This window comes from Mya arenaria, chromosome 3, assembly GCF_026914265.1.
Source record: "Mya arenaria isolate MELC-2E11 chromosome 3, ASM2691426v1".
Lineage (NCBI taxonomy): Eukaryota > Metazoa > Mollusca > Bivalvia > Myida > Myidae > Mya > Mya arenaria.
The window spans coordinates 57,730,731-57,793,834 of NC_069124.1; the positions used below are offsets into that span (position 1 = coordinate 57,730,731).

At 35.0% G+C, this 63,104-nt stretch overlaps 2 protein-coding genes across 5 annotated transcripts; one reads left to right on the top strand and one right to left on the bottom strand.

The window, feature by feature from the left end:
* Positions 1-4,012: 4,012 nt before the first annotated feature.
* On the top strand, positions 4,013-21,066 carry LOC128228640 (histidine--tRNA ligase-like). 3 transcript variants are annotated; one of them, XM_052940060.1, is made up of 15 exons: positions 4,013-4,355; positions 6,746-6,919; positions 10,528-10,614; positions 11,147-11,266; positions 11,611-11,706; positions 12,314-12,439; positions 12,749-12,856; positions 15,223-15,321; positions 15,924-16,017; positions 16,739-16,866; positions 17,416-17,488; positions 17,750-17,934; positions 18,205-18,321; positions 18,782-18,928; positions 20,778-21,066. In XM_052940060.1, the coding sequence occupies exons 2-15, from the start codon at positions 6,803-6,805 to the stop codon at positions 20,841-20,843; spliced, it is 1,563 nt and encodes a 520-aa protein (XP_052796020.1). In that variant the 5' UTR covers positions 4,013-4,355; positions 6,746-6,802; the 3' UTR covers positions 20,844-21,066. The 3 variants fall into 3 exon arrangements, with proteins under 3 accessions (XP_052796020.1, XP_052796022.1, XP_052796021.1); XM_052940062.1 differs by lacking the exon at positions 6,746-6,919; XM_052940061.1 differs by lacking the exons at positions 4,013-4,355; positions 6,746-6,919 and adding an exon at positions 7,855-8,095.
* Positions 21,067-34,338: 13,272 nt separating this feature from the next.
* LOC128229123 (uncharacterized) lies at positions 34,339-36,784 on the bottom strand. Of its 2 annotated transcripts, none has more exons than XM_052940813.1 (2): positions 36,768-36,784; positions 34,339-35,892 (listed from the first exon to the last, which is right to left on the bottom strand). In XM_052940813.1, exon 2 carries the CDS (start codon positions 35,859-35,861, stop codon positions 34,593-34,595), a length of 1,269 nt encoding a protein of 422 aa, XP_052796773.1. In that variant the 5' UTR covers positions 35,862-35,892; positions 36,768-36,784; the 3' UTR covers positions 34,339-34,592. The 2 variants fall into 2 exon arrangements, with proteins under 2 accessions (XP_052796773.1, XP_052796772.1); XM_052940812.1 differs by lacking the exon at positions 36,768-36,784 and adding an exon at positions 36,164-36,272.
* Positions 36,785-63,104: the final 26,320 nt, after the last annotated feature.

Here is a 63,104-nt window from a genome sequence, read left to right on the forward strand (position 1 = left end):
AAAACCGACTTTAAACTCAATGTCACAGCGACCTTGACCTTGGACATTCTCACCTCAAAATCGATAGGAACTATTTACTGGTCATGACCAACATGTCTACCAAGTTTGATGTACCTTTGCCCATGAATCCTTTTATTTAATTGGTCGGAAACCGTGTTTTAACTCAACGTCAAGGGTTATCTGTTGAGCATGCTCAACTTGCTTACCAAGTTCATAGGCCTCTTGGGGATGTACTAAAATACTTAAACATATGTGTTTTCTTTGAAGTCGATTTTTTAGTGTAGTACGTAATACGCAGGGTATTTTAAGCCAGTAATTCTGCTACAAAAATAGATTTTTTTTATTCAAAATAACATAATACACATGTATGTATTCTTTTTCCCTTAAACACAGGCATGAAAAGTCACATGCGGCATGAAGTTGGCGGCCTGAGGGCATGGCGGCCTGGAGGCATGGCGGCCTAGCGGAATATTATTGTTTCTTTATAAAAGCATTTTGATGCGTTTTCTTGGAAATCCATAGTTATTTAAACGTTTTTATTCACAAATTTTCATCCTGTAGCGAATATCAACAATCTTCTAAAAACCATCGATCTAGCAGCCTTAAATTGATTTCTATTTCAGAGCATTTCTATGCGTTTTCTTCAAAAACAATAATTAACATCCTGAAGCTATTTTCAGCACTTTCGATTCAGCAGCCCGGCGTGTAATGTAGAATTGGTATTTCCGTCGTACAAAATTATTTCATTAAAAAAACATATTTATAGTAATCAAAATGTTTGCCGTTACATCAATACATGCGCTTTATTGTTTTGCTGATGTTATCGCTTCTTTTGTTTGTATTCGCTTTAAAAAGGCGTGGAACAAAAACTTAAAAAAACGTGTTTCCTTCACATTTCGATTTAAAGATGAAGTGTTTTGCGAGAAATATTACAAATCATGTCTCTCGTTTGAAGACTTAAAAGGTCTCGCTCATGTTTTGTAAAATGCAATTATCTTTATGACTAAAGTGTGGCGTTAAAACTGAGGTAGTGTCGGCTGAAATTCGTCAACAAATGTTCATAATTTATATGCTCAACTATTGTCTTTGAAGCCACGATTTTGAAATGCGTTTTAAAAGGCTTGACGGTTAAATTATCCCTCAGTTTACGTATCATGGATTCCTTTTGGGCGAGCGGTTTAGGTGTCAGTTTTCTGCTTTTTCTTAGTACTCGTTTTCTAGATAAAGAGTGAATAACACGCTTGGTTGTTGACAATGTGGCGGGTGTGGAAAAAAGAAATAAAATCAAAAATTAATTGTGTGAAATTTCGGGGATGTTTGTACTACAATGTAATTCAATTTGTTTTTAAGAGATAGATGATATCGAATTTATGTTTGAGCAGTTGTTTTCGTCTGTAATTTATTTTGTAAGAAAGCAAGTGTTCGAACATTTAGCTTCAAGTTCAAGAAAACGCTTGAAAAACAGGATTACTATTTATTTCATAAACGGTAAGTTGGGTTAAAATATCTGTATACATGTACACGCAACCTTGTTTTATATCAAATTAATATTTTGGGCAACACTGACTTTAATATTCAACAGTCCTGAATTTAGTTTGGGTCAAGGGGAAGTAACTATCCTTGATTTTGAAAGTAACTCTTTAAGTTGATAATTTCACTCCTTAGTTTGCAGTGAAAACACATAACGTTGTGGTTTTTTTTTAGATAAAACCGGTAATCTTATCCATTATTATATGATAATATACCGGCAAATCTATAAGAAAAAAACTTTTTTGTCGGAGGAACAATAATTATAATTACACTAAATCTATTAGAATTATGGGGTCAAAAGGTTGAACACTAATATGAAATATTTATGCATATTATTCATTTGTAAGTAATTTAAAAATTAGTATGCTGTTTGAAGTGTTGTGTTTTGGTAACATATACTTAATATAATGAGCACACGTTTACTAAGAACAGTGTTTACGTCTTACAATGGGTGTTTTATAGTAAAAAAAACCTTAACAGCATTGTTAAAAATGATTTTTTAACATTTGAATAGATACAGTTTTAGGTCTATACTATAATATGAATCCTCAAGCATAATAAGAATGGTCATTTTCTCATACGTATCCAGTTTATTACTGACGATGTAAGGCATGTTTATTAACTATTTGACATTGACACATACTGTATTCGATTTAATAAATGTTTCTAATTATCAATATTATTTTCATTTGAAATTGTTTTGCAAGCAACAAGTGTGCTATAGTAATAAAACCAGTAAACGCATGGAATTCAACGATATCAATGAAAAAAAGAGATTATATTTTACAAATAAGATGTTCACACATACATGTAGGGGGATATATTCAAATAAGATGTAGCATGTTTATAATTTTAAGACTGCATGACAAAAACATCATTAAGTGCTTGACTTACAGCATGAGTGGATCAGTGTTTTTTTACAAACGCAGACGCATGACAGAGAAATCATTTGTCGGTTTGTCATTGAAATATCATTAAGTGCCTTAACACAAAATTTATGATACCAAATTGAGCATTTGTCGCATAGAACCTAGTCGTCATAACAGGATGACATACTGCAATTACAGTGAGTGTCTATGACTTCCGTTTAACTGTTTTGAGTTAAATGTTTCCCCGTCGTCGGAAATTCTGTCGTTTTTGAAATTGTTAAAGCACGGCATCAAATGTGATCTTAATTTTGTTATATAAAAACATATATTACAAACTGTGTTATTTAAACAGTAAAAGCTAACAAAAGCATATACATGTACATTACAATCAATATTGTTTTATCGTTTTGGACACTTTCATTTAAAATGTTTTCGAGTTTAAGGTTTTTACCTTTAATTTGAGACGATTAAATTTTTAAACAACCTGGAATGATTCTTTTAATGTCTGTGCCAAGACGTACAGTTTTATCTCTCTGAAAAAAACACACACCCAATGATCCTTATGAGTGTGGTGAATTTGGCACGCTGATGAGGATGTCACTTCCATTTCAAGGTGATACTGCCATCTCTCTTACGGATACACCCTTAGCCAGTTGCAGGCAGGCCTAGTCTAAAATATTCGACGTGTTATACGGGATTCTTCCAATCCCTTTGCCATATCAAAAATCTAAAAAAAAATCCGTCAACGTACAATTATTTGGACTACAGGCAGGCCTAGTATGATTTGCATATCCTACTTGTTTTCTTAATAGTGTATTCACAGCCTTCGTGTGTAACGAAGTTTTTCACTGTGCAAAATGTCATGTAGGCCGTTGGTACTTACAATCAGACCTGATATCCTTACACTATTATCATCTGTTTCTACATTTAGTTCATTTACCCCTCGACTCATTTTTTAATTCTACAAGACTGTCGCATTAGCATTATCGAAAGGTTCAATTTTAAGAAATTTGGTGATTAAATTGTCTACAAATTGTACTTTTTTTCTGTTGCGATTTTGACATTGCTTATTCCTTGTGTATATATTGTATTGTTGATGTCAAACTTAAAAAGAAAGTTATTGCGTTTCCAGACTATACCCTGATTACATTGTCTATTTTGTCTTAAGATTTTAGCGTTACACGAGCTATTGATATGTCAATGTGTGTTTTTTATTCTGCATCAGGGGCATCGCTAAAAATTAAAATATGTCGTTATCTCCGTTTTGTTTTTTTTGTGTGTGTCTTAGTGGCGTTAACTCGAATGTTCGTTGTTCATCCCGATGCCAATGCTTATTATGGCAACATATATAATAAGTATGAAAACATTAGACAGCTTCACCTCTCCTGAGGAAAAATGGAAATACATTTTTCTTGTCTGAACGCGTCATAAAAGCACACAATTGTGAAACAAATACTGTTCTAATTTACTGGAGCGTTCTACGAGAGCGTATTGGCTTCTTGCTGGCTCTATTTGTATTTCTGTTAGTTGCAGGCTTTTATTAGTGTTTAATAACCTAGCCGAGGTCGTCACATAAATTCGAGAAAATTAACATAATATAAGGGAGGCTACTCTCATGTCTTTTCATGACGAAACCGAGCTGTCATACATATTTCTCTGATATTGACTTGATATTCTAGATTTTCAGATTTCCCAGCAGTTACAGTACTTCTCATTTTACATGTTTTGTTTAATTATCCATGTTTTTCAGTGTTGAACCGAGGGTATTTTGATTTATTATAAATAAAATCGCAATAATAGTTCTCTAAGGAGGTCGCCATATTGAATTTCGACTTTACCGGTTCATTTTTTATGTGATAAAATATGGAAGAAACGCGAGCTGTGATTAAAGATCAAATAACACAACAGGGGGAAGTTGTACGGAAGTTGAAAGCAGAAAAAGCTGACAAAGATCGTGTAAGTTCTGCATCGTAAAACTAAGTTAAAAACTTATCGTTACAAAATGTATAAAAATTCAAATTAAAAAATATTATTTATTTCAGAATAAGACATGGCAAACTTTCTGTTTTATGTTTTCTTTCGGTCGGTATGTTTTGATGTAGTTAAGACAAAATGTGATACTGAAGAACAAATTAATTTTGCTCATGCAAGTAATGCACCAGTCAATTGTAACCACAGCCCCCCCTGGTCCGGGGGGATAGCCGGGGTAATGGGCTGTTTTTACCTTTCAGGTGGCCCCTCAGTGCTGGGTGAATGCGGTGGTTTTGTCTTCGCTTTAAATATACATGTAGCGGCGAACGGGCCTTACCTAGGGTCCCTGGGGTGTGGGGGCATTTGGACAAAAAGTCAAAGTCCCCGCTATTCCCCGGACCTGAGAGGGCTGTGGTTACAATTCACTGGTGCATAACACATCGGAGCTCAACTTATCACACAACACTTTTTAATTTGTCCAACACATCATTTTACTTGATACAAGAGGTGAGTGCTGAGAAATCAAAATGACCGATGTAAAACCAAACCAAAACGGGATTGTGACATTCGCTAATTTTATAAGTAAATTTCATTTATATTCAACATATATAGTGGTTGGAGTTCAAACTCATGTTTCTTCATTGAACTGGATATTTATTGCATACAATATGATTTATTTAAAACTAATTTTGGAATTTTGGAAATGTGTGTCCGAATGCAGATATATATATATATATATAACAGGGCTTCTAAAACTTTGGAACCTCAATCGGTCCGGACCCGGGACCCCCCCCCCCCTCAAAAAAGGAAAGACCTGTTCAATAGTCCGATTTTATAGAAATGTCATACATTTTCACGACATCTTTTCTGTCATTATTTTTTGCTCTGTGGCAATTCGTAAGAGGGCTATAGAGCCAGCATAGCCGATTCAGATAGTCATTGATACAAGTTTAATTCAAATGAGATTCTCATCGAGTTCTGCGGCATTTCTAGCAAGACTGCAATCGTAATTAACTGTGGTTGTCGGGAGGCAGTTAGACGACAAAAAGTGAAACAATATTATGATTTATTTGCTTAATGCTTCTTTAGTGGGTCAACATTCAACTGATAATCTTTAGTAATAATATATATCTAGATTTATAATCGGGGCAACCAACTTAAAGTGTGATATCAACAACAATTTTTTTCATTTCTGCGAATAAATATGACGTAAGCGGCAGACTCAGCTGTCAGAATATGTAGTTAATCAAGTGTTTGGTTGTTGATATCCTATATATTATTAGGTTAATTAATACAGTATTTTAATGCTTTCGCGGATTAACAATGACATACATTTATCTTTAACTCTGTTTTTAACCAGCAATGGTTCTTTATAATCAACAAACGGATATCATGTTATGATCGACGACAACATATTGCCATGTGAAAATATGGACCGATTTTAACACTTAATGAGGATAGCTGCAAGCACATAGTTAACACATAGTTTGTTTAATTGTGTCTTCTGCCAATTCCAAAACACGTGATTGGACCGATTGCAAGCGGCTGCTAATTAACAGATAGGCTATGGTCGCATCGGTCTCATGGTAACCAAGACACTTTTATGACCTATTGGAGGTAGTTTTGAATGTCTGAATGACCCATGAATGTCTGTGTATTACGATTTCTACAACTTTTACTAACTAAGTCGTATTGAACCGAAATTACAAAAAAAATTAGAAAATTTCGGACCGATTTTTTTACACTTTTTGAAACTGAAATCGGTCTGGCTTGGTCAAAATCGGTCCAGACCGGCAAATTGCCAGTTTTTAGAAGCCCTGATATATAATGTTCATTCATTACTGTGGTGATTTCAGTCATGCAAAAGTCTTATATAAAACATCTTTATTTATTTTTTAAAAAGAGTGACTATATAATATTAGTCGCTCTTTTTTAAAAAAAGAAATAAATATGTTTGAACTCCTTTACCTTTTTGATTACATTCTTTTTATAATTAGACAAATTGTGTTCTTCCACTCGTCTATAAATTATATATAGGGCTGTTGTTATTTTGAGAGAAACCCCTGTGACCTAGCACAGTAGCAGTATTTAGTTTGGCCTGAATTTAATGATATGAATCCGTAAATATACATACACTTCTACATTTGCATGGTTTACTAATTTGGATTTTAAGTGAATTGTATATTTTGGTGTCCTGAGATTTTAGACTATACTGGAAATGTTGACTCGCCACAAATAAAGGATGTTCTTTTTTAATACGATTAACCCTTAAGATTAAAACATGAGCAAAAAGGAACACTTTTAATGAATATTCTCTGTTATCAAATGGCTGTCAATTTTTGACAGCTTCTCTATGATTTCTATTGTTTTACCAGATTTGCTGATTGGATTTTCTCTTCATTTCCATATCAACTGCTGTACCTTCACCTTTGATGCTATTTCTTTCGTTTGACAAAATGATGTTCCCTTTGTGCCAATTCCATCGACGCCTCCTTACCTCACATTGTCTGAAACTGTTGCCATGGGTACGCTGCTCATCTGATTCACAGGTTTGTCCCATTGTTTATCTCATTATTATTTTTTTCCTTGCATTACAGTGCAATTATGAATTAAAAGTTGCCAGGTGTCAATCAAACTTTAAACATAAACTTACTAACAATGATATAATATTTAGTTCATAACTAAAAGCACATTAATCCATAGTGCAATGAAGATACAGTATGTCCAGTAATTAAGAACAAGTCTAGCAGATGTCTGTAACTAATATTTCAAAGATTATGAATTACTACTAGACCATAACAATATATATAGTAATTAGTAACTATGATTTCCACATGTGGTCTTGCAGTACCAAAAAATAAACTTTTCAGCCTTAAAAATTTGTTTGGCCGCCTAGCGACTTGTTAATTATCCTGCTTCTAACTTATTCCCTCCCATTACAAGTGGGTCGACCTTCATCGTTTAAGAGCTCTTTCTAATTGACCTACTTGTTTGTAGACTTTGATATGAGATTTTTCTTCTTTGCTGTAAAACTTACTTTAGTTTTATTCAGTTTTTAGACAGTTTTACTAAAATGCTTTAATTATAAATCATTACATGCTGCTCATACTTTGCTCATAATTAAATTAGTTATTGTTTATAATTTATCTTTTAATTTATACTTTAAAGACTTGTTTGTATATGACTAAGTCACCTTTATCTACAGTCATGTACATGGTGATTTTTGACTTTAATCATGAAATTCAAAGTTAAGTTGTTGTCAAATTCAAAATAAATTTTAAAACTAAACCAAAGTAGTAAATAACTTTCAATGTAACTTGCTTTTACTACAACTAGACCATGATACCATATTTTTTGTCATGAAAGTTTAACCATATACCATAAGTGTTGCAATTATTGTGATAAAATCCAAGTCTGTGGGCCACATGGCAGGTTCCCACCACTGGAAGTACCATCTACACTAACACTTCACTCACTTGACTTTCATCTAGAGCGTTGACTTGTGCTGACTTTGGAGACTTTTGGAAGCTATAATTGAGTTTTTGACAAAAGTTGCTATGTGTGATTTGAGTTAAATTAATAGTTAAATTTGGAATTTATTAGCTGTTACCATGGATACATCGTGTGTTGATAAAGCAGCCATCTCCCAAATGGAAGGGAGTGGTGATATACATCATACGATATGTATAGATCATGAAAAGTCACCTCTTGTTAAAAAGGCCTCTGTGAGTTCATTCAGTGATTTTTATGTAAAATCAGTTAATTTGTATGTTCTGCTAGGAACTCCATTGTACTAAGCCTTAAGGTTTATAACGATTCTTAAAAAGTACTGTACATGTATCTTTGAATTTGTTCAACTGAATGTTATATTGGATTTAGTAGTATGACAAGCACAAAATAATATTATGTTTATTGCTATTCATTATCAAATATGGAATTTGTTGTTTGTTAACTCAGATACAGCATGTATACACAAAGCAGTTATTTCCCAAAGTATGGAAGGGAGTGATGATAATATAACTCCATATGTATAGATACTTAATAGTCACCTCATTTTAAAAGTGTTGTAAAGAAGAAAAAGTTATTGTCACATTATGGTCTTCATGTGGTCATTGTTGTCGTAGTGCGGAACCTTGGCCATAACTCAAAAAAAATATTAAGATATCCAAATGAAACTTGGTACACATGTTGCTAAAGACTCATGCAAAGCAAGGCCTTTAATTCTGAAATTGAGGAGTTTAGCCCCTTTTTGTCTGAAATGTAACAGAAGAATTTGACAGATGCTCCATCGCTCCCTTGTTATTTCTAATAGTTTTCATGTAAACAAGTTTTATACTTGGGCTATGTTTATAACTATATATATTATACCTTACATAAATGTGTCCCTTATATGTTTTATGACGTCAGCTGACCTCCGAACCTTGCGAAAAATAATATGGACTGCTGACGTCATAAAAATTGTGTGTACAACTTGGGATTTTCACAACGGCGAACAATTGTCGCAAGTAAACATGAATTGCTTTGTTTGATAAAACAGATCAAAAGCGCTTTCAAAATATCAAATGGTAATATAAAATGTTTGGTTTAATATAAGGAATATAAAACACGACTTCGGCCCATATGGCATTATAAGGACCGGCCAGTCAGCCCCCGAAAGTGAATGGACCTCGGCTCGCGCCTTGGTCCATATACACCTTCCTTGGCTGACTGGCCTGTCCTTATAATGTCATATGGCCCTCAGTGGTGTGTTATATTTCTTAATTAGAAGTCAACCTATGTTTCCAGCCAATGAAATTTCAGATAGGCAATCATTAATTACTAGGCTTAATCAAAAAAAAAATCAACCATAAAAGTCTACCTTACTGCCTCTCATCTGATTCATGCGCCCTGTGTCAGATTTTGCATGATAAGAAAAAGTGATTAAAATTTTGGACTTTTAATGCATTTAATTTAAAGGCAACATTGATGTGTTATCTTTAGACCTGTACAGTTAAATATAGATCTCTATAATTTTGGTTCTTTGAGTTCATTCCTAGAGCCAATGTATGATGCAACATTTCATGATCAAAGAAATGCAGGTAAATGAATAGAAACTGTAAATGTAGATGCTAAGAGATGAGTGTATCGATTATAGTTGTCAAAGTAAGTTTGCTATAATAAAATTATTAAAACATAATTAAAAAATTAATACAAATAATCATTTTAAGTACTTGTATAAACAGTATCATGTCTTTATGCATGAGAATCACCATGCAAAAAATCAATAAGAGAATCACCATGCAAATGTTGAATATGAGAATCACCATGCAAATATTCAATATGTGAATCACCATGCAAATGTTAAATATGTGAATCACCATGCAAATGTTAAATATGAGAATCACCATGCAAATATTCAATATGTGAATCACCATGCAAATGTTAAATACGAGAATCACCATGCAAATATTCAATACGAGAATCACCATGCAAATATTCAATACGAGAATCACCATGCAAATATTCAATACGAGAATCACCATGCAAATATTCAATACGAGAATCACCATGCACATGGTCAATATGAGAATCACTATGCAAATATTCAATATGAGAATCACCATGCACATGGTCAAATATACAGTTTTTGAAGTAATTAGGTGTGGCACATTTATCTTAATCATAAATGATGCTTTCTGGTGGTTCATTGAAATATAACGGTGGATTATACATATATCTCAATAAACTCACCTTTTTTCTCATACTTGACCCGTTTCATTGTAAAATTGGTAACATAAACACAAACAATGTCTGGATGAAAATGCAATGACGTTATTTAATTTTGTTTGTGGCATGTCAACATTTGTTTGAAATTTTATGCTGTTTGCTATTAAAAATATCAATTAAATTTTGTTTTTGTAAAATTATAAGCATTAAATAAACAGCAAATTGTTTATTTCAGTGTAAGATTGCAACACATATCACCTCATGAACCCCAAAACTTGAAAAGTAAATACATCACATGTGGCAATATTACTTTTGGTGCTCACTCACTTAAATATATTGCATATATTCTAAACTGAGACAAACATTTATAATCCTCTATATACATGCCTTTTTGTACTGTCTCCCTGTTATAAACATGTGTATACCGGTAACTTGACGCCAACCATTTCAGATCTCAGAGGAGGTTGCCAAGCTTCTTGAGTTGAAGGCAAAGCTCGGAGATGAAGCACCAAAGAAGTTTGTCCTCAAATGCCCTAAGGTATGTCACTTTTCTATAAATTGATTGTGGATTGATGAATTGTGTGAAGTTGAGTGTGGTTGGTGGTCACAAAGCTTGCCTCTCCTCCAGAACTTTGGTCACACCCACGCTACAAAAACAATGGTCTCACATAACATGATTCCAACAAGTGTGATTACAATTTTGTTGTAATGCATTGTTTCCTGATCATTGTAAAATAAATAAGTTAAATCCACTGATGAATCATGATGAACATTTAATGTACAGAAAAATTGACATTAAATGATGTATTTTTTAATTAATTATGAAGTTTTAAACATTTGTATTACAAGTTTTTCAAGCAATGTTGTTCAATGTGTTTTTTCTCATAATTAAAATCAACGTCAGTTGAATGTTCATAGATACACACATGTTATAAGTGATATGAAACATATTGACAGGTCTCATTGTCTGATTTAATTTATTAATAATAAAATAACAGTTTTAAAAATGGTGTTCTTTTAAAGCTTTGTTTCTTGTGAATTAGACATAGAGGTTTGTGTTATTTCCTTAGGGCACACGCGACTACAATCCTGTTCAAATGGCAATCCGGGAAGGAGTGTTCAATACGATTGTCGGCTGTTTTAAGCGCCATGGAGCCGAAACAATAGACACACCAGTGTTTGAACTCAAGGTATAGACATTTTAGTAGACAAAAAAAATTGCAACCTTAACAAAGTATAAAAATTTCTTTATAAATGTCATTATGTTGAGTGATCACCTTCTTTAGGTTATAAACTGTATTTTTCCTTACTATCAAACATTGTCTGCCCTCATGAAATATTAGATTTCTTCTTGATTCAATTTCCAGATGAAATATTTGTGTCTGAAAACAGTCTCGAATGTGTATGCATATTTAGGAGACAGTCTGTCTTCAATCATTATGCTAGATTTGTACTTCAATGTGAATGCTACACATGTACTTCATTGTGTATGCTACATGTATATTTATACTTCAATGTGTGTGTATATTTAAAGGAGACACTAACAGGAAAGTATGGCGAGGACTCCAAACTCATCTACGACCTCAAGGACCAGGGGGGTGAACTCTTGTCTCTCAGATACGATCTCACTGTATCCTTGTGATTACTTCCCTTGAATAGTTAATTCAAATTGCAGTCAAATGACCAATTTGCAAGCGAAATAAAACTGATTTTTAGTGTTTTATAAGAAAAACAAAATTGGTTGACCAATTGACCACATCTGGTCAAGGAGTACAAACAAAGTGGTCAAAATGTAAACAAACATAAAAAGATTAAGTAGATTCGGCATGTTCAGTCTGCTTTCAATATCACAAACCATTCAGTCTCACAACCTAAAAAGCTGGACAGTAGCCAATGGTCTGAGATGGTGTAACATCCATATTCACTGGCATGTGTTGAACTTGAAAGAAAAAAAGGCATGTAAGACTGTGTAGTCACTTCTGAATTAGATTTATTTGCCCTTGCATTATAAACTGGATTTCATTGGGGATAAAATTCTTCTGTTACAAAGACCCCTGGAATTTAAACTAGTGCTGATACAAAGAAAATTTAAGCCCTGCTAAGCAATGGATATTTTGTTTGTGTATATCAGTCTAATGAATGCTTAAAGTTTTGCTCTGCATACATGTATTTAATTAAACCAAATTTGAAGATGCTGCCCATTCCAGTAGTAGACTGTTGACCTTGACTTTGTGAAGGTGCCATTTGCTCGATATCTAGCCATGAACAAAATCAACACAATCAAGCGCTACCACATAGCGAAGGTGTATAGACGAGACAACCCTTCCATGACACGGGGACGCTTTAGGGAATTCTACCAGTGTGTAAGTACATGTAAGGAATTATTGCTGTCAAAACAGAAATATAGAATAGTGTTACCCAGAGGGTTTTGGTGTCTGTTCAAACATGAATTTTGTTTTCTTCACTAAAGTCTTTAGCTTCATTGTCGTCTTAAAGCAGGTATATGGCGGTTGCAACTGTTATGTTTTATAAAATCACCCCAAGGAGAATAACCTCTATGATTAGCAAAAGCTTGAAATATTGTAATATGATGAAGAAAAACCTGACAGAATTCTCCAAAACTCATGAAGAACCTTATATTACCATGTTAACTATGTAAAGATTGATTGCAGGATTTCGACATAGCTGGACAGTTTGATGTGATGATGCCTGATGCAGAGTGTGTGAAGATTGTGGCCGAGATACTTGCACAGCTAGATATAGGGGACTTCAAAATTAGGGTGAGGATTCCATGTGATTTAAAGGGCTAGACACCAGATGGTCCAAAAATCGGCAAATACAGTATTTCCTCAGAAACAGCCTAGAATTATCAGTCAGCTAGTAGGAGGACAATAATTCATCACTTTACATGGTTGAAATAATAAATGCAAGAAGTATGTTGCTATCTCATCAGTGTATCCCCGTTTAAAATAGCGCCTAATGGTTTCCCAGTTTAAATCATATTTGTTCATGAGTACAGATAAATATCCCGATATTTGTAATTGACTGGGATTTACGTGGTAGACAACCCTTGTAAATTTTGAACTGGAAAAAAGAGTTTAAACTGCAAAAGATGCATGTGTTGTCAGTGATATGATACGTGTCTTGCCCCATGTGTTGTCAGTGATATGATACGTGTCTTGCCCCATGTGTTGTCAGTGATATGATACGTGTCTTGCCCCATGTGTTGTCAGTGATATGATACGTGTCTTGCCCCATGTGTTGTCAGTGATATGATACGTGTCTTGCCCCATGTGTTGTCAGTGATATGATACGTGTCTTGCCCCATGTGTTGTCAGTGATATGATACGTGTCTTGCCCCATGTGTTGTCAGTGATATGATGTGTGTCTTGCCCCATGTGTTGTCAGTGATATGATGTGTGTCTTGCCCCATGTGTTGTCAGTGATATGATGTGTGTCTTGCCCCATGTGTTGTCAGTGATATGATGTGTGTCTTGCCCCACGTGTTGTCAGTGATATGATATGTGTCTTGCCCCACGTGTTGTCAGTGATATGATATGTGTCTTGCCCCACGTGTTGTCAGTGATATGATATGTGTCTTGCCCCACGTGTTGTCAGTGATATGATATGTGTCTTGCCCCATGTGTTGTCAGTGATATGATATGTGTCTTGCCCCATGTGTTGTCAGTGATATGATATGTGTCTTGCCCCATGTGTTGTCAGTGATATGATATGTGTCTTGCCCCATGTGTTGTCAGTGATATGATGTGTGTCTTGCCCCATGTGTTGTCAGTGATATGATGTGTGTCTTGCCCCATGTGTTGTCAGTGATATGATGTGTGTCTTGCCCCATGTGTTGTCAGTGATATGATATGTGTCTTGCCCCATGTGTTGTCAGTGATGTGATATGTGTCTTGCCCCATGTGTTGTCAGTGATGTGATATGTGTCTTGCCCCATGTGTTGTCAGTGATATGATATGTGTCTTGCCCCATGTGTTGTCAGTGATGTGATATGTGTCTTGCCCCATGTGTTGTCAGTGATATGATATGTGTCTTGCCCCATGTGTTGTCAGTGATATGATATGTGTCTTGCCCCATGTGTTGTCAGTGATATGATATGTGTCTTGCCCCATGTGTTGTCAGTGATATGATATGTGTCTTGCCCCATGTGTTGTCAGTGATATGATATGTGTCTTGCCCCATGTGTTGTCAGTGATATGATATGTGTCTTGCCCCATGTGTTGTCAGTGATATGATATGTGTCTTGCCCCATGTGTTGTCAGTGATATGATATGTGTCTTGCCCCATGTGTTGTCAGTGATATGATGTGTGTCTTGCCCCATGTGTTGTCAGTGATATGATGTGTGTCTTGCCCCATGTGTTGTCAGTGATATGATGTGTGTCTTGCCCCATGTGTTGTCAGTGATATGATATGTGTCTTGCCCCATGTGTTGTCAGTGATATGATATGTGTCTTGCCCCATGTGTTGTCAGTGATATGATATGTGTCTTGCCCCATGTGTTGTCAGTGATATGATATGTGTCTTGCCCCATGTGTTGTCAGTGATATGATATGTGTCTTGCCCCATGTGTTGTCAGTGATATGATATGTGTCTTGCCCCATGTGTTGTCAGTGATATGATATGTGTCTTGCCCCATGTGTTGTCAGTGATATGATATGTGTCTTGCCCCATGTGTTGTCAGTGATATGATATGTGTCTTGCCCCATGTGTTGTCAGTGATATGATATGTGTCTTGCCCCATGTGTTGTCAGTGATATGATATGTGTCTTGCCCCATGTGTTGTCAGTGATATGATGTGTGTCTTGCCCCATGTGTTGTCAGTGATATGATGTGTGTCTTGCCCCATGTGTTGTCAGTGATATGATATGTGTCTTGCCCCATGTGTTGTCAGTGATATGATATGTGTCTTGCCCCATGTGTTGTCAGTGATATGATATGTGTCTTGCCCCTTTAATATGAGGTAAATTGCTGACTGTTTTTCATTGCTATTAATTTTCAAGGAAAATATTTGTTTAGCATTGTCATGTAGCCTTGATCAATGTAGGTGTTATCCTGCGCTATCTATCACATTAAACTTTATTCTTATGGTAACAATAACTGAGAGAATCAAATGATATATTTCAGATAAACCACAGGAAGTTGTTGGACGGGATGTTTGCGGCCTGTGGTGTACCTGATGACAAGTTCAGGACTATCTGCTCAGCTGTGGATAAACTAGACAAGGTTAATACTGTCACATATACAAACTGTACAAACTCTAAGCTTATCATTGATAGATAAGACAAAATGAAAAATAAGGTGCATGTGCATGATGTAAATTTTTAATTACAAACTGCATGGCATATGAAGGAAAGATATTCAAAGCTATTACATAAATATAATTATGGCTTAATATAGTTAAGATTGTGTATCATTACATGAAGTCTAAGAACTTCTGTAACCCCTGGTTAACTCATGGAAACTTCCGGTTAACCCTTGGACAATCTGAGTTTTGTGTCATGTCATTTGCAGATTATAAAAGAATACTTCCATTTCAAAATACTTAGAGCAATTTACCTCTGATAATGTCCTACCGCGATGTGTAAGAATATTGTCATGTTTCCAAGTTAGCTGTACATTGTGTCCACAATATCACATGGTTTACCTATTATAACGCCATACCGGGAAATGTAAAGAGTATCGTCATGTTTCCAAGTAAACTGTATTTATCGCAACAATTCTGCATGGTTTAACACAGATCACCATACAAGGTTGTATTAGAATATTGTCACGTTTCCATTTCACCTGTATCTTATATCCACAATTCCACTTGGTTTTGGTTTCAGACATTCTGGGAGGATGTTAGAGCTGAGATGGTGGATGAGAAGGGACTCGCTCCGGAGGCTGCGGACAAGATCGGCCACTTTGTCAAGTTCAGTGGTACGTCATTATTGGCTGGTAGCTTCTTTGGTGTATATTGTGTGTTTCACACTTGATGCATGCATGTCAAGCATTAAGGTATATATTTTATATCTCTTATCAAGACAGAATCTGAATTGAAGCCTGTTAGATATTTACAAAATGTCTTCATCAGACCCCTGGAAAACGGAAGTTCGAGGGGGTGTTTTGGAGTCGCCCTGTTGTCTGTCAGATGGTCTGTTGCAATTTTTCTTGTCCAGAGCATAACTTAAAAACTACAGGATGGAATATAATAAACTTCATACTTTGGTGAAGCACAAGGAGAGGAAGTGCAGTGTGCAAGAACCATTACTCTATTTCAGCTATAACAGAGCTTATCACAGAGTTATTTCCTTTGTAACATTTTTTTGTCCGATGCATAACTAAACTTCATTCAATGGTACACACAATAAAAGGAAAGTGCATTGTAAAAGAACCATAAGTCTATTTCAGCTTACTACATTGCCCTTGTTATTTTTTTATTTTGTTATCAGTAGCTTAACTTCTTTATTACTCAATGGATTTTAATTTAACATCAGTTACACACATTGTTAAAGCATAATAAGTGGAAATGCAGTGTGCAATAACCTCAAAGTTATGTTTTTTTCCAAGAAATAGTTTTAGGTGGCACTCAGGGAACTTGTGTCCTTTGTGACATCCCTAGGTTTATTTGTGTGTATGACCTATTTCCTTGCATGTGTAGGAGGCCAGGATGTCCTGGATGAGCTGTTGAAAGATGAAAGTCTCACGTCACAGAAGGCTGCTGTCGAGGGTCTTCAAGAACTCAAGGTCCTACTGCAGTACTGCGAACTCTTCAAAATATCTGACAAGGTACAGTGATATGATGGACTCATTGATGAATATTGCATCATTATTTCATTGTGTATTTGATTCATCTTTAACTGTTATGTATGTTCAAAGTAAAGAAATTTTGCTTTAGTTGCAAAGATAAGTTCATGTGTGAAGCACTTCTGCAGCATGTGTAGAAAACTTCTCAAAACAATTGCTACATACAAAGATTGATGTTTCTCTACTGACATTTTTGGGTGTTGGTAGGTAAAAAGGATTGTTTCGTTTCTCATTCTAACCACTTAAATCTAAACTGAAAACTGAAAAAAATGACAACTTAGAAAACTTTCATATTTGGGAAATTTTGGAAAAGCTGGGAACCCTCAATGTATTTATTTATGGTTGCCTTATGCGTTAAATGTTAACAGATACTTGAATGCTCTGTTTCTCTGTTTGGAGTATGTTAAAAAATCCTAGTTGAATTTTTTAGCCATAGATAGTTATTTATAATGAGTTTATTTAATTTGAAAAACTTATATGGCAATATTGATATGCTTCAATATGTATATTATTGCTGGACTCTTGTTTCAGGTCCTGTTTGATTTAAGCTTGGCGCGTGGCTTAGATTACTACACTGGAGTCATATATGAAGCTTGTTTACAAGGTAACAGACACATATTCACTTACATTTGTATTTTCGAACTTAAAGTGAAAGAGCTTTATGTTTCTGGAAAAGTTATTTGGCAGTTGAACCATTGGTTTCTGTTGCTGAAGTAATCATTCTGTTATCTGGGATCCATAAATTCTTGCTGTCAATGGTCTGGAGGAGGAGACCATGACCGGGGGATCATTGCAGGGGGCAGTTGCTATGACAACCTTGTTGAAATGTTAATCATGTATATCATGTATATGTCCCTATTTTCAGGATATGCCTACACTCCAGCTGCCAGTGGTAAGGAAGAGGAAAGTGTCAGTGTTGGAAGCGTTGCAGGGGGTGGTCGCTATGACAACCTGGTTGGAATGTTCGACCCAAAGGGCAAGAAAGTGCCTTGTGTCGGTGTGAGCATTGGCGTGGAGAGGATCTTTGCTATCATGGAACAAAGGGCACTGGTAAGGATTGTGTTACTGTCAATATTTTGTGGATCTGCTTGGTCAACTTAAAAAGGGAATTGACATAAAAATTACTGAATGTTTATATAACCACAAAGCCTAAATCTGGGACAGTTGATGTTGAAATGATTGCACCCAGGGGCTTTCTTCTCCATTTTCCATCTCTGAGCTATGGGTAATCTTCTGCACAATCTGCTGATATAATAATGGTTAAATACAATTTTTTGAATTATGGATATAAAAGATGTTAAAACCTTGTTTTAATTCTAGGCCAACAATGTGAAGATCCGTACAACAGAGACGGAGGTGTATGTGGTGTCTGCCCAGAAACACCTAGTGGAACACAGGCTACGTCTCTGTCAGGAACTATGGGACGCCAACATTAAGGTAAGAGTTTCCTGTGTCATAACCTGGCATACACACATGGAACAAACATGCTCTTCGAAACAATATCATCAGCTTTAAATTGACGAGTGTCTCTTATGTCATAAATATTTTAAGCTTTAAGAAATAAGTTCAAAGGACTATTTGACCTACATGTATGATACCATATTTGAAAAACATTATCATCAAGTTTGATCAATTCACTGGCAAATTCTCTTTGTAGATTTAACACATAAAATAATCACAATTAAAGATTCCTTGTAACAATCATGGCAGTGATATTGCAGATCATTTTAGATATCATACATTGTTCATAAAAATTAAAAAGTTCTTTTTTTTCCTTATTTACCATTATGTTTACTTGAACCATTCATTGCGCAAACTTAAATAAGTGACAGTGTACAGGAGTTGAAAACAACAAAATCAGCAGACACATTTTATCCCATGTTCTTGCTGCTTTTAGACGGAGCAGTCATACAAGAAGAACCCGAGAGCCCTTGACCAGTTCCAGTACTGCGAGACAAACGGCATCCCGATAGCCATCATCATTGGACAGTCAGAGATCGAGAATAACGAAGTCACCATGAAAAACACGCAAACCAGAGTAGAGGTGGGACCAAGATTTATTTATAAGGCCATCTTAAAAGAATATGAAAATACTCTGACTTACCATAAAAATTTTATGACCAAGAAAAAGCAAAAAGTATTGTGTTCTTTTATTTAGTGATCAGTTATTGCTTTATTAAAAAAGCAGCCTTCTGTTAATACTGATTCAGGTCACTTCAAAATTCATTTTTAAAAATGGCCTTAGATGTAAATTATGTTTGGAGCAGTAACTCAACACTGTTGTAATAATGCATGGTGGATAAGGCAGTGTTGCATTGAAACATTAATTTATTAGATTACTTAAGTTCTCAGTTTTAAATGTTACATAATGTCAATGTTTTAAGAAGGGATATGAACAGATTGTATAAAATGGGGAAAAACATGTTAATGTCAGAAATTTGTGCAAATGTTCTTATTTATTAATATTTCAAGTTTGAACCATTGAGCTATTGTGGTTTTAACCCACCACCAGGCCACCAAGTGAATTTCATATCAAACACAACATATTGAGCCTGTAGATCAACTTCACACATCAAAGACACTGACTGCTGCTATCAGCAAGTTTACAGCATAAACGTTTTTGTATCACATGGAACTTGCTACTGAAAAAGCATGCTTAAACCACAATGCATCTTACATGTATATTTATGCCCCCCTTCGAAGAAGAGAGGTACCGGTATATTGCTTTGCACATGTAGGTCGGTCAGTCCGTCGGTAGACCAAAGCTTGTACGAGTGATAACTCAACAATTCCTGGACGTAATGTCATCAAACCTGACATGAAGGTTGGGCCTACCAGTAGATGACCCCTATTGATTTTAGGGCTCATTGGTCAAAGGTCAAGGTCACAGTGATCTTTACTGGTTAAAGCATTTTAACGCTTGTCTGAGTGATAACTCAACAATGTTTAGACCTATGGTCATAAAACTTGATGTGGAAGTTGGGCCTGACCAGTAGATGACCCCTATTGTTTTGGGGGGTCATCAGGCCAAAGGTTAGGGTCACAGTGACCTTGAGTGGTAAAAGGTTGTCCCAGTGATCACTCGACAATGCCTGCACCCATGGCCCTCCAACTTGAATTGGAGGTTGGGCCTGACCATAAGATGGCCCTTATTGATTTTAGGAGTCATCGGGTCAAAGGTCAAGGTCACAGTGACCTTGAATGCGAAAATGTTTTTCCGAGTGATAACTCGACAATGCCTGCACCCATGGCCCTCAATCTTGACTTGGGGTTGCATCTGACCTGTAGATGTCCCCTTATGATTTTAGGGGTCATCTAGTCAAAGGTCATAGTCACAATGACCTTGATAGAAAAAAAGCTTATCTGTGTGATAACTTGACAATGACTGCACACATGCCCCTCAAACTTGAAATTTAGATTTTTGGTGACTAGCTGATGACTCCTATGGATTCTGAGGTCATAGAGTCAAAGGTAATGGTCATAACACACTCTATCCTCACACTTTGAATGGTCATAATCTTTAAACTGCCTTAACAGCATCCAATATCAGTGACAAATCAGCTGTCATTTCGGTCCATGCATATATCATTCTATTGTCCATATAATCCTGACAACATGGTGCTCGGGGGGGGGGGGGGGGGGGCATAATGTTTGACAAAAATCTCTTGTTACATTAGTTTCACTTCATTGACTGGTCATTTAACAAGCAAACTCTTTCAAGTGTTTAAACTGAATACACTTACATATTCACTGTTTCTGCGGTGCAAAATAGCATTGTAATTGTTTTCTTGTTTAACTGATTGACAAGCATATTTTGGTATGTTTATTTGCAGATTGATGGCTACAATTCTCTTTGCAGTTTATCATTTAGAAATTCAAATCTTCTATTTCAGCGTAAAGTGTCAAGGGACAGTCTTGTATCGGAGATCAGAAAAGAACTTGCATCTCTTGGACAATGATGACATTAGTGGGCAATCTCCTGGACTGTTTGGAAGAATAATGCTTGCAATTATCTACATGTATAATGGCAGTTGACTCTGAAATAATGTTGTCTTGTTATAATTGTGATCATTAAAAGTGCTGTTATCTATGATAATTGAAATGATTTGATTGAATTTTAATCATGTTTGTATTAAATTAATGCACAGAATACATATTGACACACTGAAAGTTGTTATGCTTTTGTTTTTCTTGGCGATTTATTTTGAGTTGAAATCTTGGCTGGTAAATTTCTAGTGTCTTAAATATATAAGGTATAGTACATAAAGCACTAAAATATCATTAGGGTTGACATGCTCAAAGATCCCTGTTCAATGTACATTTATTTCTGATGGCCTAGCGCGAGAAGAGCAACATTCACCGAGTGTTTTAAATTCATGAAAGTAGCTTGTCATGTAGACCTTATATTTATTTACCAAGATTATTCCTAATCAATTAAATATTTTAAAAAAATGTATCCAATATACCTTGTATTCTTACAACTAAAGTTTGGCAGTAATAACCTGTACTATGTTATCCATATGTGGGGCGACTTCTCCGTATATGGCGCGACTTCGTAGTGGTGTGAGTTTGTGTTGGTACAACTTCTCTTGTAATCGCCAAAAGCCTATGCTGTGCACAAACATGACAGGGGTCTACGGGGCTAGAACTAAGATACCATTACTTTTATTGAACATAGAAATTGGAACACATGTTTACAGTATGCGTCATCTGTAGAAGTCCAATCACTTTGGTAACTTCTGGCTAAGTCAATTTTTGTTATACTCTTTGGCCAAATGGGAGAAAAACATCTGCCTGTATGGCACTTGTTTATTTATAAGACAATATTAATAGGATTGATGATTTTTTAAAGCTCCCTTTCCCCAGATAATTCAAGAAGCATTTGCACTTATTGTTCATGATAGTTTATGCCTTCAATGGTCTGGTAGATAGCATTATTGACACAAAAAGGTGAAATCATTAATCTTGTTTGTTAGCCTGCATAAATGGTTTAGTTTATAGTAAGTCATATATGGTGAATACTTCAAATTATACTAAACAGATATATGATACATGCACTGCCATAGGATTAATGCTTTACATTTCTACAATTATTTACATTTCTATAATTATTTACATTTCTCTATCAGTATTACATTAATCGACAATAGTGTTTAAGATGGTATTTCTATAATCAATGACTCGTTTACAATACAGACTGAGGTTTTTTAATACGGTCTTATTTTTTTGTATTCATAAGCTCCATAAATTTTAACATACATTGTACTTGGTCTAACCATGTAACATCTCTTAATATAACTTGCTCTATATTTATACAAATAAGTAAGACATCGTTCATATTTTAAATCTCTTTTATCACAGCATTGACAATAACGTCCTTCATGGAGAATTCGAATACGTGCATATCTACCTACATGTATACGTAATGCTCGTTCGGATATTCTTAATCTAATAACATATATGTCCTCAGGTAATCAGGAAGAACATTTCAATAATTTTCGAAGTCAGTATGTAATTTACAATATTTACACTCCAACAATATATTGCTTGAATTTACATTTGCTGTCCACTTAATAATTCCATGGGTGAAAGTTTTCAGTATTGATTCTTATTTCAGTATTTTGGAAATTATTTATCCTATATATGTATTGTAAAAATGGCATTTCCCTATGTAAACACCCTATTTTCAGTATTTTGAAAAATTCAAACTTTCACCCATGTAATTCATGGTCCGTTATATATACTATACTATATACTATTACTAGATGGTCTGTTATATTGCTACTATTACTAGATGGTCCGTTATATTGCTACTGTTACTAGATGGTCCGTTATATTGCTACTATTACTAGATGGTCCGTTATATTGCTACTGTTACTAGATGGTCCGTTATATTGCTACTGTTACTAGATGGTCCGTTATATTGCTACTATTACTAGATGGTCCGTTATATAGCTACTATTACTAGATGGTCCGTTATATCGCTACTATTACTAGATGGTCCGTTATATCGCTACTGTTACTAGATGGTCCGTTATATCGCTACTGTTACTAGATGGTCCGTTATATTGCTACTATTACTAGATGGTCCGTTATATTGCTACTATTACTAGATGGTCCGTTATATTGCTACTATTACTAGATGGTCCGTCATATTACTACTATTACTAGATGGTCCATTATATTGCTACTTTTACTAGATGGTCCGTTATATTACTACTATTACTAGATGGTCCGTCCGTCATATTGCTACTATTACTAGATGGTCCGTTATATTGCTACTATTACTAGATGGTCCGTCATATTACTACTATTACTAGATGGTCCATTATATTGCTACTTTTACTAGATGGTCCGTTATATTACTACTATTACTAGATGGTCCGTCCGTCATATTGCTACTATTACTAGATGGTCCGTTATATTGCTACTATTACTAGATGGTCCGTTATATTGCTACTATTACTAGATGGTCCGTTATATTGCTACTGTTACTAGATGGTCCGTTATATTGCTACTATTACTAAATGGTCCGTTGTATTGCTACTATTACTAGATGGTCCGTTATATTGCTACTATTACTAGATGGTCCGTTATATTGCTACTATTACTAGATGGTCCGTCATATTGCTACTATTACTAGATGGTCCGTCATATTGCTACTATTACTAGATGGTCCGTTATATTGCTACTGTTACTAGATGGTCCGTTATATTGCTACTGTTACTAGATGGTTCGTTATATTGCTACTGTTACTAGATGTTCCGTTATATTACTACTATTACTAGATGGTCCGTTATATTGCTACTATTACTAGATGGTCCGTCATATTGCTACTGTTACTAGATGGTCCGTTATATTGCTACTATTACTAGATGGTCCGTTATATTGCTACTATTACTAGATGGTCCGTTATATTGCTACTATTACTAGATGGTCCGTTATATTGCTACTATTACTAGATGGTCCGTTATATTGCTACTATTACTAGATGGTCCGTCATATTGCTACTATTACTAGATGGTCCGTCATATTGCTACTATTACTAGATGGTCCATTATATTGCTACTATTACTAGATGGTCCGTCATATTGCTACTATTACTAGATGGTCCGTTATATTGCTACTATTACTAGATGGTCCGTTATATTGCTACTATTACTAGATGGTCCGTTATATTACTACTATTACTAGATGGTCCGTTATATTACTACTATTACTAGATGGTCCGTTATATTGCTACTATTACTAGATGGTCCGTTATATTGCTACTATTACTAGATGGTCCGTTATATTACTACTATTACTAGATGGTCCGTCCGTCATATTGCTACTATTACTAGATGGTCCGTTATATTGCTACTATTACTAGATGGTCCGTTATATTGCTACTATTACTAGATGGTCCGTTATATTGCTACTGTTACTAGATGGTCCGTTATATTACTACTGTTACTAGATGGTCCGTTATATTGCTACTAATACTAGATGATCCGTTATATTGCTACTATTACTAGATGGTCCGTTATATTGCTACTATTACTAGATGGTCCGTTATATCGCTACTATTACTAGATGGTCCGTTATATCGCTACTATTACTAGATGGTTCGTTATATTGCTACTATTACTAGATGGTCCGTTATATTGCTACTGTTACTAGATGGTCCATTATATTGCTACTATTACTAGATGGTCCGTTATATTGCTACTATTACTAGATGGTCCGTTATATTGCTACTGTTACTAGATGGTCCATTATATTGCTACTATTACTAGATGGTCCGTTATATTGCTACTATTACTAGATGGTCCGTTATATTGCTACTGTTACTAGATGGTCCATTATATTGCTACTATTACTAGATGGTCCGTTATATTGCTACTATTACTAGATGGTCCGTCATATTGCTACTATTACTAGATGGTCCGTTATATCGCTACTATTACTAGATGGTCCGTTATATCGCTACTATTACTAGATGGTCCGTTATATTGCTACTATTACTAGATGGTTCGTTATATTGCTACTATTACTAGATGGTCCGTTATATTGCTACTGTTACTAGATGGTCCATTATATTGCTACTATTACTAGATGGTCCGTTATATTGCTACTATTACTAGATGGTCCATTATATTGCTACTATTACTAGATGGTCCGTTATATTGCTACTATTACTAGATGGTCCGTCATATTGCTACTATTACTAGATGGTCCGTTATATTGCTACTATTACTAGATGGTCCGTCATATTGCTACTATTACTAGATGGTCCGTTAGTCCGTTATATTGCTACTATTACGAGATGGTCTGTTGTATTACTACTGTTACTAGATGGTCTGTTATATTGCTACTATTACTAGATGGTCCGTCATATTGCTACTATTACTAGATGGTCCGTTATATTGCTACTATTACTAGATGGTCCGTTATATTGCTACTGTTACTAGATGGTCCATTATATTGCTACTATTACTAGATGGTCCGTTATATTGCTACTATTACTAGATGGTCCGTTATATTGCTACTATTACTAGATGGTCCGTTATATTGCTACTATTACTAGATGGTCCGTTATATTGCTACTATTACTAGATGGTCCGTTATATTGCTACTATTACTAGATGGTCCGTTATATATCTACTATTACTAGATGGTCCGTTATATTGCTACTATTACTAGATGGTCCGTTATATATCTACTATTTTTTACTAGATGGTCCATTATATTGCTACTATTACTAGATGGTCCGTTATATTGCTACTATTACTAGATGGTCCATTATATTGCTACTGTTACTAGATGGTCCGTTATATTGCTACTATTACTAGATGGTCCGTTATATTGCTACTATTACTAGATGGTCCGTCATATTGCTACTGTTACTAGATGGTCCATTATATTGCTACTGTTACTAGATGGTCCGTTATATTGCTACTATTACTAGATGGTCCGTTATATTGCTACTATTACTAGATGGACCGTTATATTGCTACTATTACTAGATGGTCCGTCATATTACTACTATTACTAGATGGTCCGTTATATTGCTACTATTACTAGATGGTCCGTTATATTGCTACTATTACTAGATGGTCCGTTATGTCCCAAAATATGATCCGTACTATCCGTGGTCCGTAATAGCTTAATTAAATCAGTAAATGAGTGTCATGCAATGGTAAAGAGTCGCGACTTAGGTGAATATTTCATAATAGAAAATAAAATCAATGGTTGGTTGTACAAAAATGGATAAGCAATGAAAGGTGAACAAATTGTAGGTATTTGGATTATTATAATTACCTCGGTACTTTTGCATAGTGCAGTTACTGGGGCGTCATCGTTAATTTTGCCATTCATAATGATATTATGCTATTTTCAATAACGCGGTTCTGATCTCTTTTCGCATGAGAATGAATATAAAAAAACACGCACATTTTTGTACTGAATTGTGCTTGCTTGGATGTACTGAGTAAATAAAATAAAAGAAGAAAAAGATCTAACGTAAACTTTTTATTTAAGTATTGTCAAATAAATATATTAAATGTGTACTGAATAGTTGTCAGTTTCTTATAGCAAGATATTTTTAATATTAAATGCTAGTTGAATTTATTCATTCCTGTCATTTCATTTCAACACTTGTTGAATTTTGTAAACAAAGGGTGCATGTAGTAACAACGTTTTGGATATATTTCCCTACACCAGAATAACATGGACATTTAGAAATGAAATGAATTTTATTTTCTGTATCATTTGTATTACAAATTAAACAATATCGTTCCTCTCTAGGTGTTCGGTATCTGTCATACCTTCCAGTCTGAATGCACAGTGGAAATACTGATATTCTTAGTCTGCAGAAACGGTTTTTTTCGGTTTTTTTTGTTGTTGTTTGTTTTTTGTTTGTTTGTTTGTTTGTTTGTTGTTGTTGTTTTTTTGTTTGTTTTTTGTTTGTTTTTTTGTTGTTGTTTTTGGGAGGGGTAAAATATCGAGGTATTTTGCGTATTCTAATGAAGTTTTAACTTCTTTGTATGATTGTATTAAAGCTGAACTAATGTTAAGCGCTACGAGTCAATTTGCTTAAAATATTTAGTACTCTACTTTTAAATTCATACTAAAATACTTACAATCTATATTGGCAACATTGTCAAATATCTAAGAGAAAGCATGATTGTCTTAACGATTTCTCAACATTTGATACCCACTTTCTTTTACCACTAGAACAAAGCTTGTACATATACAGGTTTTAAAATTATTCATGTATATAAAGCGGATATTTCCCTGGTTCACCATAGATACAAGCACTACATGTATTTGGTCTAACCTTCAACAGTCTCTTGCAAAATTTAAGGTGTATTCTCTCTAGTTCTTTTAATTTAGATTTTCCCCAAATTTCACAAGCATAATTTAAAACATACAAAAACAAACAATTGGCAAAAGGTTTTGGACAGATATCATAATCTTTGCATTTTCATAATGGAACATTCATAGCCTTAAGGCCTTGCCAATAAAATGTTCTTGATTAAGGGAAAACTTCCCTTTAAAGTTGAAACAGTTCCAAGATAGTCAAAATTATTAATCGATAACGTTTCCATTGTAGGTCCAACGCTCAGTGGTTAATAATGCATCGCATTTTAGTTTCAATGGTATTTTAAAGTATTTACTTTTAGATTCCCATGTATTACAATACTCGTAAAATCCGTCTAAGTGATCTTGTAATTAAGTGTGTATTTTACATACAATAGCCATGTCATCTGCGAACAGCAGTAACATTATACTATATTAACTAATTCCAAACCAGATTCAGCATTTTATTTTGCAAATACAACTGTCCATACGATCCGATGGCTGGTTACACATCTATTTTAAACTCGGGTTCATGATGTAAGTTTCCTACGGCGCGAAAATGGTTGACATTTAAATACAAAATATAAAAAAAATGTCAGGACATCCATTTATGACAAGTGTAAGGATTATTGTCAATATTTAGTCAAACATTGATTTTGCGTCGGTGTATTTTTTATATAATCGACTTTGAAATGGAATCCTTAATATAGTGCCGTGAAAGATGAGCACTATTGTAAATTCATTTTGGAAATGTTGAGAACATCGTGTTAAGTGCTTTATCAAATTAAGGAATGATATAATACGTTGTACAGAATTGCTTCACTCATAATCTTGACGGCGCCACAATTTGGCCCACCACTGATTTTAGCGTAGGTCTTTGTTTTTATAATACCGTTTTGGTAATGTAAACGTTAATAAAATAGCATGAGGGTTGAGCAATATTATAAATTCGGTTAAGTAAACTTTAAAATCACCGTGAACAAACTACTTTGTATTGTGTAATGATGTAACACGTTGTACAAAATTGCTTCTTTCTTATTCCCGACGGTGCCTAAACAAATCATTAGCCCAAGAGTTATTGTCCAAAAATTGTTAACATTATATCACATGATTTTATCCGGTCATGTGACCTGCCCATGAATAGACAGTACAAGAACATAAGTACTCTGAAGAGTTCAAATACTTGTTCAATCCATGACAACATATAGTGGACACATTCCTGTAAAATAAGTAGTCAACTAGAACACCTTTTTTCCATTTTAACAAACTAGTTGCCGGTAACCGTTAATGGCCATTTAATTGCTAAATAACGAAGGACTTCTTTCCAGAAGAGACCCTGGTCGCCCTGCGCTTGACATCTTCAAAAGAGTAGACTATACTCGCTGAATAACGGATGGCTACTTTCCATAAAAGACCCCGGTCGCCCTGCTCTTGACATCTTCAAAAGAGAAGACTATTCTCGCTGAATAACGGAGGGCTACTTTCCATAAAAGACCCCGGTCGCCCTGCTCTTGATATCTTCAAAAGAGAAAACTATTCTCGCTAAATAATGTAGGGCTACTTTCCAGGAGAGACCCCGGTCGCCCTGCTCTTGACATCTTCAAAAGACTAGACTATTGTCGCTGAATAATGTAGGGCTACTTTCCAGAAGAGACCCCGGTCGCCCTGCGCTTGACATCTTCAAAAGACTAGACTTTTGTCGCTGAATAATGTAGGGCTACTTTACACACCCCTGTCCCCCTGTTCTTAACTTTTTCAAAAGACTAGACTATTGTCGCTGAATAATGTAGGGCTACTTTCCAGCAGAGGCCCCGGTCGCCCTGCGCTTGACATCTTCATCTGACTGTTGTAACTGACGGTTTTAAAACGCAATAAATCGTAACTGCTTAATTCGTTCAGATATAATTTCCAACACAGCTGATCAAGTTCATAATTAATCCCAAGTCTCAAATTGCACTTGAACCGTGGTCGTCAGATTAACGTCTATAGCCTCTTAAGTTAATCCATAATACAGATTATGTCAAACACTAATAAGGACGAACGTACTTAATTTCCCCATATGATAACACATTTACGTCCTCATAGTTACACCACATACTGGTCTGATTTTACTTTTGGTCTCAAGCAGGGATGCACTCTGTCGTCGACACCCTGGGAAATACTCGTCAACGACTTCGTAAAGGAAGTAAATGAACTCGACCTAGGTGTGAACCTAAATCTTGAGCAGCAGTTATATTCAAAGTGTTGTGTTGATTTGTCACGTGAAAGTGATATGATAAGAGACTCATTTTAGTGAACGGTGGTTACATGAATTGCACGACGTTAGAAGTCTACGTACAAATAGACTGTTCATTGCCACTTATTTTTTTTATTTATCTCTCAATTTAAGAAAGCATAAACGTGCATTGTTATGCCAACTCTATTTTGGAGTTTTACCCATTCGTATTGAAACAGATCGCTTTATTGGAGAACCCCATTAAAACAGACTTTGTCGGCTTTGCAATAGTACCCAAGAGGAACGAGATACACATTTTTTTATTGTGTAAGACATATACAAACATTAGAAATAATTTGCCTAACAGTACTAATATTCTAAATCATTATCGGATAATTTATTTTCGCTGATGCATTTTCATCCCAGAGAGATCGACAAACATATCACTATGATTTACTTATTAAGAAGAAATTTGTTATATTCCTATTGAACCTTATTTTCTGATGTCAATGTTACCACATGCATATTTTATCATGTCATTTAATGTATACTGATTGCCTAGATTATTTATAGTAACAAATTAACAATACTTGACCTTGGTGTTTGGACAATCATTTACGTTTGTAAGATGACTTATAGGTCCACTGGGTCGGGTGTGTAACATTTGTTTACATGTAAAGACTGATTGTTTTTATTACTTATAACACAGATTGAGTATCTGGAACCGACTCTGAAAATAGTGGTGATTTGTGTACACCACAGTTTGGACAGGTGCGCCGAATACATTCTATACGGTTGTACTTAGAGTTGGCCAGTTTCGGACACATCGTTGTCTCTACCACGTCTGTGAGGTGCTCGTATGATAGGTGAGTGCGGTCATTTTTTCTGTTGTACTCCATGCATTTCCTGAAAAGAAGTATGGCCTCTACGTGCTTTCGACAGCAGCACGTGTTCCGGTCCTTTGGGCGTAGTGGTTGAACAAAAAATGGCCTAAATCGTTCAAAACATCGTTGACTTATTTTGATGTTGCTGTGTGTCATTTTGAAATCTTCATAAATTTCAGATTGCGTTTTTTTTCCATTATGTAAAGAGAGTGAGATAAGTAAGTCTTATATCCGGTTCTTAGACGCTTTACATCCGCCTTATTTCCGGTCGGCCGTGAGTTGTTTGGAGATAGCCATGCATCATAGATGATATGTTTCGTTGCGTCAGTAAGCTTATCACTTCTGGCTTTCCTGCTGGTTGCTGTATAACATGCCTTTTCGGATGTCAAGTATACTGTTCTTTTCTTGTATCCGCCAGTAACCCTCCATCTTCTTAGCCCTAGTTTCCTTGCAGTGTGAACTTGATACTTGGATTCTATTAAGTTTTCACCGCTTACACTTGCTGTAAGAATATTTATCGCAGCTCTTGCTTCGTCACTTCTCTTTTTTTTCAAATTTGTCACCATACTTTTAACATTTGTTACAATAATTTCACTAAGCCCATTTTCTGTATGCGGAGTGTTCTCTTTCACTAATTCATTGAAAATCTTTCTTTGTGCTGTCAGTGTTCCTGGAACTACATCTTTGATTTTCTTAAGCAGTCTGCATTTTTCCATTCTGTTTTTAAATGTGTATGTGGTGTCGGACCTAACGTTGCTTTTAGCCTTGTATTTCGCTTGATATTCTCTGTTACGTTTTTTTAGTAGGCTATTTTTTCTGCTCCAGTTTCAAACTTCATCTAAATAGTGGAGAATAAAGTATTTATACATTATTCATTTGAATTTCATTTTAATCAAATAAGTTATGATTGAATAATAATTATATTGCAATGTTCGGATATAATCGTAATACGTAAACGTTATTTAGTTTTCAAACGTACAGTAACGTCGACATTACATTAATTTCAAGGCTGTTACATCGTGGCTAGATTTTGCAATTTTCTTGTGTTAAATTCAGTTTATATTCAACTTAAGACAAATGCACACAAATCTGTAGACAATTTTATGTACTTTTAGACTGTAGTTGCAGCTTTATAAACAAATGCATATTTCTTTAATTATTTCGGCACGTAACAACTTCGTTAAATTTTTTTTTTGCATTTATTGACACGTGTGACATCGCGGCTAGATTAAAGTATACATATATCAAACGCTAAAATCAAAGTCAAAAAAGAACAAACACTTACTAATTAAAAGGTAGAATGAATGTACTTTTTTGCAGACATAAATATTATAGAAAACATACTATAGATAAACAAAATACAGAAGTTTTAACAAATCTGGTCGCGGGAAAAAAATAAAATCTTACTTTTTCAACTTGATATGTCTTTCGCTTGCCGTTTTTAACCGGAAGTCTTGAACTGGGTATGCTTTAAATTACGTCATATTTAGTTGACGTTACGTCACCGAGTCTTATTTTTTGGCGGAAAATAAATAATTTTATTAATTTTCCAAGCCGTTCAATAATGCGCACTGGTAAATTGTGTTACATATTACTTGACGTTTCTGTTATGTTTTCTATGGTTATAAGTGGAATTACATTTATATTTATTAATTAACATACATGCAATCGCATTTACTAATATGGCGATGGTTTTGCCTTTCTTGTAATAAAAGAATATAAACAATCGTATTTCTATAACAAATTTCATGAATCATTGAAGTGTAAAAAAATAACAAAATCCCGATGTACGCCAACAACGTACGCAACGTCTATGTTATTGTATCTTATAAACATGGTATATCGTAGTTCTGGGAATAGTGTTTGTCATTTTTGTTCCGATATCGTAAATCATAGGGGGTAGAGGTGGCGAAGTCTTTTTATATACATATACATAACAAGACGATATTCTCGATTATTTATTACCATTGGCCAATAAACTTGAAATGGTTAAGTAATAAAGGCGTCTACAGGCATTTGCATTCAAGGGCATGGATGCTAAACCACTTTGGAATCCCATATTACTCTGTCATTTTAAAACAAGTAGCTGGCAGAAGCAGCTTACCCCATTATACATATTCAAAAACAAAATGCGCAGCGGGAACATTAATGTTCAAATGTCAAAAATATATTCATATTAATGAATTGTTGCTGTTAAGGATGTTAATGCATTGCGAAATGAGAGTCGTATGAATTTTGTAAAGCCTATGCAAGTTCTATGGCTGATCAGAGAGCTCAGCTCATACTAGCCACATGCGCGTATAGGGGAACTTTTTTGAAAATCTGGATATTCATTTTGTTCCCAAGAGTTCCATAGAGTCGCCAAAACAAAAATCGTCAAAGACACTGAAGCGGCTGTTTATATAAACTAAGATCATGCCGCTTTTAGCTGTAAGTCGGTTTTCCGTTGGTCGGATGTGTGACGTTGGTCTATAGGCATCGGAATGGCATTCGTGTTGTGACAGGGTTTGACACAATCGGAACACCTTGGCCATTATCAAACAGGAAGCTTGCCGTAGATGGCCGGAAGTTGTTGAGATTCTGAACAGCTTGAGATTTCTGCGTTTGTTTCAAAATATTACAAAACATGTAACATACAAAATGTTTTAACAACTTATATATCCATCATGAAATACGCTAGTCCGAATTCCATTTAGTGTAATACGGCTGCATTCAACTTTGCTGACGTCACGTCATAACAAGTTTCATTAAGCGATGCTAAAATGGCGTCATTGAATAAAAAAGTTTGTCATTGAAGTGACATTTATTATGAAATCATGTGTCTTTTAAGTGAATTTAACCAGTTGTGTTTATAATTAAAAAAAGTAATTGGTGTTGGATTTTGATTCGGAATGTCGTCTTCAACTTTCTATGGTGTGTCTGCAGATTGTGATTTTACTTGGCTAGAACCTCGTCAAATCCTAATCTGATAAAAACCACTCGAGCCGAATTGAAACCTCCTGGATAACCATATTATATATTTGCATTGAGCCTGAACGGTGTTTATTTCCCAGATCGACATAAGATAACAAATTAATGAACTGAAATATGCAAAGGTATTTTCTAAAAGTGTGATGGTATGTTTATATACGTCAGGTGCCTCAATATAGTTTTATTCGGCATAAAAAATGTTCGCATTTGAGTAAGCAAATTAAAAAAGTAGATTATCTATAAGGAAAACGCCTTATGGCAAGTCTGAATATTTAATTCAATATTAAGTCCACCACTGATTTTTGCGTTGATGTTTTATAATGCCGTTTTTGGGCAATGTAAAGGTTAAAATAATAACATAAATTTAAAGTTTAGCCATATTATAATCTTTTGGAAAACTTTAGGAACACAGTGAACAATATGCTTTGTTTCTTGTAATGATATAAAACGTTGTACGAAATTGCTTCATCCTTAATCTCGACGGTGCCTAAACAAATCAACAGCCCGAGAGTTAATATTATATCACATGATTTAATCCGCTTATGACCTGCCCTGGTATAGACTCTGTACATACACTGGGGGTTCAATAACCTGTCGAATCAATGTATACCTTGAGTTATGACCCCAGAACGGAAAATCCCTTGTCAAATTAGCAGTCAGCAGTCTGAAAGGAACTATAATACTTTTCCCCTCTCATTCCTATTAACAAACGTTGATGAAAAATGCATGAACATGTTTTATTTTCTAATGTAAACCGTTACGCCGTCAATATTACCCTTAACAATATAAGCAGTTTCTGAACTCTATGTTATTGTGAAGTGCCCAATCCTTTACATTCTTTAAAGTTGTGTACTGGCTATTGGTCGCGGATACTAGTTGGCTAACCCATGGTGATCATTTAAGTCACCATAATCTCTCTGGAGTGGTAAGCTCATTGGGTTGTTTTTCCGTCCTGAATTCTCTTGTATGTATGATGTTCCACCTTGTAGCGCGTTTGTCGGTGAAAGCAATAGCGAATTTTAAAAGAAAAACGCGTTTTGTTTAAATATTTAATACTAAAAATCATCTTTATTTTCATCACATTTTTACATTACATGTACAAAATGTAATTACAGGCGGGTACAGAAAGTGGAAAACTGAATTTTACAAAAAGTGTACCACGATTGTATGTCGGTACGTTCAGCTTTAAATTGTTCAGAAGATAATGAAAACAATAATTTGAACAGTATGTGACAAGATATGGCTTATTAAAACATTTGCACAAAAATAAGCATGTATCATCCTAAAAAAAGGTGTTAAACTTTCGCCACGCTGTTTGAACTCTTATCGTGCTCAAACTCGTGACTCCAAACGTTACTCCACGAGTTATACTCCTTGACGGGTGAAACTATGGTGGTACTTGTTTTGCGTGGGGAGAGCCGGTAAAGGCCTTGCCGCTCCCTGAGCGTGTCCAAAATGTCCATAGCACTCTGGTATCTGTAGGTCATCACCCTCGCAGGATGGTCATGAGCGCTGGATACAGCATTTCTTTTCTTGGACTGTGGTGACCGCAGGCTGGCGTTGCGCTCACTCATACGCGGTGAGGTTAGGTATGCAGGCCTAGAAACATCCGTTGGCGTCGACGTATAAGCTGGTGTATCTACCTTCTGTGTAGATCCGTCATAATAATCTAGATTTGACATATCTTTGTTTTTATCTTCGTTTATTGGATTTTCATCACCCGGGTAGTCTTGAATTTTCACCTTTATACCCGTATGTGGAGTCTTGTTTCGCCGAAGGACGGGGCGATACTCCGGATATTGCGAACAAATGTTAGAGTAAACGACGTCCTCATAGCCCTTCATCATGGCGTATTGTGCCTCCACCGACAGCGTTGAGGCAAACCTAGGCTTTTCAGGAAGTTCTTTAATCTCAAAGGAGTCATCATCAATGTCGCCTTCTTTATTTCTATCCATTGCTCGAATCTTGAGCTTCGTAAAGGCATTTTTCGTCTTCAGCATTGCTGTTATTTTACTTCCAATCGTTCCAAAAGATGTCCGGCGGGCCAAACTAATAGCCGCAATCGAAGCTCTCCTATTAAGCTGACCTTTTTCGTATTTTTCAGATATTGATAAATCAACTAATTTCTTTGTCTTTTGTTTATCTTTCAATCCACTTAATTGTAACGTTCCTGTTACGGAACTACGGCGCAGATCGCCAGGTCGCCGAAAGGGATTGTACGAAGACGACGGTAGTATCTCCGGAAGTGATCCCCTGCGCACGGGCTGGGTCAAAACATCTTTTTGACGCTTGGATGAGGTTTTCCCATTTATTTTATTCGCACCTGTTTGGCGTTTGTTTACTTTAAACGCTGTAACGGATTTTATTAATCGATCCTTGATGGCAGTGGTCTTTGGTGACGTTTTTGAATCTGCCGCTGAACCTTTGTGCGTGACAGCATCCTTGGATGGCGTTGGCGTCCTGGAAACTTCATTAATAGTCGGTAGACTATTCTCGCTAAATACTGTAGGACGCCGGCGCTTGTTACTTTCCAAAAAAGGCCCCGGTCGCCCTGCTCTTGACATCTTCAAAAGCACACTGACTGTTTACTGTCGGCTGTAACACGCAATAAATTGTAATTGCTTCATTAGTTTAGTCGTTAAGGGATAATTGGCATCAAAGCTTATTAAGTCTACAATTATACTTGAAAGGCGGTTGTCTGATTAAAGTATATATCCTCTGAAGATAATCTATGATGTGTACAGATATATATAAAAATAACAAATAAGTTATGATTTAATAAAAAAAACCGCACATAAACTTAAATATCATAAAGATCCCATCATAGCTTATTGTTAGTTGTAATTAAGTCTATAAATCCACTTGCCTGTAGTTTCTAAAGATAATCCCGCAAAAGTAGTTGCACTGTACACATTAACGAGTATGCATATCTTATTGATCTGTACCTTTCATCTAATCGGCCTTTTCTAACTCAGAAGATTTGGGTGAAGCAATTCATTCAGGGTTTATCAATGTCATTCAACCATCCTTTGATAGAACAGATCTATACTATAATTTTTTATTGATTTTCAGTGATCTTAAGAACTGCCAATGTATTTGAAAGGGCTGGGATATATCGTAGATGAATGCCCATAACGTTTGGATTATATTATAATGTAATATTTCAAAATTTGTGCCCCCCCCCACCCCTTAAGGCTTTAGCCGTCATCCGTATTCTTTTGACGAAAAGTGAAATTCCTTGATATATAAAGTTTTGTATTTTCCTGATTTTTTTTCAAAACATACATCTATCATATTATAGGCTTCTGGGAATAGAGTTTATCTTGTCTGTCCATTTTTGTTCCGATGTCGTAAATCATTATGGCACAGATGATGAAATATAAAAAAATTTATACATGTATACTTATATACATATTAAGATCTCCCATTGGTTAATACACCTGAAATGATCACGTGATGGAACCACCTACCCGCATTTGTCTTCAAGAACATGAAACCGCGTTACAAATATTAAACGGTTTTCGATAAATCCAATTTCACACAAAATTTTACCAAGTGATTTTTAAACGAGCACTTCTGCTTTAGGTTAAATGCTGAGCGGGAAGTGATGATCGCTTTTAATGAATTACTGTAATGAAATCATGTAGTTCTTATTAATGTCCAGGAACTACAAGTGTCAGAAAAAAACACTAAAAAAATACAGAATGTTTAACGTTGCTCCAAGATAAGTGTGAAACATATACGGAACCCCTGGAGGGACATTTAACATTAATATACTTTTTTTTTCTTTTAAGAATTTCATATTATCTCAAATTGATCACTATTTTGTTTTTCTATCATTTTTTAATTTTGATTATATTTTCTTTGAATCGTGAATTCAAATAAATACGTCAATGAATATATTGAAAGGATTTTGTACTGTTTTGTAATGTTGCAATTATTATTATTATTATTATTATTATTATTATTATTATTATTATTATTAATAATAGTCGAGTTGGTTGTTGTGTTATGTCTATTGTTATGAACATTTGTATTGCATAAATCTAGTCCGTCGTTCGTTCAATGTGCCGCCAACATTGCTTTGTACGACATCCCCTCCGAAACGTCTTCGCCATTTTGATGATATTTGAATGGTCCTTGGGTGGTGCCTTTCTTTAAAATGAATTTCATGCAGAACTCTGGTTGCCATAGTCGCGAAGGAACTAAAATAACTCTTCATGACAAAAACTAACAGGCATAGAGCATATTCGTTACTTTACATTTTCTTTAACATACTTATACGTTTAAAGATGCACTCTTACTCCCAAATAAGATTTAACACGTTTAATAATATTGTTTTAATATTTTTTTTAAATATTAAAACAATATTATTAAACGTGTTAAATAAAACGGATAAATAAATGTCTAAAATAATGGTTCTTATGAAGGATATCGAATTTAATTTGAAAGAAATGAGCATAAAACACGGTATTTCTACTTTATGAGACTATAGTAAATCACATTAAATCTTTTAGCATTCACCAATTATTTAATATTTTTGCGCTTTCTGCTTTTAAATACACGGTTACAATCTTGTAATCAGTATTGAATATTTTTTATCAATGCATTATTTAGTAAGAAGTTAAAGGTTTATCAGTCAAAATTGATGTTTGTTATACATAAGTATGTATTGATTTTGAATAAGAGTTTCACTTAAATTTATGGCCATGTCCTTTGAGTGTCTGTCAGTGGATGTTTAAGTATGAATGCATTTATTAACAGAATGTTCAATAGCCTTCTATAAATATGTAAATATATCATTCTAGTTTTAACATTGACAGGTGACTCATTTTCTAGGAATAATGCTTTTGCTTTTGTTTCTTGACTTTAAAGGCCATATAAAAATTAGAATACATGTATGTTTTCATATGTCTAAATATGTAACTTTCGGTAAATAAAGCTTTTATTATTATTTTTATTTTCATGATTATTTTTTTTTTATATAATTATTCTTCTGTTTATAATAATAAAAATTATTAGTACTGCGTTTTGATCCGGAATGTGTTATTCGACTTTCGTGTGTTTTTTGCCGGTTTTAATTTTACACGGCTAGCGCCCTGTCATTTTTTTTTGTAAAACATACACTCGAGTCAAACTAAGAACAACCTCCCGGATAACCCTACTTTATTGCCATGGAGCCTAAGTGGTGTAAAATCTGGATGAACAAATAATAAGAAAATAAAGGACTTAAATCTACGAATGTATTATTAAACGTACCAGACACTTTTTTTGGTAGTATCTTGATAAACTTCATGTCCCTAAATTATTCTTGTTTCAAACTGCGACAAAAGGTGTTGGCCTTTGAATAATATTTTATATATAAGTACGGCGGGCGCCTGTTTGGCAAGTTTTAAGATTTAATTTAAGGTCAATATTTGGTCCCAGACTAATTTTCGCGACAGTGTTTTTTATAATATTGACTTTGCAATGTAAGCATTTATGTGATGGCATAAAGGCTGGGCGATATTATAAATACTGTTCGGTAAACTTTATGACACCTGTTTTGTCTTTATAAATGATATAAAAAATTCCCGACGATGCCTCAAAATATCAATAACTCAAGTGTTGTCCAAAATCGCCGATACTACATAAAAATAATTTAATCCGCCTATGGCCAACCCTGGAATAGACTTTACAACATCAGTTTACTCTAAGGAGTTCAGTTTATTAAATTAAATTTATTCAATTAAATTATGACCCTTGAATACCCCCCCCCCCGTGTCAAATTAGCACAAATTAGCAGTCAATTGTCTGAAAGATTTTTTTTCTCCCTTTTAGCAATTCTATAATTCTTTTTAAAAATGTATGCGCCAAACTTTTTGTTATGAACACCGTTACGTCGTCGATATTAAATTTTCAATATTAATACTATCTGTCATGTGTTTCCGTTCCAGATAGAAAAATCCGACCCGAGGGCACCTGCGTTGCCAGGTAACGAGGCATGTCGAGGGTCGGATTTTTCTATCCGGAACGGAAAAACATGATTGATCTTTTTTCTAGCACACCTTAATTACATTTTTTTTAAAGGCATAGAAAAGCGCATTTTTGTATTTTCACGAAAAAGCGCGTGCGATGATGTTTACTGACGTCATGACGCGCAGTAATTTTTATTCACTGCAGTATGACGTCTTTTAAGGGTTATTTTGTTTTGTTTTGAATGTATATTTTTGTTAAGTTAATGTTTATGGAACTCATCTATTGAAATTTCATAATTATGGTCACATAGAGTGTAAAATAAAAATGAAAAGTATTACGTCACAGCGCGTGACTCATCTGGCATGGGGGGATGCCAGATGGAGTTTTCCAGCACGGCTGAATTTACCGGAAATGCCTATCCGGTGTGCTAGAAAAGCAGTTCCTGCACTTAATGTTAACCGTGAATTTACCGATGTTGTGTTATGGCCATACGTAGCAGATACTAGTGGGGTTGGTTTAAACAGTATTTATTTCAAAATAACATTATAATGATACACAAAGTTATAGCATATTCAATATTAGATGGTTGACGGAGGTAATAATACATGAAAGATGGACAAATGAAATATGCACAAAACAAAATAATTTGACAGAATTGAGAAGGAAGCTATGGTAGCTTATACCTTACATGCATCGCTTCGGTCACTCTAGTGGGTTTAATGACCATTTAAATGTCCACAACCTCTCTGGAGTTTAGGTCATTGAGTTGTGGTTGCTTACTGTTCTGAATACACATATATGTCAGTGTGTGTATACGACGTGATAAATTACGTCATATCTGCTACATCGGAAGGCAACATTTTGCCTAAAATTAAGACTTAAATAAAAGATAGTTACACCATTTAAAAAGGGCAGTCTATGCCGCTTAAAGTGCCCGGTCTTCATTTTATTACCGAAGATTGATAAGGCGATTAGTTGCATCAAACACTTCGACAAACCTGTTTCCAAAGTACTGTTTTGACAGTGCTCCGTCAGACGGCCGTATTGTGAAAAGGTTTTTCGAAGTGTTTTAAGAAACTAAACTCTCAATCAAACTCTGGTAAAAGGACGAATGCGGGGCTCCGTAAGCGGCGTAGACAGCGCTATGTTTCATTTAAAATGGTGAAGGAATATTGAAGTTATATTTGTTTGAAGGTTTTATTCGAAGCAAAATATTGCCTTCCGACGTAGCATTTATGACGCAATTTATCACGTGGTATACACACACTGTATGGGTACTGTTCCGCCTCGAAGGGCTTTTATGGGTAAATGTCATACTAGTAGTCAATTTTAAAAGAAAAACGCATTTAATTTAAATATTTAATATAATGAATCCTTTTTATCTCTATACAGTTTTACATTACATATTAAAGGCGGGAAGAGGAACAGGAAAATGAAGGTCTTCCGAAAATACACAGCAGCTGACTGTCTGTACGTTCAGTTTCAAATTATTGACAACATATTGAAAACCATAATTTGAACAAAAGCTGATAAAAATGGCATATGGAACGGTAAACATATGTACAAAACAGACATGTATCTTTTTAAGCTGGTGCTAAACTTTTGCCACGCTGTTTGAACATTTATCGTGCTCAAACTCGTGACTCCAAACGTTACTCCACGAGTTATACTCCTTGACGGGTGACACAATGGTGGTACTTGTTTTGCGTGGAGAGAGCCGATAAAGGCCTTGCCGCTCTCTGAGCGTGTCCAAAATGTCCATGGCACTCTGGTATCTGTAGGTCATCACCCGCGCAGGATGGTCATGGATGCTGGATATAGCATTTCCTTTCTTGAGCGGTGGTGACCGCGGGCTGGCGTTGCTCTCACTTATACGCGGTGAGGTTAGGCATCCGGGCCTAGAATCATAAGTTGGCGTAGACACGTCAGCTGGTACATCAACTTTCTCTGCAGATTCATCAAAAGAATCTAGATTTGACACATCTTTGTTTTTTACTTCGTTAATTGAATATTCACCATTCGGGTAGCCTTGGACTTTTACCTTGATTCCCGTATGTGGAGTCTTGTTTCGCCGAAGGACGGGGCGATACTCCGGATATTGCGAACAAATGTTTGAGTAAACGACGTCCTCATAGCCCTTCATCATGGCGTATTGTGCCTCCGCCGACAGCGTTGAGGCAAACCTAGGCTTTTCAGGCAGTTCTTTAATTTCAAACGAATTATCATCAATGTCGCCTTCTTTATTTTTACCCATTGCTCGAATCTTCAGTTTCGTAAATGCATTTTTCGCCTTCGACACTGCTGATATTTTACTTCCAATCGTTCCGAAAGATAGCCGTTGTGCCAGACTAAAGGCTGCAATCGATGCTCTTCGTTTACGATTACTTTTTTCATATTTTTCAGATACTGATAAATCCACAAATGTCTTTGTCTTCATTTTGTGTTTCTCGCCTAAACCACCTGATTGTAACATTCCTATGACGGAACCACGGCTCTGAGCACCAGGTCGTCGGAAGGGAGTATCCGCCAACGATGGTAGTATGTCCGGAAGTGATCCTCTGCGCACGGGAAACGTCATTAGTTGATTCAAAACATCTTCTTGACGTTTGGATGCGATTTTCACGGAGTTTTCATTCGCGCCCGTTTTACGTGTTTTAGACGCAGGTACCGATTTTATAAATCGCTCCTTGTCGACAGTGGTCCTTGGCGACGGTTTTAGTGTTGATCCTTTTTGCGTGCTGGCATTCTTTTGTGGCGTTGGAGTCCTGGAAACTTCAGTAATAGTCGGTAGACTATTCTCGCTGAATATTTTAGGGCGTCCACAATTGTTACTTTCCATAAAAGATCCCGTTCTCCTTGCTCTTGACATTTTCAAAGACACACTGACTATAAACTGACGTTTATAAATTATACTAATTGTTACTGTTTCATAAGTTCAGTCATTAATTATTGGCATCATAACGTTATCCAGTATATAATAACACATGAACGATGGTCGCCCGATTAACGTCTATATCCTCTTAAGATAATCCATAATGTTTAGATCATATAATAGCTTGTTGTTATTTATCGTAATTAATATAATTCCACTTGCATGGAATTTCTGAATATAATCCCGCAAACATAGTTGCACTGTGCACAAAGGCGAGTAGATATATCTTATTGTTCTGTATAGACCATTAAGCTGGCCGGCCTTTTCCAACGAAGATTAGGTTGGAGCAACTCATTAAGGGTTCATCAAGGCCATTCAACTCTCCTTTTATCTGACAAATAAAAATAATAAATCAATATTGAATTAAGTCATTAAGTGTTGCAAAGGATGTTGAAAGGACTAGGATCTTTCAAATTTGATACATTCATGCCTTTAAAAGGTATTCAACTAAGCTAAGTAATATTAATTTGGTGCACATTGATTTTAAATAATCCTATAATGTTACATTTCAACATGACGTTTGAATGCCCTTTACCGTCATCAATAATTTTTCACGAACAGCATTCAATTACCTTGATATGTTAAGTCTTGTATTTACCTGATGGATTCTTCAATTACCTTGATATGTTAAGTCTTGTATTAACCTGATGGATTCTTCAATTACCTTGATATGTTAAGTCTTGTATTAACCTGATGGATTCTTCAATTACCTTGATATGTTAAGTCTTGTATTAACCTGATGGATTCTTCAATTACCTTGATATTTTAAGTCTTGTATTAACCTGATGGATTCTTCAATTACCTTGATATGTTAAGTCTTGTATTAACCTGATGGATTCTTCAATTACCTTGATATGTTAAGTCTTGTATTAACCTGATGGATTCTTCAATTACCTTGATATGTTAAGTCTTGTATTAACCTGATGGATTCTTCAATTACCTTGATATGTTAAGTCTTGTATTTACCTGATGGATTCTTCAATTACCTTGATATGTTAAGTCTTGTATTTACCTGATGGATTCTTCAATTACCTTGATATGTTAAGTCTTGTATTTACCTGATGGATTCTTCAATTACCTTGATATGTTAAGTCTTGTATTAACCTGATGTATTCTTCAATTACCTTGATATGTTAAGTCTTGTATTTAACTGATGTATTCTTCAATTACCTTGATATGTTAAGTCTTGTATTTACCTGATGGATTCTTCAATTACCTTGATATGTTAAGTCTTGTATTAACCTGATGGATTCTTCAATTACCTTGATATGTTAAGTCTTGTATTAACCTGATGGATTCTTCAATTACCTTGATATGTTAAGTCTTGTATTTACCTGATGGATTCTTCAATTACCTTGATATGTTAAGTCTTGTATTTACCTGATGGATTCTTCAATTACCTTGATATGTTAAGTCTTGTATTTACCTGATGGATTCTTCAATTACCTTGATATGTTAAGTCTTGTATTTACCTGATGGATTCTTCTAAATCATATTTATAAAAATAAGAAACAGAAGTAAACATAATTACTAGTCATGCTATTTCGGGTATTACGCTTCAGTTAAGCCCCCTTCCCATCCCAAGCTTGTTTTCAAATGTTCAGCAGAAGAAATGATAATGTTAACTTTTCCTATATGAGAAGACGCTAACTGTAGTCATGTCAAGCCCGTCGAAAGAGCCTTTGACACAGATATACTTCAACCTTTGGCCCCTAAGCGTGAACTTGACCTTTGAGGTACAGATCTGGGTATTTTGCATGGCAAGTTTGTTTGTTTTAAAACCAAAAATGCATTGTTAAGATACAGCCCGGACAAGGACCATTTCAACCTTTGACCTCCATGGGTGACCTTGACCTTTTGAGGTACAGACCTTTAATTTGTTAGCGTGCCTTTCAGTTACAGATTCAGGCCTTTTGCATGATACACCACCTAATCATGGTAAACCTTAAAGGTTCATTATAATGACATTTATTATGAAATAATGTGTTTATAGTGACTTTAAAAAGGAGTATCAATAATAATTTGGGCCTTTTGCATGATACACCACCTAATCATGGTAAACCTCAAAGGTTCATTATTATGACATTTATTATGAAATAATATGTTTATAGTGATTTTAAAAAGGAGTGTCAATAATAATTTGGCCGACCACTGATTTTCGCGTCAGTGCGTTTAAGAATGTTTTTTTTATTGACGTTTTAATGTAATCGTATGTGATGGCATAAAGGATTAGCAATATTATGGAAACACCGTGAAAATCTGCTTATTTTTTAGCAATGTTATGGAACATTGTACAAATTTGGTCCATTCTTAAAGGCCTAGTTTAAGGAATGTCTGGCATGATAATCCCCTGCTGTGCATCTCCTATTAATTGCACTGGTGTCACAGTAGGGGCCAATTTCCTGTGTATTCGTTTATTGGCTCAGGGCTATTTAGGGTCCATTTTTATAATAAAATATCGAAAATCGCGAAGATTGGAGATCTGATGAGACAATTAGGCAATAAGATTAATATCAATTAACAGAGGTTGTGTACAAATACACGCTTTTTTGTGTGAGCTTTTTTGTTTGTTTGTTTGTTTGTTGTTGTTTTTTTGGGGGGTCACTTATAGAAGGCTTAAACTAGGCCTTTAATCACGACGGTGCTGCAACAAATAAACAGCTCAAGAGCTACATGTATTATCCAAAAACCGTTGTCACATTAGCAGTTAGCGGTCTTGACGAAACTAAAACACTTTTCCCCTTTGAACAAACTTTTTTGCCAAAGGTGTGAGTGAACATGATTTTTTGTTGTAATAAACACTGATACGCCGTCAATATTACCCTTTCCAATATACAGCCGAAATCCGTTGGTTCGAGCACGCTTTGCTCGAATTCTTCGTTGGCTCGAACTAGATGAAAGGACCAATTTCCTCTTGGCTCGAATTTTCCGAGACTCGATGTATTTCCGATGGTCCCTGGGAGTTCGAGCGAACGGGACTCGACTGTAAGTAGTTTCTGCTCTCTATGATACCGTCAACGGTCTAATCTTTCTCGAACTTGATGTTGTGTAATGGCCATTAGCCGCAGATAGCAGTAGGACTGATGTGACGTTATAACTAAATGCAGAGTGCCCGGATGTGGCCCAGGATGCACTGACTTTATTTTTTAAATGAAATTAAATATATGGTTGTTATATATAAGAAACGCTAGAAAATGGCATTGTTTTCAGTTATGCATTCTTTCATAAAAAATGTATACATATTAACATCAATTAGTAGTCTGTAACCTAAAGGGACAAATTTGCTTTGATTGAAAGTGTCATTTTTTGTAAGAAATGTAAAAGATTTCAAGATTTCTGACAATCTTTAACTATTAAATGCATTTTTCTCCCATCTCTGACAAGTAGATCGAACAGTTTGGCGATGCCGGAAATTCTTATACCACGGGCAAAGACAAAGCAAGTACCCATATGGAACTCCTTTTTTATTGTCATCACACAATTACCTCCCTTGTCGAAGACCGTCGTCGATAGCATCATGGAAACCTTGTCTTGTGGAAAGGTTAAACGGCAATTTAACAGGAATAGAGCTAGGTCGATGAATGAAATGCGTTACAAAAAAAACACGCGAGTTCTGGAAAATATTTAAAGGCCCGCACAATGCTGAAACAGATACGGATACATTAAAAAGTAAGGACATCTTTAAACAATTTGAACAACTCTCGCAGGGAATGGCGAACGATGAACCGGATGTAGCTGAAATTGTGGGCGGATCTAACGAAAGGGAACGAATCGACCAACCGTCATATGTAGAACTCGACTATCAAATTACACTCGAGAAGCCCTGAAAGCGTGTAGTAAACTAAAACGCAACAAAGCAGCTGGTATAGATAATTTGATAAACGAGTATTTTTTAGAGACAGTAGACATTATGGTGCATCCATTCGCAGAACTCTTTGAGAAGAATTTTGACACCGGTGTGTACCCAAAAAAATGGTCAATCGGAGTTATTATTCCACTCTTAAAGAAACAACCTGCTGACGATCCCAATAATTACAGGGGGGTAACTCTAATAAGTTGTCTTGCGAAGTTATTCACTACTGTTATAAACGAGCGTTTAAAAAAATGGGCTGATGCAAATGATAAACTTTCAGAAGTTTGGATTTAAGCAAAAGCACGGAACATGTGACGCTGTTGTTGTTTTACATGCCTTAATAGAAAGATGTCTTACTGACAAGAAACCGTTATATGCTGCGTTTGTAGACTTTCGAAAAGCATACGATTCTGCCTCTAGAGTATCATTGTGGTACAAGTTAATTAAAGAAGGAGTCGACGGCAAGATGTTTGCAATATTGCGGGATATGTATATTGACGTTAAATTATGTGTTAAATACTGTGAAAATGTCTCACTTCAAGATAACGTGTTTTCTGGATTATCAGTAGACGAAATAAACATTTTCCTAATATTGTTCGCCGACGACTGTTTATTATTGAGTGAAACACCGGAAGGGCTCCAAGACCACCTCAACTCGTTATCACGTTATTATCACAGGTGGAAACATGTCAATGTAGAAAAAAAAATAGTTGTTTTCAAAAAGAGGGGGCGAGCAGCTTTGAACAATTTCTTTTGGTAAGTTTTCTCAGTAAACCTCGTTTCCCCAAAACACCCTACGCTCGGGTTGGGATGAACCTATCTTACACGGAATATACTTAAAATCTTGTCTGGTTGATCCAAATGAACCTTTTCCTAGTTTTCAAAGCTTTCGCCTAAAAGTTAAAGAAACACACAAGTTGTCCGCATTTCTCTGTATTCTTAGCTCTTCCTGCTAAGGAGTAAAATGTGGTCAGGACAAGTCTTCAAAATTACATCATTTTTAATGAAATCTGAAATATGTTATATTGCCATAAATGATTTACAATGTATTACGATATGTGTATCACAATCTGATTAAAAGTATATCCCAAAGACCTGAAAGGGCCTTATGCTTAATCTACAAAATCTACAAAACACAAATCCTTAAAATACTGTAACATATGCCGGGTATTTACATTGCATTACATTATGTTACATAACATAACATGTAACATCAAAACAAATGAAACTAATTAGGGTCAAGATGAAAACTAATTTTAAAAACAAGCCAAGTTCTTTCAAATAATGATAATTTTAAGTAATACTGATGAAAATCAAGTATATAAATAAAACGTGTCACATTTTCTGTAATGGTACCATACAGTTCCATTAAATACAGGCCTATACTTAGTATCAGGTAAAGCAACGTTTGTTTGTTTTCTCCCAATGTTTTAGAGGTGGTGGATATCATGTACATGTGACAAGACGTTACTGTTTTAACTTTTAACAATCAGTTCTAACAGATATTTAAATAGCAAGAGTATTTTTTTAAGTTAGGGGTAACGTATAATACATGTTATATTTCCAGAAAACCCTAACTGCCAAGTGGCAGAAAATGACAAGGCTTAGTAAACATAGTACTGGTGTTAACAACTTAAATGTTCGATTAACCTACTGGCTAATGAACGAAAAACAGTGTAATAAAACAGTGTGTGTAATGAAGACAAATAATTATGCGTACATGGGTAAAAAGTCAAAATACGTGTATATCTTGTGGCCTTACAAGGAAGTAGTCCTGAAAAGACAAGTAGAGAAAAACATTTATGCTTACTTCTTATTTCTTTAAATGTGTACTGTAATTTGCCTGTAGGACTTAGTCTTGCTATCTCATACTTGCAAGTATTGAACTTTCATGATAACTTTGTGATTATCTGCCTGTTTGCTATTATACGTGTTTTGAACGTATTATATTATCAAAATAAAAACTGGTTTAACCATGTAAGGAGTCAATAACACATGATCGGTTGACTGAATGGACGGTATAATCCCAATACACTGATCACTGTGCAGTCGACCATTGCCTTTCATATATCACCAATATCATTATAATTACCTTTACATAATAATAACTAAATATTGAAAACATTCTTGTTATTTTTATAAACATTCTCACAATATTTATGTTGAAAATATAAATAATATAACTTATGTTATAATTGTGACATGTCATGTTTTCATTTCTAGACATATTGTTGTGACACTGAGATTTTTAAGCTTAAGTCGAATACAATTTCTGTTCTGTTCAGTTCTGCTCTGTACGATGTCGACTGATCCAATAAAGCGTGAACCATGTGAATCGAGCACGTGATCTTTAGAAACTCGTGTGGTAATATAATCATTGTAACACATTTTATAGTTTATCAATATATTGATTAAAGTTAAGGTAACGGTCTGTATCCGAAGTTCTTTTATTTATATCACCTAATAATACACATATACTAAGCGATCAATACTTCTTCATCCCTGTTTCTAATTGGTAATAATAATAATAATAATAATAATAATAATAATAATGCCATCATATGACAGCAGCACTACATCCAGTGGCGCACCAAGTGCCCCCCCCACCCCCCCCCCCAACTCGTCCAAATTACTTTTAAATTCGTTATAGGGCAAAAGGGTAATAAAATATGCCCTAAATGCACCATTTCAGACCTGAAATTGATAAAATTTTCTTAGGAGTGTACTATCAAACCCCCTTGCCAACACAAATAAATATTGGTTCTGGGAGACGGGCGCAAGTCAAAATGTTAAGCCCCTAAATTACACCCCTTCTAACGTCAAATTGTGGATCCGCGCCTGAGTAGGAAATTCTCACATGACAGCAGGGTCATATCACACAACAGATCGGGTCGTTAGAGTTTGTCACTCGTCATAAAAGGTGGTACTGTAGTAATATGAACATCTTCGATGGATTAAGCGCAAACAAAAATGTCAGATATAGTACTGTGAAGAGGTAATTAAAAAAAGATCTCGTGAACATTTTCTTGTCATATTTCTATACAATCAGATATTATGTTTTTATTGATGTAGTTAGCTGTTACATGTACCAGATGGCAGCTCTATTTTCACGATTGTAAAGCTGCCAAGTTCTCGTTATGTATGTTAGGATAGCTCTTGTCAGGAATTCTGAAAAAGGATACTTTTCAATCCTATCCTATGCATGTACATGTCTATTTACTTGTTATATAGTTTTAACCAAATTGGGCTAATCATAAATGGGGAAAAGCCGTTCGAGTACCGGTACAAAACCTAAGATGGATTGGTTTGGTGGGGAATAGTTTTGATTGTTCTAGCAGAATTTTTGCACGTAGAATTGTTGATTTCAAAATGTCACTTTTATGCACCAGTCAATTGTAACCACGCCCCCCCCCCACCTCCAGATATGGGGGTATACCGGAGATAGCCGGGAAAATGGGCCGTGTTTTAACCTTCCCGGTGGCACTGCGTCGGCCGGATGAATGCGGTGGTTTTGTCTTCGCCTCCATGGGGTGCGTGGACATTAGGCGGGGATTTTACTGTCAGTTCTTTCACGCAAGGCGGGGATTTTACCCGGTCTTGGCTGGACAGAAGTCAAAGTCCCCGCTATTCCCCGGACCTGTGGGTGGGGCGTGGTTACAATTGACTCGTGCAGGAAGTGTAAGGCTTTTTTCCGTCTGTTACTGCTAGGAATATTAAGATAAAGTTGACTTGGAAAGTAATTTCAATAATGCCGGTTCTGCTGTAGAATCATTGGAAGTTTTTTTGTTCTCATACTTGTAGTTTCGCGTGTTGTGCTCACATTGTTAACATGCCGGGTTTTTTTTATTTCACGACATGTGGTCTGACGATTCCTTTCTGGAATTGAAAGCTGTATCTTTAGCATTGAGAGCTTATGTGCATATTTTATCAAACCATCAAGAGAAGTGGTTCTTCGATTCTCATGTTTGTGTTCATGTTATTAAGGTTGGTAGCTCTAATTTAGAGCTACAAGAATTAGCTCTTGAGGTGTTTAAATAATGTTTGCAAAACAAGATTGACCTTGATCTTTAGTGGGTTCCCAGGAAGGTGAACCAGGTTGCTGATGATTTGAGTTAGGAGGTTACTACTCAATTCTTCAGCTTTCTGAATAGCATATAGGGACCATTGACTGTTGACAGATTTGCTAATTCTAGTAATAGGAAAACACGCAGATAAAACTTATTTTGAAACCGAACCTGAGGCGGTTGACACACAAAACTGTGCCAGTGAGAATAACTGACTGGGTCCTCCAATTTATCTAATCAACAGAGCTGTTTCTCATCTATAAGTTTGTTCTTTTCACGGAGCATTAGTTGTTCCAATGTGATCTGGTGCGGCATTTTGGCCAATGTTGTTTGAAACGAGTTGCCAAAAGAGATATTTATGTGTCCCCCATTCATGGGGAAACATATTGTCTCTTACCTGTCCGTCCGTCAGTCCATCAGTCTGTACGTCGCACTTCGTTTCCGTTCAATTACTGTAGAACGCTTAGACCCAGGAACTTCATACTTGGTAAGTCATTCTAAAATGCCGCCCACGCTTTTTTCAATGATGGTTAGCCTGGACCATCATCAAAAAAGCCTGGACGGCATTTTAAAATGACTACATACTTGGTATGCTAGTTGGTCATGACAAGTAGATGACTCCTATTGATTTTGAGATCAGTATGTCAAAGGTCAAGGTCACCGTGACCTTGAGGTGAAGAAACGGTTTCCGCACAATAACTTTAGAACGCTTGTACCCAGGAACTTCATACTTGGTATGCTTATGCTAATTGGTATGACTGGTAGATGACTCCTATTGATTTTGAGATCACTAGGCCAAAGGTCAAAGTCGCCGTGACCTTGGGGTGAAAAAACGGTTACCGCTCGGTAACTAAAGAACGCTTGTACCCAGGAACTTAATACTTAGTATGCTAGTTGGTCATGACTGGTAGATGACTCATATTGATTTTGAGATCACTTGGTCAAAGGTCAAGGTCGCTTTGACCTTGGAGTGAAAAAACGGTTACCGCTCAGTAACTAAAGAACGCTTGCACTCAGGAACTTCATACTTGGTATGCAAGTTGGTCATGACTAGTAGATGACCCCTATTGATTTTGTGATCAGTCCGTTAGTCAGTCAGTCAGTCATTCCGTCAGTCTGTACGTCACACTTTGTTTCCGCTCAATAAATAAAGAACGCTTGCACCCAGGAACTTAATACTTGGTATGCTAGTCGGTCCTGACTAGTACATGAACCCTATTTATTTTGAGATCAGTATGTCAAAGGTCAAGGTCACCGTGACCTTGAGGTGAAGAAACGGTTACCGTTCAGTAACTTAAGAACGCTTGCATACAGGCACTTAATACTTGGTATGCAAGTAGGTCATGTAGATGATCCCTAATGATTTTGTGATCAGTAGCTCAAAGGTCAAGGTCACAATGACCTTGAGCTGTAAAATGGTTTCCGATCAATAGTTGAATAAGGCTTGCGCAAAGAAACTTCATACAATACAAACTTCGTTTACCTTTTCCAAGATTAATCAACAACACTTTTTTCTCGTCACTATTTAATACGGGTGAATAAGCCAAACATCACTGTTGGTTCTTCTCCAGTCCAAAAATTACAAATTTCATGTCCATCATTTATTTTTTCTCAGCTACGATCACACAATAGGGGAGACAAGCGCTTTTTTAAAACAGCAATCTCTAGGTTGTTCTAGTAGTTTTGGAATTCGATAAGAGACCATCAATTTTTAATAATAGCAGTAGGAGTCACGGAACATTTTACACGTGCACAAGTTTATTTTACCAGTTGTTTACGTTACATGGATTTATTGACGGTGAAATGTATCCGCTAGTATTCGCGTTTCTCCCAGAAAAATCAACTGACGTTTACGTGAAATTTTTCAGCCAACTAAAACAGAAATGTGAGGAGTACGGTTTTGAACTTCAACCTGAAACTGTATTTCTAGACCACGAGGTAGCTTCCCGTAACGGCGCAGACACCATGTGCAAGCTTGCTTTTTTCATTACACACAGTGCGTTTGGCGAAAACTTCAAGATTTAGGACTCTCTACAGCCTACAAGGAAAATGAAACAATCCATCGATTGGTTAGAAGAGCATCGGTGTTGCCATTAGTTCCAATAGCTGAGGTAGAGGACATTTGGTTTCAAGCGTTAGAGGCCATAGGGGAGGAGGATCTTCCTGCGAGCGTTACTGCCTTCACAGACTACGTAACAGAACAGTGGGTTGAGGGTGATAAGCCATTTTGGAATCATTATACAACTGTGGGTCCCAGGACAACAAACCACTGTGAAGGGTGGCACAGTAAATTGAAGAAGGCCGTACGACATGCCCATCCAAACATCTTCGGTATCATTTCCATACTAAAGCGGATTGAAGCTGCTTGCTACATTAGGGTTCTTCAATACCAGGCAGGGGGCGTTCGCCCAGTCAAAAAAAGAAAGCATCGTCAGCTCGAGCAAAGACTAGCAGCCCTGAAAACACGTTTGGAAAACGGAAACATGACGGCGATGGAATACTCTGACGCAGCATCGCAACTTCTTGAACATCATTAGTGATTGATTGACTGATGAGTACTGCAGATGAATCTGTGTTTAATGACTTGAACATGCGTTCATACGTGTGTATATATTTTTGACAATAGAAAATATATATAAAAAATGTACAATATTTAAAAAACTTTCTAATTTTCATATTCCTGAAACCCTGAAGAAAAAGAAGAAAACTATAATTAGTTTATTAATGTTCAATTATAATATTGCCTGTTTTAATGTAAAAAAGGAGATTTTTATAAGTTAACATTATAATATTAAATAAAATCCATTAAATTATCCAAGAAAAGATGATATAAATGTATAAAAAAAACTTGTCTTGTTTTGTTAAATCATCCTAAGAAACAGACTATAGCTATAATTTGACCTAAGGCCGTAGGAAAGTGTTAATTGGAAAAAAGCAAAATTCCTGAAACACCCACTTTTTTATCAAAATTTGAAAAGTGGGGGTTTCAGGAAGGATATATGTGATGATTTATTATGAAGAGGAAATGTATTATTTCAGTTTATACATCTATGACTATCACTAGTATCAAGCCATATAAGAAAGATAATTGTCATAATACGGTATTTTATTGTAGATGGGTTGTTCCCCTTTTTAATATTTTTAAGAATTCTAATGATATAATATTGGCATCAGATACCAACAATCTAGAATTGACTAAGATCTTGCAAATATATAGTTTACTCGTTCTATTGTAATGGAATGTAGTGATTATTTAAAATGTTAAAGGATTCTTCAGTTAAGAGGTCAAGTCCAAACTTAAGTGCAGACAATTTTGCGGCGTATTTCAAGGCTATTAATAATCCGGAAAATCATTTCTATCAAGCCGACGAAGACATTTTAAATTTTAATGACAGATATTTGGATGGGGAACTCCAGATTATGTTTGCAGAGTTAGACAAAGAAATTACATAAGAAGAAATAGATAAATCTATTAAACAATTACGAAAAAAACACTAGCGGCGGGGTAGATTTATATTTGAATGAGATGTTTTTATATGGTGAAAAGTATTTAATACATTATGTTCATGCTTTATTTAATTCGTGTTTAAAACGAGGACATTTCCCAGAAATCTGGTCTGAGGGTATTATTGTCCCGATACTCAAAAATGGTGATGAAAATGATCCAAGCAATTATAGAGGAATAACATTACTTAGTATATTAGGAAAATTATTCACACGAATTCTAAATAACAGGTTAAATGAATGGGCAGAAAAATACTCAGTTTATGTAGAAGCTCAAGCAGGTTTCCGTAAAGGCATGAGCACAGTGGACAACATATTCATACTGCACTGTTTAATTAGCAATTGTTTAAGTAACAACGGTAGGCTGTTCTGCACATTTGTTGATTTCCAAAAGGCTTTTGATTTTGTGGTAAGAGATGTGTTATGGTTTAAATTACTTAAATATGGGGTGAGGGGTAACATACTGAATGTAATCAAATCTATATATAAGAATGTTAAGTCAAAAGTCAAAATGTGCGATAACCTAAGTTATTCTTTCACATGTGATTTAGGGGTACGTCAAGGTGAAAGCCTTTCACCCTTTTTATTTAGTATGTATCTTAATGACATAGAAGAGACATTTATTCTACAAGGAGTGCAAGGTATCGAACTAGGAGATTTGAAATTATTTGTGTTATTGTACGCAGACGATATTATATTGTTCGCAAAAAGCGCTCAGGAACTACAGAATTCATTAAATGTTTTAGCTGATTATTGTGATAGATGGAAGCTGTCTGTAAATATTAAAAAAACTAAAGTTATGGTTTTTCAAAAAGGCGGTAGACTACCACAAAATTTGTCTTTCAAATATAAGAATGAAGAAATAGAAATTGTAAGTAAATTCAAATACCTTGGGATTTTATTCACCACAGGAGGTTCATTCAATGAAACTGATAAAATGCTAGGAGGCCAAGCACTAAAGGCTATTTTTAAAATGAATAAATACTTATATAAGTTCACCGATATTTCACCAAAATACATTCTTGATCTTTTTGATAAACTTATAACTCCAATTCTCAACTATTCAGGTGAAGTATGGGGATTCAATACTGGATCTCAGGTTGAGCGCACTCATTTAGCATTTTGCAAAAGGTTGCTTGGCGTTAAAATATCAACGCAAAATGACTTTATTTATGGTGAAACAGGAAGATTAAATGTAATAAATGGAAGATATTATACTATTATTAAGTATAGGTTAAAACTGTGTATGTGCGGAGATAACAAATACATTAAACACGCGTATAATATGTTAAAAAATTCACTTGATGTAAATCCTAACCAAATAAATTGGGCTTCGAAAGTGCAAGTATTACTTTCCCAGTTAGGGTTTTACGAAGCTTGGTTAAATCAAGGAGTAGGGAGTACTAATCTATTTTTACTGCTAGTTAAACAAAGATTGCAAGACAATTTCGTCCAAAATCTAAATGCAACTATACATGAATCATCTAGGTCAATGTTTTACAGAAACATTTTCAATTTTAAGTTTAGCGAGTACCTCAACCTAGTAAACATACCAAAATACAGAAAAGCTTTATCTAGATTACGTTTGTCGTCACACAGGTTAGCTGTGGAAACTGGAAGGTGGCGTAGACCAGAAAGTTTACCATATCACGAACGCAAATGTATGAAATGCGGGGTATTGGAAGATGAATTTCATTTTGTTCTGCAATGCGATAGTTATAAAGATATCAGAAAAATATATATAAACAACTACTTTTGGCGTAATCCAAGTTTCTTCAAGTTTATGCAATTGATAAATAGTGAAAGTTCAGTCAAATTAAAAAATCTTGCCACATTTACTTTTAAGGCCTTTGAAATAAGACGCCATTTAGTATATGACTGACGTGCTTTTACCTAATACAAATTGAATCCAATACATGTTGTCTCTCCCGACATGATTTTTTTTTCCTTCAAGTATATAAGTTTCATATTGCTATTTTGAATATATTATGTAAACTTACTATGCCAGATGACATCTGTACCAGTATATTATTATTATACGTTGTTGTTAATTCTGCTATGCTATGGATCTTGTCAGATTTGTTTGCATAATAAAGTCTTCTTCTTCTATTAAATACACGGTAACAATCTTGTTATCAGTGATTTATATTTTACATAAATGTATTATTTAGTAAGTTGTTAAAAGGTTTATCAGTCAAAATTGATGTTTGTTATACATGTTTATGTATTGATTTTGAATAAGAGTGCTACTTTAAGATCTAGGCGATAAAATTGCTAATAATTTCTTGCACATTTGACAGATGCATTCAAGGCTTGGTTATGGAGGAATTTTCACAAATAATCTCTGCCCGATGATCTCTAAACTCATCATAACATTAAATTTACAAACGTTGGTGAAACATTCGAAATCGGACAAGACTTTCAAACAATATAACTTATATTTCAAATCGTTTTGCATATGGCGTAATAAAATTAAATACGAATTTCAACCGCTTCCAGCTGCCGATTATCATGTAGTGGGTTTTTTCTGTCACACATGAAGAGCTCTTCATGCACCGACAGTCGACAAAAATCGGAAATTTATAAATATATGCTTAAAAGTATTTAACAGTATTTTGGAGGAACAAAACTCTTGTTAGATTTAAGAGTAACTACTATGTTTCTACTAAGATTTGCCGGTTTTTATAAATTTGGCGATGTCTCGCATTTAAAAATATCTGATGTAATGATTATGTCTGATTGTGCAGAAATCTTTATTTTTTCTAGTAAAACAGATCAGTGAAAAGTTGGTGTGAAGGTTTTTATTTCCACGGATTTTAAGGGGGAGGAGGGGCACATCAGGCGCGCACTCCTCTAAAATCGGTCAAGTTTACTTTTTATTTCAATATGGGAATAAAAGAATAGTAATATAGGATGAACATGCACCATTTCCGACAACCGGCTACTACACAGTGTTAAAATTATTTTCTTGAGGGAGTAACTCGAAAACACTTTTAAAACCGTATCTCGGAAATCGCATCGGCAGATCGACATAACGTTTTTGACTTTTAGCGAATTAATGCGCGCACGGGCGTATCAACACCAGCGCGGTTAGAACTGCGGTGGTCACCGACCTAATTTACATTAACATTTACATCGAAAATACCTTTATAGTAAGCAATCTGCTCTAATTGCTACGGACTGCGTTCTGCATATTGATTAGCTTGCTATAAATAGCGCTGTAATGAGTCTTCAGTCTATGTTATGCGGTTAATATCGTTTGGAAATGCTGCGTTTTGCGTAATATAACGCAATTGATATATATTTTGATATCGGCGAGTTACAGAACGCAATATAGAAAAGCAGAATCCGCAAATAGTTGCAAAATGAACGCGTACTGAATCAAATGAATACATGTATTGTATACCTGTGTTAAGATTTTGCTTCGGCCGAGGACCGATAATATCTACATGTACATTGTAGTTAAGAATAGAATGTGGGTCATTGCATTCGGACAGGTTTATTCCCCGGAAATAAACTCTGAGAAGTCGCTAAAAGACGGGGAAATATGGATCGTATTATGATGCTATTAAATGCTAATTAGGCGTTAAGATATCAAAACATAATGTGTTAAATGAACTTATGATAATTCATTTTATCCTACACTCAGTTTTTTTTTTTCATAAGTATAATTTCTTTGTTTTAAATTGTCTAAATCGGCTAATACTTGACATTTTTTATAGAGATTGTTTGTTTTTAATTGTGTTTGTAAAATGTTTGTCGCATAAAACCATTCTCTTGTGTAAGTACATACTAACTACATTTTAACCATTTACTAAATGAATATTATACACTTTTACAATTCAAATCAAACCGCGTAAAGCGTTGACAGGCTATGGACCTGCTACAATTTTTGTCATAGTCATGTAATGCCGAATGAAACGGAAAGTATGTGTGTCAGTAATTTCAGTCCAATAGCTTGAGCATGTGGCATAATGCATATGCATATTTAAAAACGCAACTGATATAAATCTGTTCATTTTGTCCACGAGTGACATATGTAGAGGGCACTATTAAGATACATGTACATAAAGCATACAGGGAAGAAATAGTATGTGGGTGATTCGACCCAGATGTAATTGACGTTGTAGAAAGAAGTCTTAAACATAAACCTAATTAATATGCCCAATGCCGCGATGATTTTGCTGGGATGCATTTGGTCAAGCTGGCATACCCTGTTAGTAAATTAAAAACGCCTCAAGTCAAGTTTGAAGTGTAGAGTAGATTTTACTAAAAATTCCTTAATGTTATCCGTGGCAGTGCATTGTTCATGAAACAAAAGCTCCAGATAAGGTTTTATATGATATTTGAGTATTACTCCATACCTTATAAGTAACTATTTGGCGTATTCCACATTTCAAGTTACTTATACTTCATGATCTCATTGAGAATCAACATTATAAAACTATAAAAGATTTTGCGAAGGAAATTATGCGAGCATATACTATCTTTAGATGTTTATGTTAATAAATATGTTTTACAATTACATGACTACAGTCACAAAACGTTGCAGGCCGAAAGCCATTCAACGCTTTAAGCGCCTTGATTCCATATTCTTTCGGTTCTGATGGAGGGGCGCGTGTCAAAAGGTTGCGCCCCTAAGTAACGCCCCCTCCAACGTCAATTTCTTGATCCGCCCCTGGAGCTTAATGAATTTCAGGTGATAATATATTTGTAATATCCGACTCTCGTTAATAAAACAAACATATCATATGTCCCGGAAAACAAATTTCCTACAATAGAGCCAGGACAATTCTAATTACCAATCTCAAAGTTGATGGTATTGATAGTAAACAATATGGTCTTCATTAATTTCGTTCGGGCGGAGCTACAGCGGCTGTTGTAAATGGCGTGTCCAATAGAGGACGTTGAAGTGTTACGGACAATGATTCAACAAAAATAAAAAAGAGACTTAGCATTTAATAGCTTTACGATATCTTTAAATCGTATCTTTTTGCTTTTGAGATATACATCTTATAGTTTTATAAGTATTAAACTTTATCTATATCGGATGAACTATGATTCATGAGCATGCTTGCACTAGCTTGCTTTTACTTATGTTGTTACATTAGTTACAGTCTGAGATGCTTCTTACGCATTACGCTTTAAATATACAGATAACGAATAGTAATAACGTTTAAATGGAATGCGTTTCAGATGATATATTAAATAGAACAATTTGTATTTGCATAAATATGAACATACATTTCTCTGCCAGGATATTTAATTAGTTTTAGTAGAATTTTGATCAACTATTTTACATACATACATTTGTTGTAAAACATGATCAAGAAGGTTCCCCTTTTTTCTTTCGATTAAAGTATCTTGTCTATGTTTATTTTTCTTTTTATATTTTTATCCTTTAGGTAAATAATAAATTATTTATGTTTGGCATGAAATGTTATGCAATAGAAAACATAAATGTATTAATTAAAGCTGCGGTAAAGGATTATGAGAGTGCTATTTGGAATTGATTGCGAATATTAGTCTTGAATACTGTCTATGCACATGTATCTTTCCAGTTGTGTTACCATGGCAGTGCAAGTGATTTTGAGTCTGAGAGCGGGTGCAGCAGTGGTTCCGGATACTTTACGACCGCTCTTTAGCAGTGTTTTGTTTTCTAATTGATATGTGTACAAGAAAGACCATTGATGCAAAGCCGTTTAATAGTTTATGCATTTGTTATATGTTGAAAAACAAGGAATGTCAAGGCCAACAAGCATAATATGGTGCATTGAACCGCATCCATGAAATGCTCAAAATATTTGTAGTATTCTGCTTAACAACATAGGCTAAAGCAAACAAATTGAAGAGTTTCAAGTTGAACATTTATTTAGGGGTGTGGTACATTAATGAACACGACAGAATTAGGGTGCTTGTGCACTGTACTTTTTGTCATTGCCACCTATCCATATACCAAGTTTTATTTCAATACCATGAGTATTTTGAAAGTAATTGCTCTGGTCAAGAAAAAGAGACAAAGGGCAATAATTCTGTAATTAGCTGAAATACAGCTATAGTCTTTGTACACTGCACTTCCTCTTGTTGTGCTTTACCATTGAATGATGTTTAATTAAATTCCAAAAAGTAGTTTTCTTGTTATGCTACAAACCGGAAAAGGAAAAAGGGATTAACTCTTGCAATTCGCTGAAATAGAGTTATTGTTCTTGAACACTGCAGTTCTAATCACTTAGGGGGAGGGGGCAAAGTCACCATGCTCTAATGACAACTTGAAGGGAAGAATAAGTTTCCTGATTATATGAGGAATTCATCATGAAGAAGTGACATGAAATAACAATTTTTGTAGTACATTAATAAACATTATCATTTCGTATGAAATTTACAAACATAAATAGAACATAATTATTGAACTGTTATATAAAAAGAGAACATTGTTTACTAGATGAAATGCATTTATAACATAACATGCCTTGTTTTTAGCTGTTTAATAATACCAAAATGTATGAAATTTGACAAATTGCATAATAAACTGGTCAATGGAGTTATAAAGTTAACTTCTCCATTTACATGGTAAAGAAGAGTTGAAAATGGATGTTTTTAGTTGATAGTGATATTAACACAAAATAGCATATGTCTTATAGGACAATGGCATTTTTTTCAAATAATTATGATAAAAATAATGCATACAAACTGAATATGTATCAGACTATGCATGAAAGAAATAATACTGTTTCTATTTTTCACAAAGGTTTTGAAATACAACAATGCACATATAAGCATAAATAGGCCAAATATGCACAGAATAATAGTAAACCATGTGTGAAAGTGATACTGAACACTTAAAATAATTTCTTTGTGCATTAAATTAATATATACCAGAAAAGCAATACTAAATCAACCCTCATCAAACAGAAAGTCTGAAGTTTGTCTGAATTAAGCTGAATTAAGGTCAATAAAGGCTGAATTCAGTCTTACTGCAAAATTGGTGACTGAATCATTGCTGAACAACCAAATCTAGCATCTGAATGATGTCTGAATAAAAGCTGAACAGTGATGACAAGATTCAGACCTGTTTCAGGTTCAAAGAATATGTCTGAAAAAGTACTGAAAAGAAACTGACATGTTCAGAACAAAGGTTCAGTCTTCTTTCAGCTTCAATGGATGTCTGAAGAAAGACTGAAAATAGATGCAACCAGTTTCAATTCTGATTGTTTCAGACTTTTAAAATCACCTAAAATGAAACTTGTCTGAGATGTTTCTGACATATTCAAGACTCATTTGCTGCATGTTAATTAAGTTATAACACTAAAAAATGTCAAAAACACAGTAAACCAATTGTGACTTTAAACAAGGAACCTCACCAGGTCCTTTAATGTCCACTACAACTACATTTAGACAAGACATTCTAAAATAATTGGTCAGAACAGACAATATATGGGCATCATACTTCAATATAATAACCATTATCAATGCGTAAAGTTTGAATGATTTACATTCACTTCTTTTGTAGTTATGTTCCAGATAAAATATGAGCAATGGTTAGAAAATATTTAATAAACAAATCATACAACATGTCATGACAAATGTAATTTAAATGTCTGAAAAATTCAGACTTTGAATTATCATACTGGACTTTTAAAAGTATCATACTGAACAATTCAGACTTTTAAAATGACAAGTACTTTAAGAGTTCTATACACATTACTTTAAGGTGTGGTTAAAAAAAACCTGTAAAAAATGTTCTAGAATTTTGTTAAGTTTTAGAATTATTCTAGAACTCATGTTCTAGAATCATTCAAGAATCACCTTACACATTCAAGAACATATGTTCTATAACCCCAGCAATTCTAGAATATTAATTCTTAATGATGCTTATTCTGAAAACTTGAAGAACACTAGTTCAAGAACCCACACAATTCTAGAATATCAGTTCTTAACAATTAAAATTCTGGAACTTTGCTCAATTTCTAGAATCAGAATTCTGGACACGTTTAGGTTCTTGAATATTTATTCTACTTCTAACAAAATTCTACAACATTGTCCAATTTAAAATTAAAAATCATCAATTTTCTTGCACAGAATTCATCAAAACATTCCAAGTCCATGAAACTGTTCATGAACCTAAGTTCATGAACCTGAATAATTGAAGTTTAATGAACTTGATGAACTGTTAAACCATTCAAAATATTAGACGTCCAGCAGAAGGGTGCGGCAGCAAAAGGCAGTCTGTTGAGAATTGAGAAAGTGGTGACTGTTTGGTGAAGATCGGATGAAAACTTAAGACTTAAAAAGCCATTTAGGATAATTCAAGGGCAATAGCCTATAAATGCGTGTGGTTTCCATGCGTATCTATCAATTGGAATAAAAAATCCAGCAAATTGCAGGTTTGAAACATTTGTTTAAATAAACAATTAAATATTATTACCTGCTTGTTTTATCAGATCGTCCAAGATAGAGATAAACACAATGGGAGCTGGTATTGATCTCACTATTAGACAGTGTTATAAAAAATAACACTTCAACTAATAGAATTGAAGACCATTGAGGGTACAGTATTAAATTAATCGAGGAAAAACATGCTGATGGTCTAATTGAACACGTATTCGTGGCTGTCCGAATTTGATGGTTGACGCAATATATAGAGATATCCTGAATTGCCCTATTTGCTAAAATACTTTGATTTACAAAACATCTTTGCCAGCACTGGTTAATTAGTTGTCAAACAGGTTTAAGGTATATTGCTTACAGGTTCACTAAACTTAAAAAGACTCTACAATCATTGAAAATGACACAATCCGATGTCCGATGTCCGGTGTTGATGTTTTATTTTCACCCACTTCCGGTATCGCTTACGGATCGCTTACGTCTTTATTAATTATAAATAAAATTAAAATAAAATTGAAAGGATAACGATCTCTATGAATGTGAAAATATTGCAATTAATTTGACAACTTGTTATCGATTGCCTCACATATATTACAAAATAGTCTTATTCTTTTACGGTTACGCGTTTTAGAGAACGCTCTTCACTGGCGGAGGTAATTTCGAACTTCAGCCGTGTTCGACAATGCGCCAAATAAATTAAGTGTTATTTCGTCGATTTTAGGTAAGTTAAAACAAAGTAATTGGTGTTATTCAATAACTTCCATAACTATCTTTTACACTAATATTATTGTTTAAAACGACATTAAAACATTTAAAAGTTGTGAGCAAATATGTTCTTTGTTATATGTTTTCGCGACAAATGTACGAAATACGTTTGTGTAGAAACACAGTTTAGCGAGTGTTTTTGAGTAGCATACAGCTAATTCTTCATTGTTATATATTTTTTAACAACTATTTTATATGTTTCTTAATGTAATTGTTAATGAAACTTCTGTTAAGCTAGTTTTTGTCTAGAAGTATGAACAGTTGTCAGTTATCTTTCATAGTTTATGATAGTAATTATTTTAAATATTTTTACCATAACATCACATTTTTCATGATCTCAAATCAC

Coding starts and splice junctions, on each gene's coding strand:
- LOC128228640 (XM_052940060.1), top strand. CDS start 6,803: ATGCTATTTCTTTCGTTTGACAAAATGATGTTCCCTTTGTGCCAATTC. Junction 12,857..15,222: donor TAGGGGACTTCAAAATTAGG/GTGAGGATTCCA, acceptor GATATATTTCAG/ATAAACCACAGGAAGTTGTT. Junction 18,322..18,781: donor TATGGGACGCCAACATTAAG/GTAAGAGTTTCC, acceptor TGCTGCTTTTAG/ACGGAGCAGTCATACAAGAA.
- LOC128229123 (XM_052940813.1), bottom strand. CDS start 35,861: ATGTCAAGAGCAGGGCGACCGGGGCCTTTTTTGGAAAGTAACAAGCGC.